At 39.6% G+C, this 52175-nt stretch overlaps 1 protein-coding gene across 3 annotated transcripts; it reads right to left on the minus strand.

Moving 5' to 3' along the window:
* Positions 1 to 3976: 3976 nt before the first annotated feature.
* On the minus strand, positions 3977 to 45693 carry N4BP2 (NEDD4 binding protein 2). Of its 3 annotated transcripts, XM_083836219.1 has the most exons (20): positions 45260 to 45692; positions 38431 to 38545; positions 37950 to 38126; positions 37190 to 37267; positions 32066 to 32383; positions 29529 to 30741; positions 28559 to 28683; positions 27272 to 27360; positions 26373 to 26449; positions 24171 to 24329; positions 20765 to 23097; positions 19294 to 19379; positions 18544 to 18568; positions 17255 to 17496; positions 15746 to 15864; positions 14292 to 14430; positions 14006 to 14191; positions 11517 to 11685; positions 9598 to 9721; positions 3977 to 8782 (listed from the first exon to the last, which is right to left on the minus strand). In XM_083836219.1, exons 5-20 carry the CDS (start codon positions 32268 to 32270, stop codon positions 8737 to 8739), a joined length of 5337 nt encoding a protein of 1778 aa, XP_083692345.1. In that variant the 5' UTR covers positions 32271 to 32383; positions 37190 to 37267; positions 37950 to 38126; positions 38431 to 38545; positions 45260 to 45692; the 3' UTR covers positions 3977 to 8736. The 3 variants fall into 3 exon arrangements, with proteins under 3 accessions (XP_083692345.1, XP_083692346.1, XP_083692344.1); XM_083836220.1 differs by lacking the exon at positions 37190 to 37267 and having other exon boundaries at positions 29529 to 30738; positions 45260 to 45693; XM_083836218.1 differs by lacking the exon at positions 37190 to 37267.
* Positions 45694 to 52175: the final 6482 nt, after the last annotated feature.

Consider the following 52175-nt stretch of genomic DNA (forward strand, 5'->3'; position numbering starts at 1 on the left):
GGGAAGAAGAGGTCTGTCATGGCAGGGAGCTCCCCTGTGGCTTGTCTACTTGGTACTGCAGACGCAGTAAAAGAGGGTAATCTGGAATGGAAAGGATGACGCACCAGTGAGGAAGACTACTTTTAGAGGTGGGAGTTGGAGGCAATGCCTTTTGAGTTAGCTGAAGTCAAGCAAACACATAATGCTCCCACAGCCTGACCTGACAATACAATCATTCCTCCCATTCACAGATCAAACACAATGATTAAATCTGGGGCACATGCACAGGATTTCCATTGCTCGCTCTGCTGTCCAGCGTTTGCTGCCAGCCATGGCGGTGTTTCATGGAGCGTAGGTAAGAGGTTCTGTTTCTCAAGATAATACAAAAATAATAACGATCCACGTGGTTGCTTACAAAGCTTTTAAAAACAACTGTTGTCATAGAAGCACTGCCACACTCAAATGTCCTACAGCCCAAAGAAAGTAGCAGCTATCACATCCTGATCAGACAGAGGAAATGCATCAGCATTTAATATTTTACTATTATTTTAGCACGCTGCAAGTCAGATCAAATGTCTCCTGAGCCGTATGAAAAGCATTCCTACTCACAAGGAGGACACAAATCTAGTTTTAGACCCAACACCACGACAGAGGATACAAAACAGCTTAGGACAATGGGAAGGAAAGCAAAATGTTGTCTTTTATCCTTTGCCTCCACTCCAAAGCTGCCTCAGTCTTTTCTGTTTTCGCAGCTCGGGTAGCAAGTTCAGATAGCATGACAGCACAAGGGTCTCAGGTCGTGGGGACCTCTGGTGGCACTGGGGATACGCAGCTGCCTTTGTCAAACCCGAAAGTGGCAGAGAGAGCCTACATTTTCATCTCTGAACGGATGCCAAAAGCCCCGTTTGTCCACCAACAAGCTACCAAAACTTCAAGTCCTTCCCTTCCTCAAAATCGGCAGCAGTTTTCATCTCAGTCAAGAGAAAGATGTGTAGCCCTCTTACAATATGAAAGCTACGTACATGAAGCTAACACACAAAACAAGATACAAAACAAATAAAAACAGAACCTGACCACGGGACAAAACACGTTACTCACAGGATGTTGAGCCCTACCTACCACATGCATTTAATTCAGCAAAACCTCTGAATGGCGCATCCTGGCAGCAGTCTGCTTCGAGCTGCTGGTTTGGATACATCAGCGCTGCTCTGTGGGGGCTGGAGGAACGGGGCTGCCCCGGCAGTAGTGCCCCAACCACGCAGGGTACCTTACTGCACGATCCTGCAGCACCCCAGGGTCTCCTGGACACCTCCACACTACCCACCCACCCACGACCGATCGATGCTCGTCAAGGTCCTTTTCAACCCCAGTCATTCTGTGACTCTGACACCTTTCCCTGTCAGCTCTTACAGATCCGCCCTAGCATTTACCATCCCCCCAACTCACCTGCATCCACGTCTACCCCACGTCACCAACCACCCTCCTACATAAAGTCCCTCATGCCATAGTAAGCATTTGTTCTTCGTCACAGCAGTCTCTTGGTGCTGGCTGACCTCTGGATCCAGTTTCCAGCTTTCCCTACAGCTCTTTCAGGCACTATGCCCCTTGGATGTGGACCATCCACACATCTCCATAGATCTTACAGCTTACAGGGTATTTCTGTGTCCTGTAGCTTCCCCCGATATATCTTCCATTAAGGTGTAGGAGGGAAACGCTGAGGATCTGACTCATCATCCCAAGTGCTCCAGGTACTCTCCAGCCCTCAGGAACACAGGACAAACCAACCCAGGGGTTGGGAAAGGCTTCTGGATCTGGCAGAAGGGTGGAGAGGGGAATGGGGCACCATGAGGTTAGCAAGGAAGGCCTTTCTCAGGCCAATGAGTCACGAGACAAGAGAGCTGTTAAATACCACACTCCTAAAAAGCTAAAGCTCCCAACTGGCACTCCAGACAAACACAGGCCCCGTTTGTGGGAATGACTTTCTGAGAAAATCCTCAAAAGACAGCACCTCCCAGCTCCAGGACATGTCAAAACCACGCAACATAAAGGAAGAGGGGAACTTTTATCGGGTGACAACTGGTAAGAAGCCATAGCTAGCCCAGCCAGGTTCCCTGACACACAAAGTCAAACAAAATCAGGAGTCTCCTTCCCCGTGAACTTTCAAGATGACTCTGCCACCAGCAACACCCACGGCGGCACAGGACTCCACCGAACAGCACAACTTCTTTCCCTGCCAGGCTCTGAACAGCAGCCAGACCGCCAAGCTACAAAGAGCAGCACAGGGCAGCTAAAGGAGAAAACCCAACGTTATCGTCTCCAGATCTAAGCGCAAAACGCAATTCTAGGTCTTGCCCATCTTCAGCAAAGAACAGCAATAACCTTTTGAAAACAAGCCCAACCCCACCCATATGCAAAGAAAGAAAAAAAAAAAAAGTCGCCAAAACAATACCCTGAACACAGTACTCTTCCTCTGAGGAAGAAACAAACAGCACGTGATGTGTAATAACATCCTCTAGTGTACCTCACACAGAGAAACAACAGCTCTGGGAAGGGCACAGTAAAAGCTGCTTCCACCACCGCTCTATGTCATTAGCAAGGGCACCACCTATTGTCACAATACCTGATGTGTTGCGCCAGCACATACCACCTTTAATTGTATGTTAATGATTTGGGCTGAAATTTACTGTTTGCCTGTAAAAATAATAATTAAAAAATTACTACCCTTTAGTTTTTGACTATAACATTCAAACCATTTCCATAGGTAAGAACATGTTAGAATAGTCCATCTCTCGTATTTAAAAAGGCAGAAGGACTTTCAGAAATCCCAAGAGAATCAACAAGGAGAAAACTCCCAGCTGTAAGCTGGCCCAGCACACAAGGAAGTAAAGGCATAACCAAATCAGCAGCTGTCGGATCAGGACGGACCGTTGTAGCCAGGACAGGAGCCATGCTGGATCTCCATGCTGAGCACTGTGTACAAACACTGCTGTACCCCCTCTGGAGAGGAGGCAAGTCCAGTAGCAGTACCTCCACTTTAAAACACTGCAGTTTGAGAAACTCATCCCCAAGATGGCCCTGGCTGCCAGAAACAGGAGTCTGTAAGTAATGAAAAAAACTAACTACACGTTACTCAGGCTGTGGTACGTAGCTGTGGCTCAGAATCAGCCATGTCAAATCTAAGCTAGCTTCCACCAAGCATTCATGTTTCCAAATCTTGTTTTCCCTGCTCTCTTGAACGTTTTTTTAGTTAGGGCTTTGCTGTGCAAATGCACAAACCTGGCTTGTTTCTGCAGCGTATCCAAGCTATAAGGCAAAGAAATCATAGGAACGATTCTGCAGGAGCCAGCTCGCGTCGAAGTCAGTTGTCCCCAACCAGAGCTAATAAAACATGCTGGACTCTAGCCAGCACTTCGCTCTCAGGTGTCTTTCCACACTTGCAGGAACGCGATACAGCAATACCCGCACTCGATCTGCACAGAGCAGCCTTGGGAAAAGCTAGGATTGCTAGCTATAAATCCACAATCATACAGCAATTGCTCTTCCTCAGAATCCATCCGATTATTGCCTCTGACCTAAGGGGTCTCACCAAAGGAGGTCTATCCAGCACACTTTCCTCCACTGATAACCCATCTTTACAGTGCTCCTGCCTGCTCCTCTGACGTATGCCACTGCCCGCACTCTCCTACACAATAAGCTGGGCCTAAGCAGCTTCTCTTCAGCTACTTCAAAAAAAAAAAAAAAAAAAAAAGGAAAAAACCCAACCTGAAACCATGACCCTCATTTTCAGTAATGTGAGCATTCAGCTCCCACTCACATCGCTTAAAATCAGGCCACAAATCTGTTCCTTTTTACGCCTGCAGATGGTTGCTTTCTCTCTCTACAGATGGTATCCCGAAGTCAGGACAAGTGGCTTTCATGCAGAACTCTGAGTCTACTATTTGACAAAATCTGATACGAGCTGAAACGCAGGCTTCCAAGGAAAGACAGAAGGCTATACTTGTGGCAAAAATTCTTTATTAAACTAGATTTTGTAAATTCCTTTTCACATTAGAAATTCTAAATGCAAATTACAAAATTGTATTTCAGTAAAAAATGAAAGTTATAGTTAACAGCAAAATTACAACTTTATACAAATAAAAAAAATATTTTTTTTAATTTTAATTTAAAAATAGACATTGATATCTTCCAACGTACTGGTCCTAACAGCTTTTACAACTGGTAGCTGCAATACTAGGTCTTTTCACATGCATATTCACATAGTCATTTGATACTCAGCAGGGTATTTAGCTGAAATACCATTGAAATAGCATGATCAGTTAGGTTTTCATTGGAGTTCTTTTTTATTAAAAATATTTTTATTCAAGAAAAAAGAAAGTAATCATCATACACAGGAATTGTGGTGATGAACACTTGTTTGTCCATACTATATCCTCTCCCCAGCTTTGTGAAGAGAGCAATGTTATTCTGGAAATGTGAATTGCATTTGAAGATATAAGCAACAGAGTCTATGTATAATTTATCGTAGTACATTAATGATGATCCTTCTTTGCTATTATCAACAATAAAATTGTTTTCTTAAATACTGACCGTATTTTGTGGCAAGATGAAATAACAATTTGGTTACTCCTCACTTCCTCAAGCGCAACCCTGTTCAGAGTACACGTTTGGCCGACCTTCTGCAAAGATCTCCCCAAACACCATACGTGCTCACAACCGGGTTAAACCAGGGCATCCGGACATCGTCTAAATGGGGACTCCCAAGTCACAGTGGTTTCCCACAGCCACAAAAAACGCCAGTTAAACTTTGCCTGAGGTGTCCTTCAACAGGCCTATAAAGACATTACCTTTAAACAACATACCACATACTATTAACACCAAAATCCAAGTTCATCCAAGTATTATCAAGGTTATCTTTTAAAAATCACTTTTGCCCCACTGCTTTCATAATCGACTGAAATATATTTTTAAACACCCACATTACTTTAGAGAATAACCATCTCCATTGTACTTGTGAGCTTGCTTTCTCTTCTTTACTGTACGGTTATTCATCAATGCTGGCACTAGCATTAAATTTGGTGTGAAAAAAAAATATGAGAATTTTCCTAAATTAAAAATTGGACTAAATATTAACATGTTTCATAGAAGAAAAAAAAAAGAAACAAAAAGTCATGTATTAAGAGGACAGCAGTCATCACAACCACATGCTGTTGAATAATAGATTAAAAAGTGGTACACAATATAGGTATTTGAAAAGTCGCACATTATTTCAGAGTGCTGGTGGCAATACTACGTGCTACTTCAATTAAAAATAAGATTTTTACATGATATACCTCAGGACTCTCACTGATGCAACTGCAAAAGACATCAGAAAGGCTGGAAGTTCTAAAACGTAGCCTACTTTCAAATACCATTTTCAAACAACTATATTTGAAATAATTCATCCCACTATAAAATATTCATCCCATTATAAAAACAATCAAAGAAATACAAGGATTCCGGAGTGTTTTTATGGACAGTTTGGCAAGTGTTTGAAAGCATGGAGTGCCTTAATAATAAAACCCTACTTTCTCTCTCTCCACTGATCATCTTTCTCCATTCTGCATTCAGCTCAGAAAGGCTTCTAAGCACACACTTCACCTCCTGTGGAAGAAAAAGCCTGAGCTCATCATGTTTTCTCTGCATTGGAGCTGCAGTGCCTCATCCCGAGCCACTGAAGCTGAGGGAGGTTTTATCTCCCACTTCAATAAAAGCAAGACTGGTTCTGCTTGCGTTACAATTTTAAACTATCGTCTGTCATCAAAATTCAGCCTGTAATCAAACAACTTTTAATCAGGAAAATGACCAACGTATAACCAGGTAAGGTATTCAGAGTACCTCACTGCATGCATGCCTGTACCCAAAAGGACAACGGACAGAGGGAGAGAAAGAAGGACTCCAAATTGCTCCTGAGCTATGCACTTCTCTGCTGCCTCTGACGGATGGGAAAAAACTCTCCAGTAGGGGTGGAACTGAGGTTTTGCCTTGAACGTATTTATGCATTTAACCAAATAGGAATAAAGAGAGAAAATAATTACAGGGAGGGACACTGAAGCTCAGCAGGTACAGCTTCCTTCTAAGAGTCCTAGCCCTCTTCATGAGACTGTTTATGCACTCCTGTAGTTTAATCTCTTTCACCCCCTTGATCTTGAATTTTTAGCTTGCAGGAGCAGGTTTGACAGAGGCTCAGAAAGCGGCACTTCAAGAATACGCCGACCACACTGGTTATGGCATTTTCTGGGGAAGTGAGAGTCAAGTGCAATCGCCGTCCCCCTGCTAAGCCAGAAGAAGGTGAAAAGCTGCATTTCTCACCTCCAGGGTAAGCACGTCAACAACCAGGCTATGACGAACAGATGGGCAAGACAACAACTTCTTCTGCTCATCTTTTGAACTGAAATCTACGCTGTTTTTGTCCACGTCAGGAATGGTGCGAATGTACTGAGGGAATCAGCCCCCCTCCCAAAACAACCAGAAGCACGGGCACTTCCCCGTGGACAAGCACATCACCGCAGAGCTTCGGCACCCAGCAGCTCGAGGCGTGACACTTCAGGGCATATGCTAGGACCATTGCTGGGCAACTCTGCCACTCAGGCCAACCAACAGCGTCTATGCTGTAAAGAGGTGCCTCAAAGAGCTGCACCTCCACTCATTATAAAAAGTAGCACTAAGGGCAATCTGCTCAGAAGCAGAAGGAAGTTTCTTTGTTCGAAAGAATGATCCGAGCTCCATTTAAGCAATTCAAAGGTCTGCAGCCCTGGACAGCTGATAACAAGGTGACCTGCTATCTTGTGACATCTCAGTCCATTTTAGGCATTGTCACAGAGGACACAGCCCAGGCCTGATCACACAGGATGTCGTGCAGTGGCCTGAACAGCCCTGCTAGTGCTGTTTGGGGGGCCCAGACCTTTTGTATTTCAAACACTGCTTGCCAGAGTAGCCCAGCAAGGAGAAAAAGGGAAACAATTTGGATGAATTAAGTATCCACAAAAACATAACACTTATTACTTACAGCAATCTATTATTCCAGTAAGAGTCTCTTTGATTAAATATTATTCAAGCTATTCTTGCATTTGAAATCACCATAAAAAGATAACTGTGTCTGTTGAAGCATGACAAACTCATTTTTAGATCTACTGTACATTGTGTTCACTGTGTATATATTACAGCAAATATGGATATTCAAGAAACATCACGTCTTTCAGTTTGTCAGCAACTTACACAGACACATTTTGAAATGAAACCTGTTTCTGTGCACAGCTTTTCTCACAGAAGTTCCTTGCTTACTACTACCCGTGCACACAAATGGCAGAACTTGCACACACATACGGATTCATATACAAATTCCATGTGCATGTAGCTCCTTGATAAAATTTTCTAGGGAAGTAATTTAAAAATGAAAGACTCTCCTATTAATCCTTAACCTATTAATACTATTCCTAACACACAACTCATATCTGTTCTGAAAAAAAAAAAAGTCTTACATAAAATCAAATGGTTTAAAGAATTCTTATGCCTTTTAAGAGGCAAAGATGTAAGTTGTAATGCATTCTAAAAAATATTTCAATGAAATTTTTTTTTCTTATCCAATTGCTTATTGGAAACGTTTGACAAAGTACAGGTGTTTCTATTTTTTGTTGTTGTTCTTTTTGTTTGTCTTTGTTTTTAAACACGAGTATTTTTAAATGCTGATGCAACACCACCAGAGCTTTGGTACTCCTAGACTTTCCAGTTAGGCAATTACTACTGCAGTATTAGCATTCATTTTGATGTTAAAAAATACATTTAAAATGTCTCACAGATAAACATATTTACTACAAGAAAATTACCAAATTTAATACACACAGAATGAAGACATCACCATTAGACACCTGTAAAATGAAACAGTACTCATTTTGCTCCATTATAAAAGCCGTAAAAGGAAGAAAATTTTCATCCAATAGTTGTTTTTTTTTAAATGAGTGTTTTTTCCAAAATTACAGTATTATCTATGTGTGAGTAGAGATGTAACTAGTGTTGTATTTTCCCCTTTAATGTATCACAGTAACTCTGTAAAAAATACCTAACATACAGCTGGTCTTAATGCACAGTCCTTTATATGTAACTTCTACCAGTGTCAGTAGTAGTTTAGAATGGAGTTAAGGACAACAGAACTGGTCAAGCCATCACAAAATGACCACTAAAAATACTAAATCAGACTCTTGAAATCTGGACGTATTTATCATTCAACGGTAACTGGATTTGAAATATCAGTAGTTGCTGAGTTCCCACCTCCCCATGCTCTTCCGAGGGGTTTTACACAAAATTCTGAATCATAAAAGTCCAAGGTACTACATTTCAAAAGCACAGAATCCACTGCAATTTAAATGGATGAAGGTGAAGAAAGAGTCATAGGCTGGGTACGTTAAGAGTTGTATTTTAAAATTGTACCTTAACTTTCTTTAAAACGTCATATAATGCTCATCAGAATTCTTAATCTGCATTTCTAAAACTCCAAAACCTGTAAAATGTCGTCTTTGTGCAGATTCAAAAAGAAGATCCATCTGACACGAAAATTTTCTTGGAAATATACTGACAAGACCACTTGCTGTAAATCGATACCATTTCTGATAAAACACCATCCTTTAAAACAGATTACAAAATATTATTGCAGTTGTTCAAAAAGTTGTTAGCTGTAATCCGACATCTCAGTTTCTGTATTCCTCATCTCTTCTTGACAACCCTTCAATTCAGCATGACTTTCAGGCAGCCTGGTTTTATTTCTGCGAACCTGTGAAATGAGAAAAGATGAAGCTTCAAGATGAACGCTACGTGCAATGCCATCTCCTTCAGCCCTCATCAAACATATTGAAAGTGATAAGGTTCTCAGTCAAGTATATGTGCATGTGGGAGTCAGGAAAACAGCATCATGTCCACTGGATGTGACAGCAAAGGAGGATTTTATAAAGGTCTGGAGAGGTAAACAGCTGGAAACACCAGGAACTGGAAGGAAGAGTTTTAAAAAACAAAAAGGTCGTCCAATATTCTTGGTTATATTCATTCTGCTCCTTTTTCCCTACTCCCTTTTTATGCCCTCTTCTTTCAAAATACATTTTCTCCCTTTTTTTCTGTAGAAAGTGAGAGGGAAATGGAAAAAAAGTCTTTGCTCTGAGTCCCACCTTCACAGTCACCTTCACACACTCCTGTAAAGAAAAGGCAGCAAACACAATGACACCAACCCAGACCTGCTAAACTGCTGTCCCATGTAAGAAGCTGAGAGCTGAAGCATATATTGGAGACCAATAAAAAGCACAGTTAACAACTCTTCACATTAAAGCTAGCAACCTTGAATGGAAAAAGATAATTAAGCCATGTTTAGGTAACTTTAATTCATCGTGTTTTCATCTATCTCAGAGGAAAGGATCTAAAATTTAACAGGTATCCCTTCTTAGATGGTTGTGTCATGCAATTGGCACTGGTCTTATGAAACAGCAGACCAGCGTTGATCTGTTTAGTAGTTTAGCAGTACTCTAAAACAGACTTCAATTTCAGTTAGTTAAATGTGGGATAAGAAAAAATGAATCACTAACAAAAATCTAAACTCACCTGAAGTTGTGGCTTGTGAGGTATCTGATAGCTGCTGGTTTGATGCGAGCAACTCCTCCCTGACTATGGCTTCCTCTTCCCGTGATAACACAGAGATAAGGTTTACCACCTGTCTGTTGGTACTCTGTAATAGCAGGGATTGTAACGGTTAAAATTCTCCCTCTGCTGAGACCTGGCGTTCAACATAACCTTTACATCCATTTTTCTGAAAACTTTCACCAGTGATCTAGAACTTTGTTTTCCCATGGTAGCTATGCACCTTTCTTATAAAAAGTCATATTTCAGATTCTCTGAAAGAAAAATACAGTCAAGCTTTTTAAATCTAGATTGCTTGCAATATGCATGATGTGATCATCAGAAAATCCTTCTAATTTCATAGCAGCTTTACTGCTTCTATCATCTATTCCTTACTTGGAACTTGCACCCCATGAGAATATAGTTAAATTGCAAAATTAAAAAAAAAAGAGGGACGTCATACACTAATTTTTAAGTGACAATAATGCATATAAACAAATGAGATTTTAATGGATAAAGAAAGGAAGAAGAAGGAAAATATAAAACCACAGTTTTTGACATTTAAATCACACTTATTTGGACAGTAATTTCTGCTATGTTGGAGCACGTGAATCAGTAGATCAGCACATCATGAGCTTTATTAGTTTATCTAGCCATGATACGAAACGAAATTGCTCTTAGCCTAGAGATCACATCAGCCTAAGTTGATTAAGAAATAGAGGAAAAAATATAAATGAAGCTGGATTCTTGCAAGCCAAGATTTGTCAGTTCAGGATTATCACTTCACACTGACATCTTTCCTAACCTACTCTCTCTTTCTCTCTCAACCTTTTTGTGTGAGTTTACTCTTAATTCTGCCAGTGCTAAGTGCCCATATTGACTGATCCCTTTCCCACGTATGGAAATGAAGATGAATTCTTTTCAAGAACTAGGACTGAGCAATGAGCCCCTCCCATCATTCCAAACCTCATGATGTAAGTGTAGTTTCACAAAACTCTAAAAAAGCATTAGATTACAGCTTAAAGTATACAAATGTAATTTCAGGAGTAGAACGAGATAATGCAATTTAATTAGCTTTGACCTATACCAAGGGGAAAAAGGAGGACTATCTAAGCCTTACGGAACACTTTTGTTTCTACTGTGTGGAGTAGCTGTTGTATATTAAAAAGAAAGTTTTGTGCAGTGGTACCTTGCATAAGAAATATTTCTTACAAAAGCATTCCCAGTGTGCTTAGATTTATAGGGTAAACTAATAATGCAGAAAATGTATCTTTTTACAGCAAGAACACTCATGAATCACTTGAGCACTCCACTGAGAGAAAAAACAAGCCCTCAAGCAAAACTGCACAAAATGTCATTTACGGAAGCAGCAGTATTCTGATCTCAAGAGATCTTACTGGCAAATGTATACAACAATTACTGAAAGACAGCTTAAACCACACAATTTCATGTAAAAGCTGAAGACAATCTAATCATTGTGGTTAGTATTCCAAAATACTGATTTTTCTTTAAAGATTAAAAAAAGCAAAATAGTTCTGACAAAGCAATGCAAAGACGACACAAATGTTTGCATTACCATCTCTGTACAAATGCCATGAAGGACAGATCAAGTCTTCAAAAAAAATAAAGAGAGGATAAAACAGAAGCAACAGTAAGATTTACAAACAAGAAGCAAAGTGCTGGGGGTGGAGGTTGGCAGCTTTGAGCAAAAAGAATCATTGCCTTGTCAAGGAAAACAATTTCCATGGGGGAACTCTGAAAATAAAACAACTCAGAAGCCAGCTGTTTTCACATAGTACTAGATTACACTCAGACCCTCTGATACTGCCATATATAGTGATTTCTTCGCAGAGAATGAGGAGAATATTACTTCTAGGGGACAAGAATTAGTAGCTCATTCCTACCTTCACATTTTTCCTGCAGCACTCTGGACAACTGATTCACAGCTTCATCCACATGGAGACCATGCAGATCCAACACATTCAGAGGCAGCAAGGAAGTATTTACTTTCTCAAAGATCTGCGCAGCGGCAGCATGGTTGGCTTCTTTCATCTTCTGCTCGTGAAGGCGACCCTTTATTCAAAAGCACATCAACTATTACACTCTGAGACATAATCTGAGCTTCACACTGGCTGTTGGGTTCAAAATGACACTACTGGCAGGGTGCTTTTAGCTCACAGTTTGAAGCAGTGAAATTTATAATCACAACACAATTTTTGGAAGAGGCTCAGTGAGACCTACGCACAAGGGGATTTCATGAAATTTGTTTGCTAAGAACTACTCAAAGTTGGCACCAAGAAGAAACTATCAACAAAATCTTCATGAGAAAGGGAAAAAACTAGAAAAAGGCAAGAGAACATAACATCATTACATAAGCTAAAAGGTTACACTTCATGACAATTTTCAGATTTATTATCCTAACAATGGCATTTTAGTGTCTGAAAATATGTCACTAAAACTTTAATTAAACAGTATCAAAGAAACTGCTTAATTGCCCAGGAAAAACCTGCTGAGTGTTATACTTGAGGTTAGTTCTTCTGAACACATTCCCTAAAAATCAGAAAAATCAGTCTAGCCAAGAAGAGCAAGCACTTAAGCACTTTTTTTTTTTTTTTGGATGGTCGCCTATTATCTCTCCCAATAATTTTGACAGCTTTTATGACTAACAATGTCAGTATAGTCCCTATTGGAATTGGGGGCAAGGAGCAGTACAGGGTTATTCACATTACACAGTGAACAAACACCAACTATTTCCCACAAACCTTGCAGTGATCAAATCTGAGAGACTGAAGCAACAAATTATGTCTTTGAAGATCTGTAAGCACAGTTTGAAAGGAAATGCAAGTCTTAACTCCGGGTACTGGACTGACAAGGGCTCAAGAGAACAGAAGTGACAGACTGTCTTACACTTTCTTAAAATGGATCATCTGAAGTACATTAGTGTCAGACCAGAGACACCAGCCCCATAACTCTCACTTGCAGAGGACTCCCAGGACAGGCCAAGGCCACCAAGTATAAAGTACTTTTTCATGAATAAAGGTACTTTAGTTTGCCTTTTTATTACCTAAAAGAAAATACATTATAAATTTCCAGACTGTACTTGTCATTATGTCTATGAACAAAAGCAAGGGAGGACTTGAAATTACATTTTTATTTAAAATCATGCAGAGCTTTGTTCAGAACCTCCCCAAACTTCAAGAACATATAGACTGAGAACATAAAGAGCTCATTATAAAGACACAAGTATTCAGTATTTCCTACATATACAGTAACAATCCAAACATTTATACCAACCACATGAAAGCTTTTATAAAATAACAAGCAAATTCAAGCAACTCATTGTTTCATTTTTATTCTCTCCTAATACAATTCATAGAGTAGAATTAAATGGTTCTATAATGGAAATTCTTGCCAAATTTTTCTTTTATATGCCATTAGATCAGAGGAAAGCTACAGACTTTGAAAAGAATTAGAGATTTATAATTTTTAAGAGTGGTCTGAATGATGCATGAATTAAAGTATCTTGTGTGAAGACAAATAAAAATGTGTATAGGAAAGGACAGAGAATCATTCTGTGCTTACAACAAAGAACAAGATCAATAGCAATGATGCAGGGGGGCTGAAGTTAGATAATCTTTAAGGTCCCTTCCAACCTGAGCCATTCTCTGATTCTATGAACAGGAATCAAACTAGTATATACCAAGAACTGTGCTTGAATCAAGACTTGTGCTCCAAGGCCAGAGTACACAAGACTGATCTGCAGATCTAAACTCCAAAAACAGATGGCAAAAAGCACGGCGTACCACACCACCTCATACCAACAAGAAGACAGACTGTAGCTATAAAGATATCCAAAACGAGGACACAAAGACAACAAACAGCACTCCTGTCCAACATTTACAGAGGATGAAATAAGCATTATTCTAAGACAAAAGATCGTATCTTAATACCTGATTCCTAAAAAGTACAAAAGACGTGTCCAGAAACAGTCCCTCACCAGTTAAGAGGAACCCAAAGGACATTTAAAGGATTCTATAGTTGATGTTCATTGCACTCCATGTAATGCATGAGTGAACTCAGACCACATCGACACAAGTCTTGGTGCTTACAAGCGTGCAGATGTGAGAGTGCAATCTATAAGAAAATGAGCGTATCTGACTAAGCACTTAAATATCATCTTTCATGAGATTTCACACTGAATTTCGTTACATTAGTTTCCTGTGTCAGCATCGTTACTAATGGAAGTGAGTTTAATTTTAAGACAATTCTCGAAATAACACTTAGGCAACAGTAACTGAGCAAGTTTATCAACTGCAGTAGGCACAATTTTATCACTTCCAATTTAGTATTTGTCTCTCTAAATTCAGAAAGAAAGCACAACATTTAAGTTTACCTGATGTGCATAAAACGCTGCCACAGACTTCATTCCCATGTGATAGGCCTCCCCAGCCTTTTTCAAGCATTCCTGTCTCTTTTGTTGGTGATGAAAAGCTTCTGCTCTTAAATCATCATATTGTGGATACTCATATTCTTGAAATATTTCACTCAAAACATCATCCTCTTCCTTAGCTTTTTTTGCCTGTAGGAATTTGCAATGTTGAATCTAAGTATGTATTGTAGGGTGTTTTCACTGACATGGCTTTGGATTTATTTGTAATTACTATTAAAAAACACAGTACCTTCTTCTCACGGTTCTTTGCAGCACTGTAGGAAGAAACATTTTCATTTTGCTGAACACTTTCTTGAGCTATAACTGTTTTTACAGGATCTGCTTCCAGAACACAGTTCAGAAACTGTTCGGTCTGTTCTAAAGAATAGCTGTAAAGCATAATAGGTAAAATTTGTGACTTTTCAAGGATATTAATAGCTGCTACATTTACTAAAATACATGCTACAGACCTTCACGGAGTTACAGAAATAAATGCTTATGAAAATAAAGCACTAGAATGGAATTTTCCATGTTACAAAAAGGCTTGTCAACTCACTGTACTGCATTACTGCCACCAATGCACAAGCAGTCGACTGAGATGTCATTAAGGGGCACTTGAATACTGAAAGGACTATGAAATACTAAAGTAAATTGCATCATATCTCAATAAAACATTGACATCAGTTTAGAAGGAAACACTATCTTATGGGCTGTATAAGTTACTTTATCTTAAATCTCCTCTGGATGGGGTTAGATAGTACAATCTAGTTTAAAACCAGCTCAGTTCTCTGGAACTGTTATGCAGGAAAATCTCTGTGTTAAATTTAACGCAGTAAGAATAGGAGATCATTTGCAACCAGACTTCCAGTATGCCCTTTCTTCTTCTTTATTCTTCTTGCTGCTCAGTAAGCAGACAAGAGAAAGATTGATCAGAAGTAAAGACAGATTTTGGGAAAGGCAACACTATGAAAAGAATTTAGAATATGAAAGCAGTGAAAGAGGTGTAGAGGTGGATAAACAGCTTGCTTTAAACATTCCACAAGGAAAGGTTTTGATAACAATCTGGACAAGCAGAAAAACTGACAAATAGGCATGCAAACCCATACGTAGAGACACACATTCAACTGACCAAGGATGAAAAAGGGAAGTTTCTCTTGAAAAGAAGTTTAATTCACAGGAACTTAGATTTAAGAAGGTAGTCACACACCCCAGAAATATAATGCAGAACAGAGAAACAGAATATAAGCAGGAAGAGATAAAGAGATGGCTCTTTCCTTCAGAGCTGCTATAGTAACCATGAGACTACTAGCAGTTAACATCAGGTGGTAGCTTTCTTCTTAGGCTGGATGATATCTTCTGTGCATCTACTGTTAAATCCTCTACTAATTTCTCCTACTTCGTTTACACCTTGACTCTAGAGCAAATACACAGTTCCACTGACAGTCCGACGTCAATAGCCAGAAATGTTCTTCTGGTAAGTGAAACTGCCTAATCCTCAAAGCAAGAATCGGGTGTACACATATAGTTTTCATACCCTTTTTTCTTTTAAAGACCAGCTACTTTTGCCTTTATTTAAACCTACAAAAAGCAAAGTGCTAGTTCGGAAAAAGCCATTAATTTGCTGTACCTTAACTGTTGATAGTTAAGACAATAACTGTGCATTACTGAGTACCAGTTTTATAAAGAACTTTAAAGATTTCTTACTTGTTGTCTTTGAAGACATCCATTAAGAAATTTTGATTAATAGTTGGAAACATCTCAAAAAGTTGCTTCTCCTTCAGTTTAGCGGCACAGTCTTTTCTAGCCATAGAAGGAACACGTTTCTACCCAGAAGACAAAGAAATAATATTGCAAGCTCATGATGAAAACAAAATATATTAACAATGGAGCCAATCCAATTATACTGCTATTTGTTAGGATTCAAAAAAAACATCCACTCAGTAGTTATGCACCCATAGCAATGACAACACCTCAGTATCAGCCTGCCACATTGATCTGATGATAAGAAAGCAAAGACAGGTGATTTGTATTACACACTGCTGCAGTTATTGGAAGGGACTTAAAAGGAGGATGTTTAGGAGGAATTTCAGTTTACAAATGCATTTTGCTGCTAGTCTATCCAGCCCAATGCTAAGCTTGTATGAAGTCCACCTCTCTACTCAGGTATCTGTGGAAAATGATACTGAGGGCTTGGGGTTGAAGCAATGTTTTATTATAAAGTAGGTGAAGCGATTTTATCTTAGTGTAGGTTATCATCTGAAACTATACTGTGAAAAAAATATTCACATTTGTGAAGTTATGTGGAAAAGAACAAATAATTATACCCTAGAATAAACTAGGCTGATCGTTCCAATACTCAGACTACAAAAAAAGAGAAAAAAAATGGTCAGAACAAAGCCAAGCTCCAAGAATCCAAATCTGTGGACAACACATTACCGTTATCAGTAAGCCACGTACATGCAGTTCAAGGAAAGAATCCACAAGCCATTCTTTCAAACTAGTAACATCTAGCTAATAACATCTAGCTTTCTTTAGCAGTAGAAACAAAGCTTTAGAAACAGCTACTTATCAGAGACGATTACAAACAAAAATGCCTGTTCTAAACAATTGCCTCACAGTAGAGGGCAGTATTATGCACACGCCAACCAGACTGTATGGGAATTGCGTGGTAAATAAAAAACCAAAAAAAAAATCTCTAAAATATTCCTATTTTCTGACAAGTCAGTATAGAAAATTCTTTGAGATTCTTAAATATTTATTTTAATGGCTCATCTGTTAGGAATGTTGTGGGTTCTTCTTGGGAAAAAATATTAAAACAAATCCAATCCATTTCCAAATAAACAAGGCAAGAAGCTAATTAAGTACTTTTTTTGATATTGCTTCCATTAAAAAGTGCAAGAAATCATCCCTTTTTAAGTCAGCGATAAAAAAAAAAATCAAACAAATGCAAATGCTAACCTGTATAGTGAAAAGCACCATGATCTGTTTGTGAAACAATCAAAATATTAATTTTAAAATTAGATTTGAAAAAAAATAAATAAAAATCTACCACAAGCAAATGCATGTATCACTGTAATCAGTAACACTAACTGGCATGCATTTCTCTCTCAAATTCAGGCTGTAATCAGCAGCGCAAAGATGAGTCACCAAGTTAAGATACTGTTTTATTAACAGTAAGGAATTTATACTGCATAAAAATGGAGACATCCATACCAGGTCCTGTTTCTCCTGCATGGCTATTTCTTCAGATATTATTTGTCTGAGGGAAACTTTCTGAGTCTGAGCATTCCAGTGATCCATGAAAGGAAAAATTTCTGATGTTGCTTTTTTAGTCTGTATGTCGTTAGATGAGCTTGAAAGCCAGTTCATTTTTTTCTTCTGCATTTTATTGTCCACATTTTGAGATAACAGCATTTCTGAATCATTCACATCTATTTGCTGAATCATTGTAGAACCTTCAAAAGCAATAAAAATGAGGTGACAAAACAATGATTAGATTACTTATACAAGCAAAGCCAAAATAATTACAAAAAGTTTTTCACCCTAAGTGTTTTGGTCTTTGTTAAAACTATGTTATTCCTGGTAAAACAGAAAGCAACCTTCCTCACTTCTATTTTCCAAAGGCTGTCTGATCATCTTCACCTATTTTCTAAAACAAAAGCAAAACCAGCAGATTTCCCAGATTCACCAAATTTTCAAGTGCCAAGAATTTCCAAGCTGTAAACAACCCTGCACATACGTTGACACGTGCTTTTACAAGACTATTATCAACATGTATTTACATGTTCACCTGCCTTCCCTCTATAACCTGACAGATGCTTAACAACCTGATTTCACATTTCTAGGAATTAATGATAGCAGCACTGTTTGGCCATTCATGTGGGGATTTTGCACCTACATCGCAATCCAAGTCTCCAGCCAGGTCCCATGCAAGAGGAGTGGGATTATGCTGTAGAGGAACGCTTCTTCACAGGTAGTTGAGTGACTAGAAACTAGATCGCCAGGGACTTTAGCACTTTTTGAACAAGGATATACATCTTCCCGCACTAACCAAATCCTCTAAAAACGGCAGCAACGTGTGCATGTTCTATGCCTGACCTCTTTCTTTCATCTTCCTCTGCTAGGAATTCTCTAGCTGCACCTTTTCTTCCCACAGAGATTACAAAAATCCTATCAAACAGCTGTCTTACTCCAGCCAGAGCTTCCCTTTAAGTTCTTTCAAGTACACAAAACAGTATGTTTTTCGGTTTTATCTCCCTAGGATCAGTGGTATTGCTTATAATTAACTTTTTTTTTCCCCCCTACAACTCCATAAAAGAACGGTAAACGGTACCAAGACCAATACAGAAAAAGCTTAGCTTAATAAATGAATCCATCCTTCACTAGCCAGAGTATTTGCAACCTTACTTAAGTTTTAAATAATTAAATACTTTAACAATAGGAATTAAGTATTTTTTTACAATGAAAAGAAATACATGGCATACCTTCTGTAGACAACTTACCTGATTCATCTCTCCTCCGACGCTTCTAAATAAAAACAGGAAAAACATGAACATTAATAAGCGATAAACACAGCATTTCACAATTAAACTTTTTAAGTATTAGCTTCTAGATAAGCCTACCTAGCTTCAAAATAATGTTTCACAGTATTTCTCAAATATAAGATTTTCAAAAGAAATATACTTAAGACAATTATTTTACAAGTTAATTTTAAAAGACAGAATTGTATTTCCAAACATGCCAATGGGAGGAACATGCCCTACTGCTAAGATTTTGTAACTTTAATGAAATGAACCAAACAAAAATTTTGCCCAAAAGCAGTCCAAGTTTCATACGGATACAGCAGAATGGAGGTTAGAGAACTCTTCTCAATTAACTACATGGAGATGTTTCACATACACAATAATTCATACAAGAATTCCTCTTAAATGTTGAAAGGCCAGTAATAATTTTTGTCCAGTGGAATTTTTATCAATCTTGTAGTGAAGTTTCACACTATGACCCTCTGTTTTCAAGAATCTTATTTTCATGATGACATACTGGTAACATGCAGTTTCTTCATCCCTTTAACTGTCTTTCAACAGCTCTGATGATTATGGCATACTGATATACTCCACAAATTTCACAAAATATGACTGTATTTTATCATTGTTCTCGCAAAGATATTTACATCTTACAAACGCCTTCAGACCAAGACATAGAGCCAAATGGACTGACATAGCACATCATCATACCATAAGAAATCTACTTACCAGAATAGATTCTTTCCATTTTTCATGAATCACTTTTGCCAAATTCAGATCAATATGAACCACACAATCCTCAACAGTCAGTGATCCTTGCAGAAGACAGAAAATACACTCATTAAAGCAGTCTATAAAAATTTATCCAAGCAACCAAAATACAATAGCCTAGTACTTACTAAGTTGAATTCTGGAGATTTTGCGCAAACTGTAATGCCTAAAAAAAAATCTTCAGTAACAGCCAAGTTTAAAAAAAAAAAGCCACATAGAATTCATTATCTAGTACTCAAAAATTCAGAAGAGTAAGAAAAATAAGTTAATATTAAATAGATCTTGCTGAAATATAACCTGAACAACTATATTCTTCCTCCTCCTGTTTTTCAAGCAGTACCTTCTCTTCCACAGCCACTGTTAACTTACAACTCCAGTATCATTTGTGAAAACATGACTTCCCCTATTTAATTGCAATCCACATGCAGCTGCTTTCAAGTAATACAGCATTACTAGCCACTGTGCAATAGTATTCACATCCCTCTTTTCAAACACACAAACTTAGAGAAGCTGAACTACAAGTATCACCTCTAACTCTAAAGGAAACAACAGGAATTATCATGGTATCATCATGATATGTATTTTCCCTAAAATGTCCTTCTAATATTGTTATATTTCCCACCCTTAAAAAAATAAAAGGTCAGGAAGTACACATATGTCAAATAAAAATCCAGGGCAGATATAAGACAAAATAAAACACCTTTCTGCTATCAAAAACAAGTAATTTTTCTTTTTTGGAGGGGGTGGGCATGGAATGCAGAAGAGCAGCCAAACCCACCAACAGATCAGGTATGCAGGGTTTCACGTCAAGTAATCTTTCAGAGAACAGAAAAACAGGAGAGAAAATAAATTACACTCCTCATGTTTTCCTTCCTTCTCTTTTCTATCAGTCTTTAACTCTTGTATTTTGATGTATGTTCAAACTGCTTACAGCTTTCTTCACCATAGTTTGTTTTTCATTTTGTTTGCATCTTTAAGTATAGCCTTCCTTCATTTTCTCTCTAAACCATTCATCTTCTTGCCCAGTTTAACTGATGCCTAAAATCTTTTTTCTCCTCTTTCTTTTTTCTTAACCAGTCATCATTTGCATCTTCCTCACCATCTCGATAACCCTCCAGTTTGAATATAGGTTCAAAGGCCTGTGGCTCAGAAAGCAAACAAGCCAATATATTTTCTTACGCTTTTAAAGCATATGCAAAAGACACAGTTAGAAAGTAGCACTACTGCATTTGTATTTTATGCCATGCTTGCTTCAGTTCCATTTTGAGATCAACAGAAGCAAGCAACAGCATCATGAGGAACTGTGCAAATACATTCCCAAAAAAACAAGCACAAAGCAAAGGAAGAGTTTTTTAACCAAAATTTTTTGTTTTGTTTGTTGTTGTTGTTTGTTTTTTTCATAAAAATATGGAAATGATTACGCCCATACCTGCATCAATGCCAACAGGTCCAAATATTTCTTTCAACTGGAGTGCCAGTTCAGGAGGCAATGTTAGTTCTAGGCTATCTATACTGAAGGGTGAAGGTGATACTGATGAAGGGCATTGTAACTTGGTTTTATCTTCATCCCTGCGTGCAGTTTCACTTTCTTCTTTACCACAAGTCTCCCTGGTACTCCCCTGCATTTCTTTATCAGTTTCCAGTTCTTTATCACTCCTAGGACCCATCAGAGCTGCACGATCCATTTCCAGTAACAAAGCAGTCCCTTCAGCATTCTCTGCGTTGCTTTCTGAAGGGTTACTACTTTCACATTCGTTATTTAATTTGGATTTCAAATTGGTAGTTGCATTAAGACCATGAGATGATGTCATGGGTACATATAAACCTGCATCAAGTTCTGAGGCTGAGAGTTTATTTTGCGTTTCTTCAACGGGGCTTACAGGCTCCATCGTCTGCATTCTTGACATGGACTGCTTAATGACACCTGCTGCAGAGCTGTCTGCATCATCTCTAGGAGCTTTATCGCTGGAATTTTTCAGTTCCACTGAATCGTTCAATGAGATAGCAGCATATGAGTCAGACACATCAGAATCTCTCACAATTGCCTTGATATCCCTACTTTCTGCAACGCTGATTGATGAGTTCTTAACTTCTGAAGGCTCAGAAATATCAACAGTCCCAATGATTTGCTCTGTGTGTTTGTCATTTTTGAGATTCTCATCGTAGTTTGTATTTTCCTTGAAATCAAGGTCTGCAACAACTGGCTCAGCTTCTCTTACTTGAAAGCACTCACTATCAACATCTTTGTGCAATTTTTCATCAGAGTCTAACAGCAGACCTGTGGCCCAGTCTATGTCTTTGTTACATCTTTCATACAGGTCTTTCAGAGCTTCAAATGAAAAAGACTCAAAGAGCTTACACAGCATATTTAGCTTTTCAGACTCATCAATATTGATAAGTTCGCTTTCTTCCACAAATGTGCTTTTATCGTACATGACTCGGTAGGGTATTTTTTCCTGAGAATCTGAAGTATTATCCACATCTTTGGGTTTAAAGCCATCTAGTCTGCCATGCAATACTTTGACAGTTTCAGGAAAAAGCATTTTCTTTTCTAACCTCCACAGGAGAGCAAAATCATGCGATTCAGTTTGTGAATGGCTACTTATTTGTCTAAATGAGCACGCATCATGTTTCTCTTCTGCTGAATTAAGCATAGACAACTGTTCCTCTTCTTTTGGATGGGGCAAACCGTTGTTTGTAAAAGTGAGGGCTAATTTGTGATGTTTCCTTGTTCTCTTATTTTGCTGGGTTTTCTTCTCCCCAACTGTTTTACTAGCTACTGTTTCAGGTTGGTGAAAATGCAACCCTTTTGTATCTTCTTGTTCTGCAGTGTTCACGGGTGTCCCACGAAGCACATCTAAAGTCTCAAGAGCATTTTTATTAACATCACCTTCAGTACTTCTACCTTCATCAGACTGACTTAGACTTGTCTTTCTCATTCTCCTTGGCCTCTGTTGTCTCTGTTCTAATGAGCCGGAGACAGGCCAATGTCCTAACATTTGCAGTTCTGGTACAACTATATCTGAACTGACAGAGAAACAGCTAGAGGCTGAATTTTCTTCCTCCTGTCCTTTTTCAATTTTTTCAACAGTACAGGTATCAGGTAGGCCTGCTTGCTCTTTACTTAATTCAGGATTGGGAGTTTTACCTTCCCTATCATTCTTTAGAGAAGACTTTTCTAGTCTTCTAGCTCTTTTGACTCTCTGTCCCATTGTTTGTTGTATAGGCCAGTCACCCAGAAAGTTTAGTAGCTCTGGTTTCCCTGATGTATCCAGAGCAGAACTGCTTGGTTCCACTATGTTACTGCTCTGTGTTGATTCTGGTTCCGTACATTTTTCACTGCATTGTTCAGTTTCAGCCTGAACTTTGAGAATGTCGTTATCGCTGTGTTCCTCAGCTCCTCCTATATGTAAGTGTAAGGTCTCTTCAGCTGTGGTCACCTCAACCTCATCCACTTCTGTTTCAGTAATTCTTTCCATTTCTTCTCCCTTTTCTTCTTTTTTCTCCAAGGGCAGTTCTTTTTCTACACAACCTGACAAATCAACATCCAAGTCATCTTGAACAGTGCTGTTCTCAGTACTGTGTTCCACTGAGTTATTTTCCATTTCTTTTTCCTCCTTCTGAAAATGTTCAGGAGTACCGTTACTTTCTAAAGTTAGAGAAGAACCAGAAACATGTTTATCATCTTCAGCTGATTCAAGAGGCACCAGATCAGAATCAACTGTTTTTTCTTCCTTTATATCAGAATGCGCCTCTCTCTCTCTGAAAGACAAAATGGAATGAAAGATAAACCCACTTCAGACTTTCTTTAAGCACCTGTTCTTGTCCACATTTTAAATTTTGCCTTGGCTATTTAATATTGTAAAAATTACAGCTCGTAAGCCACCTTTTAGGACACACTATAATCATCCAGCTGAAAAACCTTAGTGAGAGGAAAACAAATTTAAGATGACAACACAAACCTCAACGCTGTTATAAAAAGCAATGAGCTAAGCAAAGGAGAACTTTCTTTGGTAAGTACCCTATTTTAGTTCAGCAAGGTGCTAAGAATACTTTCCCAGGTGTCTATCTTTCCCCATTCCCATCATTCACTTATGTACTGGAACAGTCTGTTGCCACAAATTTCCTCCTTCATAGCCACAAACGTGGCAACTTTTTCTGTTTAATGACTGCTTCTCTCTCCTGATTGCTAGATGCTAAACAAAAAAGTCCAGAAATTAACTAGGAAGGGACCTGCCATTTCACATCACACTGCTTTTCACAATCAACTACATTCCATTCATTATCAGTCCCTACTTAATTTCAAATATAGTAAGCATGGAAAAAACAACCTACATAACAATGCACAGGAAATCAGATTTTATTGATGTATATAGAGCTTTATTCAGATTAACCACTACAAAATTATCTATGTTGGGTGTGTGCACCCAACAGAAATCTAGTCTATTCTACATTACGCATATTCGAGAGCAAGTAGGTAACTCATTACTATTACACGAATGTCGTCTTATACCAGCAGACTCAGAAATAGTAATTTGGTTGTATTTGAGACTACATTTTTCTGAAAAGCTTTTTTATAGACATTAAGTGTTTCACATACAACAGCACATTTTTAAGGTAAGCTATATCCCTTGACTGCTCATTTCTAGAAGTCTTGTAATTCCTAAAAACTAAGAAAACTTTGTAGTGTATTTCTTTGTTATTATTTAACTAATTTTTGAAATGTGTTCAGTGTTCAACAGCACTACCCAGGTTCCACTACCATAAAGTTTGATTCTTTAGCCTTATTTTTTTTTTTTTTCCCCGAAACTACAAGGCTAGTAAAATAATCTAACCTATTACTTTCCTCCTGACAAGGAGGATCTTCACTCCAGGCAGCAACTTCTGATTTGTCTGGGACTGAAGAATCCAAGATTGATCTAATACTAAGGCAACGTTCATACCGCTCCAACATTCTCTTGATCTTTTCTTTAGATACACCATGAATATTCCGCCTATGAATTAAAAAAATATATTTTTATTCAGATTTGCATGTTACAATAGACTAAGAGAAGAGCATAATTGATGGTTACAGCAAGACTAACCAGAGAACTCATAGGGACATAGCAAAAGCTGAAGTAGAAATTCATTCCATATCAGTGCACCAACGTATTCAAAACAGTGAGTCTCAGACAAATTACTGCTCCATTTGACTTCACCCCACCTGGTTGCCCTGCTCTGCAAGATGTTTTGTTTAGCACTAAAATCTAAAACTGCACCAATAATGTGTTGCCTTCAAATAAGCATCAGAAACACACCACATCAGATCCAGACAGTGATGGAGGAAGTCAAAGTGGGTAAGGAAGATTTCAGAATTCAGTCTTTCTTCTCTGGCTTTAATAAGGTAACAACTCCTTGAGTCTTGAGGAAAGCTTACTTGCATATTATTCTAGACACTTTTTGGGTGTCCAGAATTTCCAGTGGCTCTGTTAAACAACCAACGCAGCAATCATACCTAGAACAAGTGAAACCTGCCAAGGATGGCAAAACAGGAATTGAAGGTACAGGAGAAAATACCAACTGATCTTTAGTAAAAGCAAGTAGGACTTTCCTTCCTCCTACCTAACCACCGTTTATTCCAAAATGACTCCCATTTGCTCCTGCTTTCTGAAAATGAAGTCTGCATGGGCCAGGAACTGGTATTTACGTTGAAAGCTGTCCAACAACCTATGGATGTTTGGTTACTGAACCATCTGAGCTCCTCTCAGTTCTTTGAGAGACTTCAGAGCCTTATCTAGGCTTGGTGTCAAGAAGCTCCTGCTCCTTAAAAAGTCAAGATAGTGCCACAGTCAACGAGACACTGGTGGTCATTGGTTTCTGCTGGGCTTTCTCACATTTAAGTTCTATTTTAGGAAAGAAAATAATCTACCTTACCTCCCTTGAAAAGTGGCCAACCTTAAGCTAAGCATGCAAATTCAGATGACAACACATATTATGAAATCACAAAATAATTTAAAGTGAAAGGGACCTCTGGAGAACATGCAGCACAACCTCCTACTCAGAAGGTACAGCTAGGCCACGCTGTCAAGTTTTCAATGTACCCAATGACTGAATGTCCACAAACCCTGGGCAACCTCTCCTTCAGTGCCCGACCACCCTTTTTTTTTTTTTTTTAATTTATTTTATGTAATCAAAGTTTCACACGACCCAACTTGTTTATGTTTTATCCTATCCCTGCACCATTCTCAGAAGAGATCTTTTTAGTCTTCTCTGTAAGCTCCCAACAGGTAGCTGAAGGCAGCAGTACAATCCCTCCTAAACATTTCTTCCTAAGGCTGAAGACACTTTTCTTGCTCAATTCAGTACCATCTGCAAAGCTCCTGTAGGCACAGTCTGTCCCACCATCCAAGTCATAAAAAGGACATTAAATAGCAGTGGCCCTAGTATTTAGCCTAGAAGGACATCAGCCACTTCTTGGACTTTGAACAACTGATCACACCTTTTGAACTTGGCATCTGGCCAATATATTTTTAAGATACCTTATTATCCACTGATATAGAGCTAAATAGGCAAGACAAACTCTAAGCAACAGGACCGTGTAGAGGTCCTAAAGAACAGGTATGCAACACAAGGGCTGATACACAGGGGTTTGTCACTCTGAGGCCACAAGGTGCTGACAGTCTTAAACTACGTGGCAGCAAAAACATTCCAAGTAAGACAACAGACCACCCAGGTGTAAAACTAGTCCCAATCTAACATCATTTTTGCAGCTGCAGGAACCCAAAGGAGCAATTGCTGCTCTTTGATGCAAAAGAACTGCAATCATGGAAATGTTACATAGTATTGCTGCTAGTATCTTTTGTATTAATTAAAACAAAGTGACAGAATTATATATATATATATATATAAATATATAACATACATAAAATCCAGAGGTTACTATTGTATGAAAAATTATTAAAGTCTACTTATTATTGCAAAAAAAAAAATTTAAAGTCATAGTTTACAGACTATGAGAAGCATTCAATCAAACGTGAAATTTTCCTTTACATTCTTACTTTTCAAGTTCTTTTGGTTTAAACTTCCACCAAGTGTCCGGTTCGCGGAACATGACTTTGTATTTGAACTGCTGAGCCTGAATAAAACAGATATAAAACAGAACAAAAACACATCATCCATCTACAAAAAATGTACAACATGCATAGACTGCTTCTTTAAAGCTGTTTTTTATATTTTTCAGAACCAATTAAATATCTGGAATAACAAATTTTCTTTCACTGTTTCAATTCTAATTGTGTAAATGGAGACTTTAAAATTAAGTTTGTGCCATTATCCCAGTAAAAAAAAAAGTCTCTATTTGATATAATCCCTTTAATGTTCTACCTCCTCTGACTCAGGGCAGATTCAAGAGCACAGAGCATCTCCTCTTTCCAGGTGTGGTATGCATGTGTCTACACAGCCTCTTATACAGAAAATCTCAATGCTTACATTCAGACATTCAGAGCTGGCCAGATGCAAGCTAGTTCCAAACAGGCAATTCGGCTCTACTAACACAGCTAGAGGGGACAGCCTTCCTGACATCCTAGAAACTTGAGCAGGCAGCAAGTAAATGGCCCTTATAATCTGCACTAATGATGCAAGTAGACCATACATTTTTAAAAAGTAGCTTGTATTTCTCCTCATAATATATAGGAGGAAAAGAATCCAGTTTTCCACGCAAAAATATATTTTTGCTTCTAAGTACAAAACACTCGGATTTGTCACCTGCAAACCAGGCCAGTTCAACACACAGGCATACAAACAATACAACACTGGGTAATATCATTCTATACAACACTTTTGACTCCAGACTTCCCTGCGGTACGAGGGCTAGACTGAGAAAGATAATCTCATTTTAAAACATGTTGACATAAGGGTCAGTAATCCCTTTTCATATTGATGAAATTATAATACTAACCAATGTAACATAAGGCTTCATCTCCCATGCTTGTATGTTTGTGTTGTCTATTATGATAGGAGAGATTCTCATTTCAAATGCTTCTTTGGCTGAAAGACACATGTACAAATGAATGTGATACAGTTAATTCTGTGATTAATAGAGTGGACATGTAACACTTATACTTCTCTAAATCCGTAATAATTTTTTTTAATAGATAATCCACAGTGATTAACCACTGAGTAAAGAACTCTTGCCACAACTTGATCTCTCTGTTCCAAGGCCCTCTTATTTTAGAAATTCCCCCCCATATGTAAAGCTACTGAGATATGACATTATTCTTTTGAATTAATAAATGCATGATAATCAAGGAATGAAAATGCAGATGTAAAATATGGCAAGATGACTAATCAATCAATAAATCAAACTAAAAAAAAACTACATGATCACCTTAAAGTGGACTTCTTTGTTGCATACAAAATTCTTGGCTTTATAACAGTCTTAAGAATAGTCCACTCTGTAAACTGTATAAAATATGAAAAATCAAAAGAATTATTGTAATTTTTAATACATAGTAATAAAATGTTTAGAATCACTAGCTTTGAGATACAGCACCATGTTTCTGTAGCTACGTTACAATGAGTCTGAACAATCAAAGTTATTGCTGAATCACGTGTTTCTTATTAACCCATTTTTCTACAGATTAGAAATTTGATAGTAGAAAAGTGATCATGATTCAAATTTAGCAAATAAATGCTTTAAGAGCTGTTTCTATGGAGAGCTTAGTGGGAGCCTCTATCAAAAAATACACTGATTATGGAAAAAATATCATTGTTTCTGTCATGTCCTTACAAATATTTTAAATTTGCCAACATTTTAATGCTCAAGAGAAAAAAATAACCACGAGCAGGAAAATATCTGTGTAGGTGTTTTATTTGTATCAACATTCTCATTATTTATTGTATATGGATAAATAACCACTCAGCTTAATCTCAGAAAAAATATTCCCAGGAGATAGCACCAGTCACCACTCCAGAAATTGGATACAACCCAAAATACATACCACGATGAAATCTGAGGACAAAACAATCTTTTGACAAAACTGGTGCTCTCAATTGCAAAACACACAATGAACAGGTGATTTCTGAGTTTGTGCTCATACTCTTTTCCTACACACATCAAAAAGTAATTACAAGATGGGAAAAATGCTGATCCTGTGACACAAGCATTACAAGACAGGCAGCTTCTTCAACAGTACGCAAGCACTGAACTGTAAACAAGCAAGCTAGTCCCTTATTTATTTCTCACCTCGTTTCCTGTTCCAGTCATGTGCTTCCCCTAAGCAATCGGGATCATAATGGTATTGTCCATGTTTATAAAAGTAATCATCAGTACTAAGAATGACTCCACCTGGATTATCCTCCAGCAAAGTCCTGTGAAAGATCAAGAAGTAAGTAGTATTTCCCCTTCTCCTCCCCAGCCCTGCTATTTACTAACATACACGTCTTCAGTCTCTTGTCCAAAAGCAGCGTGGCTGATTATTTGGAACATAAGCAGCAAATTCAGGTAAGGGATGAATCATCCTCCAAGCAAAGGAGAACTATAATAATTTCCCTCCTTTTGCAAATGCTGGGTATATCTAGGGAAACCAGCTGATAGTTTCCCTACAAGTCTCATTTCAAGAAATCAGAGAGGTATTTTTCCATCTATATCTAGCGACATACGTTCACACTGCCAGATAAACGTGCAGTTTTAATTGCACCAAATATGTCAGATGCCAGCCAAAGGAGTCTATGTGTAATCTACGCTTTTGGAGAGTTAAAAAAGAAATCAAGGGGTCACCCTGAGACACTCAACACATACTACTTGCGCAAATTTTCTCAAAAGAATTCCGACAGTGGAAGGGAAATTTCTACCTATTGTATTTCCAACTATGTTACTGGAAGGAAACACATGAAGTTATTAGGGATTAGACAAACACAGTAGAGCTAAATATTACTGTGAAGATTTACTCCGCTGGCGTAACTCTATTCCGGACCTCAGGCCAGTGAGTGACATTAAAACTTACCCCTCCTATTTTTATTTTCACCTGAGATCAAGCAGCTGGAAGTAACTCAGCTCTCTCCAATTATTATTACTCACAATGCTGTACATACAGCAGGACAATTAAGGTTTAATCATAACTATTTACAAACGTCAGAAAATTGTCTTTGCCTGCACTAAATCCTGTAGACAATTAAGCAACTTCTTTTATAAGCTCACAATATAGATGTTCTACCTTGCCAAATATGATTTTCCTGATCCTGGAACACCTCTGAGAAGAACAAGTACTTGACCTATAAGGTGCATCTTTTTTCTCATCATGTGACAAACAGGTGGTTGCTGTGCTTGCGAGAGGTTCAATTTTGAGTTTCTATCTTGATTTCCCCATACCTTCAGAGAAGGATTGCTATCCCAGGCATTTGAAACCGCTGGAGAAGAAAAAAAAAGTCCTTCTTCCAAATTCCTATAGTCTGAAATAGGTCTCCACTGCCCTGGACTGGCAGCCACAGGAGTTACAAAGCTGTGGTTTCCACTGGAAGGGTAAAACGCAGGAGCCATGAGGTTCCAGTGTTGATGACTTTGACATGACGGCATAGAAAAGTTTGAGTCATAACCCTGCTGAGATTGCTGAAAATCTACAAGTTTTGGTGTTTTGAAACTGGATCTTTCAAGAGATGCCTTTGGAAGAGAAGTGCTCTGATGGCTGTTACAGGCAGTCATTACCTCTTTGTCCTGTTCCAAGCACTTTGAATTAGGATTTTCATTGACAGCTACTCCAAGTTCCAGAGGTCTTTGGGAGGACTCACCAGAAGCAGCAGTTTCACTTTTATGACCTGAAACAGTATCTTGTGCCTGATCAGGATTTCCACATGACATTTCTCCACTTGATTGTTTACAGGCTTCTGAAGCTACCTCACGGTGAACATGCATTTCTGACAAATCAGAATCTTCCAATACTTGTGCAAAAGTGTCTGATGCAGCTGGGGAGCTTGTCTGGATGCTCAGTTGGCTTGCTCGTGGCTGAGAACAGCAGAAGTTTTCTAAAACCTCATCATTTGTCCCTATTTGCTGTGGAAAATGTAGGACATTGCAACCTGGACCAGATTCTTCCCACTGAGGAAATTCATTAAAGCCATCATGTTCACATACAATTTGGTCATTTGCAGAATTAGGCAATTCATCACTCCAGCTGTATCTCTGAAAGGCATTTTCTATTAAGGAATCCAGTTCTTCAGTCAGCTGCACATCAGGTGATAAGACCTTTTCTTTTTCTTCTCCAGAATTACTGTGTTCTGCAGTACTTTCCCCCATTCTTTGATTTGCAACAGATCTTTGCTGATTAACAAGAGCTAGGGATGATACTACTGAATCAAAACCTGAGATTTTTGAAGATACTGCTCCTTCGGCGTGAGTAGACAGCTCTAGCAGATAATCCATAGCATTTTCTACTGTTGAATAAGGTAAAGAAAATAAAGTGTGATCAACTGGAGCAACACAAGCTGATGTGAATGTAGTTTTTTACTTCAAGAAGTATTTATGATAACTAAAGAGACAATCAACGGAAAGTTCACCAATTCATCTATTACCATACCTTTTGCAACCCTCTTGACCTGTATCTCTTTAGAGGTAAAAGACAGAACTGAAAATAGACATATTGCAAAATAATAACATAATAAGCATTAAAATGACTAAGGAAACAGCGTCTAAAAATGACTGTGTTTAACTGGAAAAAAAAGCAAGTAAGTCAGAGCTGGATGTTTAAATGGATACTTATTTCTAACCTACATGGTACAAGTGAAATAGCGTGAAATGAACTGAAAGACACTATTGAGAACTAAAGAGATACAAGTATAAAAATTGTTTTCATTATGGCTAGTCCCAAGTGAAAATGTCACAACTAATAGCCTGAAAAATCCAGCATCCACATTGAATCTTTGGAAAGCCACTAAATGGAGCATAGGTTACCTGTGATTAACGTTAACAAAAATGAAAACCTGGCACAAGTAGCATAAAATTAAAACTAAGCTTCTATTTTTCTGAAGTACAATGTAGCAACATGTCTGTTCAAGTCCAACTCTCTCTGCACAGAGGTACATGTTACATAAAATCTTCCTTGTCCTTCCATCTTCCCTACTATATGAGAGCAACTTACTATTATTCATACAAAAAAAAAGATTCTATTTTTTCAATTTTTAAACTGAACCTAAGTGGGTAAATCTTATTACACGAAAGCATGAATAACTACATCAATTCTTCTTTTCAAAGGAAAAATGATCATAGCAATAAATATGAGTGACCTATAGAGTTATAAATTCTATACAATTCAGGTAACAAAAACAGCAATAAAAGCAGCCCTTTTAATGGCTAAATTTCACACATATAAAGAATGCCAACCTCTACCTTCTTTGCAAATATTCTTAGAAAAATCTCAGCTAATCACATCTGACCGTATGAACACAGCTTGACTAATATGCTCCAAGCAATAGTTATTCCCTGCCCAAACAACTCAGATGTTGCTGCTTCAACTGTACCTCCATTTTTTAAAGCATACTGCACTACTGCAAATTACCAGTCTCAGAGAAACACTGTCAAACGTGGAGAATCGTGCACACAAAGAGCTATAAAATTTCAAAATATTATGACTCACCTACTCGTTAAAAACTAGACTCACAAATATACTTGCAACACCCACACCAACTTTTTTGGTGTTGCCCTAGTTAAGAATTGTCTGCACACAGAACAAAACTGTAACGCCAACTGTATTTTATTTACCTTTAAAATCACATTCAGACAGAACCATATAAACCACACTAGGATCCAAGTCAGAAAACATTTCTGACATGCTGTTGAAGAGCTCTTCCTTATTGACACTGTATGCTGCTTGTGACACTGAGAGGCTTGGGTCCCCTTGAAACACAGCAACAGCAGTTCCATTCTTCCGAGAGGGACTTCCACCAGTTTTCCTTCTCCGTGGCATTTTGTTTTCCAAAATCAGCTTGCTTTTTGTTTTGTTCACATGAGGCCAACAGTAACAAGCTTAGAAGTCACAAGAAACCTCTCGTAACCAGGATGTACACAAGAAGAGCAGACCTGGAAAGAAGAGAATCAACAACTTTTAATCTGGTTGCATTTCCATGTCCCCTGTTAAGACAGCTAGAAGATCAAGAAATACACAAGCGTCCAGAAATGCTTTTTCCAGAAGGATGCCTTTCTTCTTAGGCAGCCTTACTTCCCAACTAGCTAGCTATCCAATCCTTGTCTGGAAGAAAGAACAAATAAAGTTGAGTTTAAATGAAAAATCCAGAAAAGTAAGGGAAGCAATGCAAGGCAGACAGTTCAAAAGGACTTCTCTGCTAACATCTGCTGATGACCAGTTAACATCACGGAGAGTTTACATTCTGTTAAAAATTCAGAGCCTTTGCTTCTCTTACAAAACTATTGGAAAACATAGCATACACTTCCAAATCTTCCAAAAGTCCTTCAGAACATGACTATCTTTTTCCACTTTGGATATTTTAAGAGTAAACAGTTGAGGTTCTTCAGTATTCAGACACCAGAAAACATTGCCTAGACAGGCTGCAGAGTTGCCATCTCTGGAGATCTTCAAAACCTGCCTGGACTGAGCAACTGGCTCTAGGTGACGCTGCCAGAGCAGGTGGGTTGAACCAGATGACGTCCAGAGCTGCCTTCCAACCTCAGCAATTTTGCGTTGCTTTTTTGTTGGTGTTGTTGCTTTTAACTTTTAAAAACATTTTGTAGCTTTATGAGCCATCAAGTGAGAAGAGGCTCTGGTCCTCCCCCACTTCTTCCATGAAACCTTCAAATACTTCTAGTTAAAACATGATGGCATTGATAATAACAGCAATTACTGCACTAATCCTGTGTAGAAGAGGAAAGCAACTCTTAATTGAAATCCAAGCACAGAGTATAGTGTGATCTCAGCTCTTCCTTTATGTCAAATAACATTAAAGCTTTGTTGCTCATAAACTCATTTATAATGTTTAAAGGGGTTATTCAGTAGAGTGGAAAACCTTGGTAAGGCTGAGAATCTGAAGTAAATTACAGCAAAGAATCACTATCTAGCAATAGCTTCTCTACCAGAGAAGTATTTAAAAGGAGGTAAACTGCTATATAAATTCTTATGGCTTGAGAGTGTAAGAAAAACAACTTCAGGATCCCAGGAGTCTCTACTGTATGTTTACGGAGTTCAGCTGAAAAATTAGATGGATGTCTGAAACAATGAAGAGGAAGTGTGAAAGGCATGACAATATACACAAAAAGGCAGAGGCAGCATTCCAAAAATAATGGAGAGATGACACTGGAAGATGCTAGCTAGCCAGACCGAGCTGGGACAATTGCAGATTTTTTTTTTCATTATACTCTTTTGATTTCTCTCTCTCTGATTAGCCATCTTTACACTGTTCTTTACTGTCACACACACAAAAAATCAGACAAAATGATTTAAAAAGTCATGGTTTTCAAACTTGTTTTTCTATTTGATTCATCCTCCAGCCAGTAAAACAGGCTGAGACCTAACTTCACACAAGGTGTCAGTGCTAAAAAAAACGCTCCCCGCTAAAACTGGTTCGCTGACAAAGAAAAGTCCCTGCAAGGGAGAAAGCTATTCATGCACCTCGACATTACTGCACACCAAGAGACTTTAAGCAGAGCACTCCAAGAGTTGTTAATGTTTCATTTCAAGTCCCTTATAATGATCAGGCCTGCTGAAAAGCATGCTCTTTAGCTAGGACTTCTAACAACTGATTCCCTTACTTCACTATAGGATATTGCCTTCCCAACACACGTCCTGCGTTAGGCTGTGTATCACACAATATATCAGGATGCCTTACTCTTAGGGTCTAACAAAGCCCCACGCTTCAGTCTGCATCGATCTAAATGAGAAAAAAAAAATGTTTGTGAAAACTAATCACATACTTCCCATCACTTTATTCACCTTTATCTGTCATTCCAACAATACTTCCTCCTTTGTCAATATGCTACAAAGAACTCTGTTTCATAGGAAGAGATTTTGTTTGCATGAGCTACGATCATAATCCTTGCATTTACAGTAAGCTGCCGGTGCCATGGTCCAGAGATCTCAAAAACCTTTTCAAGGTATTACTACAAATCCTAAATATTATTACGGTGAAATGAGAAAAAAAAAAAAAAGAAAGCTAAAGTAAGGTATCATGGACAGTATCATGGACAGTATCAGATATTTTGACAGAATGTCCTTCGTTTACCACCGTATTTTCAATGTAATTCCTGGACAGATTCCCAGACAATATCTCCTGTTGATATTACCAAGCATAATAAAAGTCTACAAAAATAGATGACCGCACACACACAAAGCCCACTGCACTCATTACAAAAGAGATGACGCAACTACACACAACTGAAAGGGAAAATTATTCACTTGTTTTTAAGAGCATAACCTGAACTTGAAATGGGATTTTATCTACAGACTTCTCTTTTCAGATATTCAAGATTCTCTTTTTAAAAACTAAAAAAGGGGAAATAATTTTGAATAACCCAATAGCCGGACTTGGGGGTCAGCTACATTTGTTGGTTCTGGCTAACATATAAATCAATTTGTAGTTTGCTGTGAATGGGGGCTTTTTTCCCCAAGATGTAAATGCAGTTGTAATACCAGAATGATTTAGAAGAGCGGAGCTGTGCTGAACACACTGAAGGAGGTTTCTAGACAATCAGCCAGAGGCTGCTATACACTCGGCAGTTCTGGATACCTCCTTCTGCACGCAGCCAATTAAAGCAAACAGCTGTTTCATTACAGCGCTGATGAAAAACAATACTCCTGTGGCAGTCTCGACTTCACCTTTACAAAAAAAAAAAAAAAGAAAACCAACAAGCACCTCCTCAACTCACAGTTCTTCAGAAATACACATCTCCTGACATTAAGGATCTCTTCTCGACGTAATCCAGCTACCCCAAACGTGTAAAAATCTGCTTCTATGAGAATTACCTTCTTAATTAAGCAACCCTACAAACAAAAGAGAGATCAAGACACCGGCATTCTCTATAAAACAAGATGTTCAAACCCTAGAGAGATGTTGTAGACCTGTGAGGTCAGGGCGCTTTAATGTCATCATCTTTCTAGATGTCCAGAATTTATTTTTAATCACAGATTACGAGCCTCTGATGTTGCCTGTTTCAGTACCGCTACCCCTAAGGAGCTGGGTAGATGAACGAGACATTTCCAGGCACAGATACACACAGCCAAAGATCAGCAGCCACCAACAGGCAAACCAGTCACTACAAACACAGGCGAGCACCGATGTCATCACCCTAACACAACGCACCTTTTCCTTTTGTTTTACAGGTGGAACAACGAAGTGCAGAGAAGTGGCCGACCTTGCACAACATGGGGATGGACCAAAACGTCAAGTCTCAATACCAATGTCCAAGTAGCAACGTTCCTTTCCAGGGAAAGGAAAACCAACGGTTTCTTAAACTAGCTTTAAGGACGTGTTTGTAATTCTCTAGGAGAACAAAAGTAACATGACCACTGTTTCCAGTAAATACCATTATACAGAAGAGGAAAAACAAGTTGTTGGTTTTTTTCCCCTCTCAATTTTTTTCCACTCTCATTCTAAAATTGATAAACTAAGTATTACAGTCTTGGGCAAATAGCTAAGAAAATTCTTCCACAAAGCACGGAGTGGATTGAAATCACTGTAACTACTGCAAAGGAATTCCCTTGCAGACATGTTCCACAAGGCTCCATTTTATTTTCATTAATGCAATTGTCCTTAGAAAAAAAATAACCCAAACTAGCAGGAATATTATAGTCATCCGGGTCAGACTCCTCACATTGGGAAGGAAGGGGGATGACAACTAGACATGTTTTCAACACACTATTTTTAACTCTAGTAGGCATTAGAAAAGATTAAATAAACAAAGAGCTAAGTTAAACTAATACCAGAGCAGCCTTCCTGATACAAAATAAAAAGAGGAAAGAGAAGTTACTTCATGAAAGACGATGACTATGAAATGTTTTATGGAAAAAAACTTAATCATGGCCTTGAGGCCTCCCAGCCTTGTGGTTATACTAGACACTAAGATTTGTTTCCTGCACTAAAGGTAAATTCCAGCCAAACAGCAGCAAAGGTATCTGTGAATTACATTTAAATCATTTAAGTCCTTTCCTACAATGCAGGTGAGTGAACAACCTATAGAACGGCTGAGAAAATAGAAACAGTGCTTATACTGAAAATTTTAGAGGTAGATTCATCATAAGCAGACACTTTAGGGTGAAATCCAAGTTCCAGCATAGGTAAAGCAAACGGTAACTTTAAGTTTTCCTTAGAAAGAATCAAAATATTCTCTCTTATGATACAATGCAAAGAACTCACAACCCTTAAAACCATCCAAAGAAAAATCTAAGTGGAAAAAAAGTCTCCAAGACCCTTCAAAAACAAACATTTTTTAAAAAAGGTAAGATTTCATTTATGCTAGGAACTAAGTGCTAATACAGACTTGTCATACAGAAGCTATTAGCTCACTAAGGATACAAATGCATTTTTTGAAGTAAGCTAAAAGATACCAGTAATTTTTACACTGAAGCTATGTTAAATTTGTTCAGCTAAAGCTCATTTGTATTCCATAGCAAAAGCTACCAGTTCTGAGAAAGCAGAGAGGAATTTCTATGTATTGTTGAAGAACAGTATTTTTACAAAATCAAACAAAAGCTATTACAAAACAGCATCAAGCAGCATCTGACCAAAATTTAGGAGAAGGAAAAATCTCATAGACTTCTCAAGTCTAAGGCTTGAGACTTGCATTATTGTCTAATTTTCAGTATAATGTGAAAATGAATATACAGTTGTTGAACAAAGGTCTGAAGAAAGCCTGAGATATCTCATACTTCTTTCATACCTGGATGTCTTCTTAGAAACCATGCACTGTGGCTTGCATTTTCAAGATGTGCCCAAATTCTTCAGAACATCAGACTGACTGCAAGTCATATTATACATATAATCTCAAATATAGGAAGTGAAGGAAAAAGGCAGTATTCAACAACAGACAGAACACAGGCACTGAAGCAAGAAATATACTGAACTATTTTAAGTGAGTTAGGCAGTGGATACCAAGGTATTCACAAAGCTCCTTAAATCAGAGATACTGCACTGAGAAACAATCAGCAGTAAATGTAATTTTTTCAAAGTCATTATGAGAATTTGTTTTGGAAGCAGATACACCAGAAAAATATTCTAACTGCTGCTCTAGATTTACCAAAATCATTCAGCAGCATGGCTTCTGGTTTGACCAAGATCAAGTTCAAATGACAAATAAGCTATCAGTATTACTTCACTGCCTTTTTTAAGGGCAAAGGAAGCCTCCAGCCTTGACACAAGGCAACTTTCAGCCAATATGACCAAAGCCGCTCATTTATGTGTCTTTAAATTTCTCTGATCAGTTTAAGGAAGTTAACTCCATACACATAAACAAAGGTTGGTTTTGTTTTCTTATTCCCCACAAAAATTTAAATTTCAAATTGCACAGAATATTTATCATGCGATGTTCATTTGAATCTTCTGGCTCTGAAAAAACACACACAGGTACTGACATTCTTAAGAATGAAAAAAAAAGACCTTTATTTAAATTCAAATAAAATAATACTGCCATAAAAACTTACATTTTCAGGTTCACCGAGTTGCCCCGCAGTGGGTCCCTTCTCATCTTTCCAAAAGCACCACTGGTGTCATATTTAATAAAGATTTGAAGTTTTTAAAAAAATATAATAAACTCTTCTGTCAGGAAACCATACTGTCAAATGTACAAATTAGACATCAGTAGAAGTGGGTGCTCCCTCCTGACAAAGGAATCATCAGAACACAAATTAAAATTAGTATTTTGCTCACAGAGCATGCACCTTTAAGTAGTTTTAACACTGAGCAACACTTTTTTTTAATAGATTAAGTATGCCTAGCATTTTACTGGTAAAGCACACAACATGACAAGTTGAACTCAAATATCAAGTGTAAGTTTTGCCAAGGACAGGAACACCTACTTGATTTCAGCTACAAATTTCTTACCTAACAAAGCTGACTTACATCAGGTAAGGAAATAACATAACGACAGCAGAATGAATTTGGAATAAAAGTAAGTTTCCTTACTTGTCATTCCATTTGGTTCTTCACAACAGTTCCTAACCATCTTGAAAGTGTTTATATATCCATGCTGGTCAAGAAAAGCTTTGTTCCATCACGTGGGGAATAAGGCAACATAAACCTAGTACAACAAAAACAGAATACATTGCTTTTAGATACACCATTAATTTGCAACGCTCCACCAATGTTAGGTGCTCGCTGAAACACCTAAAAACTCCAAAACCACTGGGTCCACACTGAAGATGTTAGGTTTATTCAAAGCCTGACTTAATTCTGGTGTACACATTAGCCTAGAACACCTAACAGCAGCCAGGTTTTCCAACCAAACAAAAATAAATTAAAAAGAAAAGAAGAAAAATAAAAGAGAATACACAGCTAAACCACATAGGGAAATTTAAACAAATATTCTGTCATGCTCCTAATACAACAGGTGGATGGCTCAATTACTTTGTAGGAGTCTTTTCAAGAGACTGGGAAACTCAACTCACCTCCCATTTTGCATTTAACCACACTCCGCTGCTCCAAAGTGCTAAGGATTGTCATCTAAACATACACAACACTTCACCTAAGCAACACCTTGACCTTTTTGATCCAAGTTTACAAAACAAAGGACAGGTTGGAGGCAGAGAACACTATTCACCCCACTCTCCAACACATGGCTTCACCAAATTTGTGCTGAACTACAAAAGCCACTCCAGGAAAGCCCGAAAAGCTGTTCAGCAATTTTACAGAACACTGCAGCTCTGAAGAGAGATTCAGTCTAGAAGGGGAACAGAAAGGCCAAAATGTACCTGATGGCAGTGCGACACTACGTTGTTTCCATTACTCACATTTCCGCTTTCTCTATCAGGCCCTGCTAATAAATGCATTAAAATGCAAAGGTTACTTCCAGATTTGTTCTCTTGCATTTTTTGTATTTTTAAGTCTCATAAATGGAGCAAAACAAGTATTTAAGTACAAGCACAAGAGAAAAAAAGCAGCTAATCAAATCAAACCCAACCACTGTACTCTCTAATTCTGTCTATACAACACAAAACTTTTCATTTCAAAGTTCAGTCCCCTGTCAAAAAACAAGGTAGAAAAGGGAAGAAGAAAAGGAAATGCCTGCCAGCAGATTTTTCTCAATAAGCCTAGGAGTAGCAAAGGAGACGGTTTGTGAGCCTTCTGCATTCTTTCATTTCTGACAGCAGCCAGTAACAGAACAGGACTCTCAAATGCTTTGTTATTTAACGTCAAGATCTATACCCAGCTAGAGACCAAAGTGCTTTTAAAAAAACCTTAAACTATCTTTTCTGCTCTCTTCCTTCTCCCACGCAGCGTAATTTTCACAGAGTGTTCAGAGGGCTTTATCTACTTCAAGTTTCAACTAAGGTCCTCGTTTTCTCAGAAAATTCAGCCAAAGTGCAAGACACTGCCTCGCACGTCCTGATGCGAGCCGCTCTGCTGGGGCATCTTCTCCGCTCCCGTGATTTTTGAGCCTTGCATGTGGCCTGCACCACAGACAGGTTCTTCTTCTCAGAAGCTGCATCTTGCTCTGAGTATGAAACAAAAGCTTTGCCCATTGAATACAAAGTTTGAGAGTGCAGGAACAGCCCGGGCTCACGCGAAGCAGGTGATGGAGAAGTAACCACAAGTCTAGGAGGAGCGGGGCCCTGCTCGCTAGGACGGGCTCCCAGGCTCTTCTCCACGTGGCTCGCCAGGAGGAGGGGAAGCTAACGCACGGCAGCAGTCAGCCCGTGCTTGACGGGTGACAGAATCTGTCCAACACCACACCGCGCTGTGTCCTTTGAAGCTGGGAAGCTGCTCTTGCCAGAGGCCCACCAACAGGTGAGCATGGAGGCCGGTCAGCTGGGCGCGGCGGGACAAGGAGACACGGGACAGGCCCAGCCCCCAGCAAGCACAGCCTCACGCAGCACATCTCTCGTTCAGAACAACTGTCTTCGTACACCTCTTTCACTGGTGTTTCCCCTGTCACCAGTGAAACCAGATTTCTAGCAGCTGAGCACTCTCACTGCCAGCTTTTCTAGAAGCCAGATAAGGACAGCTCACAGAAGACCTCGGGTATTCTCACCGCTCATCTGTATTCCCCCACGCTTGTTAAATGTCTCCACAGGACCCCAAACACCTTCCTCCTGCAAAAGGTCAAAGCCTGGGATATGGCAAAACCAAGGAGCCTTGGGATGACGAAGGGTGCAGATACACAGCCTGATGGGCTAGAAAAGCAACAGGGAGCTGTCCTCCTTGATTAGGTACAGAGGGTTGCTTGGTTGGTTGTTTCTCAGAAAGCAGTGACAGTACCTGCAAAATGTCTTTCCAGCCCTAGGAGAGCCGAGAGATACCAAATCCTCCTGTGGCTTCCCTCCTGTGTCCTTTGGTAGCCTCCCACACAGCGCACAGCCCTGCTGAAGGTCAGGGGGCCTCTGCCAAACTCGGTTTGGGGAGGAAGGCCTCCATGGGGCAGAGCTCTCCAAAAACCTGGCAGCCCCCAGTGCAGACCCCAGGCAGCTCGGCAGCTTTGCCATGAGCAATGTCCAGGCTCCAGAGCAAAGCAAAGGGCTGGAACTAGTGAGACCAGACCACTGGTTATGTCAGGGCTCCTGCAGTTAGTACTGCCGCTTAAAATTGCATTCCTGTTTTGTGTTACAAAATAGGGAGATAGAGAGGAATATTTGGAAAGAGAAAACTCCTGCCAGATGGAGCTGCAACTTGTTCACATCGTGTTTCCGGAGAGCCTGTCCCACAGTCAGGTTGAAGGGCAGTGAATAAAGGTAACACCTCTCTGTAGAACTGCAGTTCTTCTGCGCTACAGAATTTCCTTGCACATCCTCCCCGGCTGTACTTTCATACCTTCCTGAGAATGGCCCTCATGGAGGCAGCACTGGCTGGAATTCATAATTCAAGACTTGGTGTCTCTGAACTGCTGGAATGGTTTGTAGCCTTTTGTAAGTTGCAACTCCAGTAAGATCTAACTAAGAAGCTAACACGTAGTTTAATGCACAAAGTATTTGCAACTGTTAAAAAAAAAAAGGAAAATAAAATAAATCTGAGCAAGACTCTTCCTAATGAGGTTAACATCATCCATGTTTCCATTTTTTATATGGATCTCTTTTTTTTTTTTTCTGTGACTGAGACCTGGACAAATAATAAGCTTTTATTTTAGTACTCAGAGAACCAGTGAAAGGACAGCAGCAAGGGTAAGGACCGGTTCCATCAGGATGAGATGGCATTGGAAACAAGAAGTACTACTGAAGATCACAGGTGCTGCTTATTATTATTGGCATACACATGCAGGTGGCCTCATGGAGGAATGGAAAGCAGAACATTTAAAGAATACTTATTTAGAGTTTTCTGTGCTGGCAGCAATCAGAACTGGCAACAGATGCAAATGCCACTTCCCCAAATTTTGACTTGCTTTAGCTATTGATGCAAATGAAGACAGGTTTACTTAATATTTCTAGTTGCTGCTGGAACTCTAAACGCAGCTGAGAGCAAAAGGAAGTGGCTGTCAGAGATTCAGATTCCAGAGCATGGATCTCCAGATGTATGCAGGCATCTAACAGGGTTTCCGCAACGTCACCATGTCCTGGTGCTTCCACGTACAAAGGCTTGTCAGCTCCACAACTTTCCCTTGCATCTACTACACAGAACAAGTCGACAGTAGCACCATCCAACCTATTTCCTGCAACATATTCTCTTGCTACCCGAAGGTCCACTTAAGTCCTTCAAGTCTATGAGGCAGACAGTGCTGCACTCTGCGGATCCCCCGGTGCCACAGCTGAGTAATGGATACATACAGTTCCCAGTTCTGCAACTCCAAATGAAGGTTTGTTGCACACTGTGATAAAACAGAAGCACAAGAAGTCTTTGGACATGGGAAACAAAGATACGTTCAGGTTTGAAGAAAGCATTTGCAAGAACAGGGCACTGATGAGACCGTCACTGCTGGAGTCTCAGAGCACGAGGTGTGCCGGAACATCAGCCAGATTTTTCACCCACGTGTTATCTAGTAACCAGTAGCCTCACAAAGTAAAGTCCACAATAGGAAGCTGAATAGGGAGGTTGGAGAAAAGCACAGAACAGTTTATGAAATTTGATGGTGGCCCACATACAACAGCAATGTGAGTACCACTTCAAAGTAACTCCCAAACAAAACATACTACAGTGACCTGTAGCACACTTCACACCGATTCAAGGTGCACAACAACTTAGAAAAGAAAGCAAGAAGCCAAACAACATTAGGAAAGCAAGATAGGAATGAGAACAGCTTATTCACAAAGACATCCTAAATACTTTCTAGGGAAGAAGAAATCCAGCCCATCAGGTCCTAAGCTGGAAACTACATTACACAGCTCCATCAGTACAATTACATCTTCTTCATATGTTCGAATGTACTTCTATTTCTGAAGCCACCAGGCCAGTTGAACACAGCACATATGCAGCCATTATGCAGCTATTAGAAAGATGAAGACTATTTTCAGCTTAATGTAAACCCACAGACACATGACCTCATCCTCGTCCAGGTACATCAACAAAAAGCTTACGGCCTCCAAATGACTGTCACTACTTCCTTGGCAGAGACCTAAACCTATCGATTTACCTTCAGAAAGTAGTTCACATGAGTTCACCTTACATGACTGAAAAACATCAGCCAGCTCGATTTAAATACTTTTAACTAGTGGGTTGAGCTAACACAGACCACTTTTGAGACAGAACACGGATCAGTTACATAAATCAACCCACCAGTAGATCAAAATCCCCCGTGGAGCCATGAGAAGAAGCAGCTAGCAAACTTAGCTTCTTCCACAAGCACAGCTGGATTTAGGAGAAAATATCAGCGTATGGCCTTACTTAATTGCGAGAAACAGTGTCACTGAAGACTAATTAACACCCTATCGACATTTTTATAGTAGCAGGGCCTCTGTAGTAAAGACGATGGCAGCAACTTCCTAAAACCCAACAACTAATTGAGCATAGAAAACTCAAGAAAATGTAAAACCCAAGAATTAGTTAGTTCAGCAACTTTAACTAGCACTCAATTCACGCATAGGTGAACTTCATTTAAAATAATAAGACTGATTGTTTCAGCCATTTAGCTACAGATCAGCACACAGGGAGGAGTCCAAGATGACAGACCATGAAGGCCTCAGAACTACAACCTCCCTGAGTTCCTATCACAATGTATTTACACACAAAGACAAGACGACAAGTTGAGTGTGTTTTGTAAAACTGACAAGATCACAACTAAGGACTCACCTATACCATAAAGTGAAACAGCTACGAACAAGCCATGGATGTTCCCCCACACCATGCCTAGGCTAACATCTTTGTCATGTACTGTTGCACTTTCACATCTCTAACACCAAGAATCTCACTTCCCTCCTACATCAGCGCCTTCCCCAGCTGAAAACCTGTAACATTAAAACAACAGAGGGAGAGTCCTCTAAAAATTAAAAATAGTATAGAGAAGGCCACAAAAAAACACCTAATGTCATAGTTTAATAAATAAATAAGAACACACGACAGGAAAAAGCCTATAAGGAAGAAATTAAAGGATTTTCCAGATGTGCTTTGATGCTGGCTCATCACGTGGGTCCTGCCGACAGCAACAAGAACTACTGCAACTTGAAAGCGCTGCAAACCCATGACCCACACCAGCCCTGCCCTACTAATGGTGACTGTACCCCCATGAATCAGGGCTAAACCTGTTATTACAAATGTATCCCACGCTTGATTTTTTTTTCTGCCCTTTTGCAATTTGCTTCAGGTTTACATCCTGACCTCAGGCTCCCCAGTCACATCCTATGACAAAGTATCTTCAGCTTTTATTTGAGCGAAAGGTGAAACAGACGAAGGGATGGAAATCTCAAAAAAAAACCTTTTGGAGGATTTGAGCTTAAGCTCCATATGAATTATTCTCATCTTTTAACCACATGGCCCTACTGAAAGCTTCATTAGACTTGAGATGGGTGCTCAACTTTGGTAAGAGTTTGTGTCAAAACACTGTAAGCATCTCTTAGAGTCAAAGTGTTCTTAGTCGTTTAGAACAGGACTTTTAAAAGTAACATACAGAAAAAGAGTACTTTTTTTCTCTCGTTTTAACCCGGGCTCCTCTGAATTCCCAGTGACCTTATGGCACTTGGTGCGAACTGTAGACCACATCCAAAATACCTGGGAACACCACACTACACAGGACGTGCCTTAAATAACCACACGGTAAACGTGGTCCGGCAGTTTCCGACCGTTCAGCACAAGCAGTCCTTCCGAGCACTAAAAACCTTTTGCTTTCCTTTTGCACTGGGCGGATTTAACTCGCAGGGCTCTGCATTTCAGTGATGTTTTTATGGCCTACGCTGCACCGCATGGGGGGGAAACCCTTCCTCCAGCGGCCGGGGCGGACACGGAGGCCGCGGCCCTTCCCTTTCCAAGTCTGTGGGGTGAAGGGGCCGGTGTCTCCCCGAGGAAGACCGACGGCGCTCGGCGACCGGAGCCCCCGGAGCAGCGGCCCCGGCCCGCAGGCGGAGCTGCCCGCCGCCATTACCGCTCCCCGGGGCTCTCCTCACCGGGCACCCGGCCCCTTCCCTTTCCTCCCCGGCAGCGCCCAGCCCCGGCCAGCGGGCGGCTCCCACCTCCGCCGCCTCCCTCCCTGCCTGCCTGCCTCCCTCCCGGCCGCGGCCGCGCGGTGCCGGGCCCCCTCCGGCAGCCTCCCCGCTCCCGAAATGGCGGCCGGCCGGCGGCGGCGGGCAGCGCAGCCCCGCGCCCTATCGGCAGCAGGGGGAGGGCGAGGCTCCTCCCCGGCCCCGCCGCTCCGCGCCGGACCCCGGCGGCCCCTGGTTACCTCCCGCCGCTCGGCTCCCTCGCTCCTGCCGGCCGCTGGGGCTGCGGGGCTGCTCGGCGGCGGCGGCGGAGGCAGGGGGAGACGGGGAGGCTCCGGCGGAGCGTGCGCCGCGGGGCCACAGTGCCGCTCTCCGACCGGCCGGGGAAGGGCAGCCGGGAGGAGGCTCCGCGCCGCCCTCTCTCTCCCCCCCGGCCTCCCCTGCCGGGCCCCGCAGCGCCGCCTCGGAGGCCGGGCTGGCCGCGGGAGGCTGCAGCCGGGCTCCGGGCACAGCCCTGCCTCCTGCCGGCATCCGCCGTGGCTCCCCGAAACGCGGGGGGAATCGGGGCTTGTCCCCCGCAGTCTGCCGCTTGCCGGCTTGTTGAGGCGGGCGGCCACAAAGCTGCTCACAGGGCTTCCCGTGTCAGCCGTGTCACGGTTGTCCCGTGCCCTGCTGGTATGCCAAAACTTACCATAAACCCTCCCTACAGAGGGCATGGCACCGGCGGCGGGAGGTAGGCCGGCTTACCAAACCGTCGGAGATTGAAGAGGTCGAGGAGGGTTAAATCTATGAGCCATGTAGTGACAGGCTCCAAATTTCTAATTAAAAAGAAAGCGAATGTTTATCTTCTGATGCCCTATTTTACTACGCAGTTTCTAAGGCCACAGCAAAAGAGCCTTGAGCGCAGCCTGGCAGGATGGAGGGGTTCTGCGGGCTGATCCCGGAGGATAAATGGTGTCAAGAAGCCAAGTTTCTTGAGGAAATGGGGGAATCTGGTGGGATCTGGCATCTGTGATTGCAGTGGAGGAGGGTATGAGCTGCGGGAGGAGTAGAAGAGAAACTGATGAGAGGTTTTCATTACCTGCAGCAAGCAAGGAATGTTTGGTGGAGATAGATGGTGGCAGATTATGGAAAGATGAAAATAGAGAGACGTGCTTCTGACAGACTGGGATGATGATGAGCACCTCTTAAACTGGAACCGCCGTGAAGAGAGCAAAGCACCCGAGCTGGAATTTTGAATGCATCAACAAAAGGGACAAAGCTCTTTAGAGAAATTCAAGAGGTTCTACTGGGAAACTTTTATGTGATTTTATATAAGTTTGATGATCCAAGAAATCTGAGGTTCAACAAAAAGCCATTAAAATACAATGGGAGAATCGCTGATGAAGTTTACCCGCTACTGACTGCTAAGAAGGGCGCTCCATTACAGGGCCACAGGCTTCCTGCCTCCTCGCCTGTCCGAGCAAGATAACAGGAGGGGCTCCCTGCCCTTTCACTCGGTTCCAAGCTGGAGACAGGTGTTCCTCACGCCCCCCTTTGTCCCTTCCCCACACCTCTTTGTTTCGAGACGCCCCCCACCACCACCTGCATTCAGCTTCTCCCCACGCGGCACAATGCCGCCGGGGGAAGCGAGCTGGGGGGGGTCACGCTGTGATTTTCCCAGTGCCCAGAAGCAAGGATTCCTCTCTTGTGAAAGGCGAGAACCGTTTCTTCCCGGAGGCAGTAAAGCCGTCTCCCAGCCCACAGATCACTTACATTGTGATTCAGCCAATTCAGGGAAGAAGGTGGCATCTCCAAGCCCCATTTGTCCTTTTTCCTTCAAAGAGGGGAACAAGAAGTGGTCTTTAGCAGGCTACTTACGCTGAATCGCTACTTACGAGCCCCTAATCTCGCACGCCTCTCAAGAAAGCCCAAGGGGAGTGACGGCCAGTTTTGTCCCTCGGTCACTCGTGCTGCCCCGGTGGCTTCCTCTGGGGCCAGAGGTTGTTTCCCCCTGCCACCAGCACTGACTTGTCAGCATTACAGCTCTAACTTTACTGTCCGTAAAGAAAAAGCAGGCACAAAATTAAGAGAGAGTTTTAAGATGAAATAATTATGTATGGGTAGCTCACTGTGGTCTTCTTGTGAAATCCGCACAATGGTGCTCAGAGTATCTTCTCTATTGCTTGTGGGGATCACAGCTCTCAAGTGCCATCTGTTTGATAGCATAGCGACTGAAAAGCAAATTAATATTTTGTAGTAGTCTCGTATATATTTTGCAATACAAGTAATGTTTAAAATTGAGAAAAGTATTCAGAACATTTAATGTTTGGGGGATTAGATTGATTTAAGCATTGCTAATTTGCCTGTCAACTTTGCTGTTCCAGTGCTTATCTCCTAGTTATATGGTGTGCAATATTTAAATAAATAAGGACAAACATTTTCATTTCTAATACAATACATATATGCACATTCATCCGCAGGATGTGCTGTTAAGTTTCAAAAAAGCAGTCACTTGCCATGACTCACAGAAGGAAAATTAAAAGTTATTCAATACCCCGATATTGTAAATATCCCAAAATATGAAGGAAAACCAGTGATCAGTGTTTGTGTGTGTGTCTTGTGTCAAGTGATGATTTCATGCGTGTACAAGGAACAGTTTCCTAACTTCATTTGTTCAGCGCCTGGACGAATATCAGAAACAAAATCTTTTCTCTATAAGGGTGTGATGCTGGTAAAGTGTTAATCATACGTTTGGAAAAATAGGTCATGTAAATTCCAGTCTAATGACTGTGCTTTATATTTTTAAGGTTGCCAAAAAGAGGAAGAGAAGGGGTTTTGGTATGCTCGAGTCTGATAGCCTCCATTAAACTGCCTTGCTTGTGGGGTGTTGCTGCTGGCACTTGATGCATGAAACTATGTTGTTCTTTGCCAGTTGTACATATTACAGTATTTGACACCATGAAAATGCCAGACTAATTTGGGTACTGGCAGATTTCTCGCTACCACAGTAAACAGTTTAAACAGGAGGTGGTTTGGTATCTAGATAATTATAATCACTGTAATAGAGCTTCTTTCAACTATCTTTATGTCTTTCTTTGAGTTTTCACACAACTGTTTTTCAAACTTAACACAGTAATCACTTATTATCCGCTATTGTTTTTTCCATTCCTTTGTCTCCCCTTATGTCTACAGTTGGCTTGTTTTTACTTGGAATGGCTCGAACATACAGCATGTAATCTGTGCTGTTTGGCACAAGTGTTTAGTCTGGTCTTCACTGGATGCTTTAACAACAGATTTTCCATTTCAGTTTCTACAATGCTGCCTTCTCCAAGTAAAAATACTGCACTATGTTCTTGCTTATGTTATAACTCACATTAAAATATTATTACTACCAGATTTGGGCCATAAAAACAAGAAAATGTCAGTCCCTTTTAAAGTTTCTGGTTATATACAGCCTATGACTACTCAGCAAATTGTCACTTCCTTCCATCTATGGTCAAATTGCCATCGAGGGTATATACTTAAAAGTGATTAGATTAGATTAGATTAGATTTTGGTTTGCATGGACAATTTGCAGCTAGACTGTAGGCTTGAATAACATTCTTATGTGGTAAAAAAGACATGTTTAATTCTGTCAGCATTAAAGATTTTAATTTTTACTTACAGTAACATTAAATATACAATAGTAAGTACTGTAGGGAAACACCTGAGAACTCAGGGTGCATTAAAAATTCACGTGTGCCCACAGTATATATAAAACATCTTTCCAGAAACTCATGGCATAGTTTTCATCATCATTCATATATTATATTGGGCTATGAATACGTATGAACAGAGCCCCAAATTATAGTGTTATTCCCACCCTTCAGAAAGGAGAGATGGAAAAAAATCTCATATCTAGTTCCCAGAGTAAGCATTTATGTAAAAATTGTTTCAGTCCCTCCATGCTACAAACCGCCCTCTTCCTAAGAATCCTTCCATATTCTGTTGCCACCTTTACGTTTCATTTACACTCGAGAAGAAAAGGTGTTAGCTTATCCTTTTTTTCTTTTCCTTCCCCCAGTAGATTTAACTTAATGCTGATTTAAAGATGTTTAACTTGGCCTTGGCTTCTTGGACTGTCTGTGTCTCCAGTCAGTATTACTTTGTCCATGATCTTGGAGTTTGCGTTCCTACAAGAAATAACTCTTCCCTCAGCCAAAATTTGATTTCTCAAGTAGAAATTTAATTCTCTAAGTAAAATTTTAAAAGAGAGAGAGAGAGAAGGGGGAGGGAAAGAAGCTTTATATAAATAAATGTTTGCAGAATAAGTCACACAGCTGTCTCTTCTCCTCCAGTCCTCTCCAGATTTATATCAAATGCATAGTGAATTACAGTGTTTTATCTCCATAAAGGGACTCCACGTCTTACTTCTGTACTTGAAGTACCCTGATCTTCTATTCCATACAGCTAATGACTCCTTAGTTAACCGTAGAAATTAACTGTTCAGTTAGAATCACTGCAGTAATGTTAATTTATTCACACATACACTTGTTTCATTCCAAATAACACATTTTTCTGCACCTATATTAAAACAATGCATTCATTCCTTTTATACAGGGTCCTATTTCAGCATTATTTTAAGTGAGGAAAAATTAGTATTTAGAAGCAGCAAAAAATTAGATTGTGGGGCAATGTTCGCCTCACTGAAGACAACAGCAAAAATTCTTCTGGCTTCAATAAGATCAAGATTTTAGGTGAGCAGATCAGACTAATGCCAGCATTACCACTAATGAATCATGAATTGACAAGTTAGTTAACAAGTCAACACTTGTTCATGATGGGTTCATGTACTCATCAGTAAACTATCAAAGGATTGTATGAGTTTACTGCTGAAAGTTAGTAGTTGTATGAGTTTTCAATTTTTTGTTTAAAAGGCATTCTAAAGCAACATATTGCTAGTATTCAAGTAAAGCGCTTGAACTTTAAAGAGAGATTCTAGATATATTGCAGAACATAAATAAAATTTGCTTATTATACCTGATAAACATCGCAAGAACATATGAAGTACAAAGATGCTTGGGTTTTTGGAAAGGAGATAGGGAGAGATGATGAAAACAAATGCTGTAATCCAAGAAGTAAAGAATTATACTTAATTGTGTCTTTTCTGCAGGCAAAGAGTGAGATCATGCTTGTATGGCCGAAAGAAGCCTCCCTGCCCCAAAGTACTTTCTGAATTTGAAATAAACTCACGTTTCAGTTTTGATTTGTGATGAATCAGATTCATGTATTGGATGTTCTCTGCTGCGCTGTTTTCATCAATCTGATATGTCAAATTTCATAGATATCAAAAATCCATCCTGATCTGTTGAAACTGGGGAAAGGAAAAACAAGTTATGCTTAATACGCTCCCCTGAAGTATGATAAAAAGTAATAAGCTGGCTGTTATTGAAACTGTCATGTTTTTATCTGTTGGATATTACTGGCTTTATTTTGGAAAACTGCATCGATCCTATCACATAGCAAATTTAATATTAGTGGTCTTAGAGACCAATGTATTTAAGACATGGTCTAAGAACAAGGCAAGGAGTAAAACTGTACATTTGTAATATTTAAAAGATCAGACTTCATTTGTATCACTGCAATAATTAGACCAAGCATACCAGGATAAAAGAAAAAAAGAATAATGTTTGACACTTCTGTAACTTTTACCATCCACAACATGTCATTAAACAAACAAAAAACATAGGAGATCCATTTTATACCTCAGTTGGCAGAGCCCACTTCTCAAACACAATGCAACAGCTGTTTCACCACACCATGCAATGCCACAGAACAGGTTAACAGGCATAAATATGCAATCCAGTTGAAACTGCAGAAACTCTGCAAGCCAGCCGAGTGCTGTTATCTGCACTGGAATTTGACCAGGATGTTTACTTACTGTTTTTTTACAAAACAATTTGTATGCAGACCAAGAAAGAAGACATTTCCAAGGAACAGTATTGTTCACGGCCTCCATTCACTGGTAAAGCCGGAGCTGCAAGAACAACACTGCCCTGGGACAGGAAATCTCCAGGTCTTCAGCCTGCAGAGAAGCTGCCCTAGGCAGCTACTGGACCATGGTAGCCATAGGTGCAGAAGGAATTACTCTGGTTTGGAACTGGGCTACGATTTTCTACATGAAAACAGAACTAACTTCATTCAAGAATTTTCAGTATGAAACTTGAGCATTTTATTTTCTTGGGCAGCTGAGCTTTTCCTGGGTTATTTTATTCAGTCAGGTCCCTAGTATAAGTCATACGTCCTAAATCCACATCATCCTATGTTGGGACCATGTCTTCACTAAGGAAAACAGGGACAGAGGCAGAAAGGGAAGGAAGCTTTTATCTTTTAGCTGGAAAAAAATGTACTGTGATGTGTACCAGAGGGTTAAAGTAATTTTATCTTTCTACCTGTTTGCCTTCACTCCAACAGCATATAAAAACTACAAACTACCTTGCCCGTATTAAGATTTCAGCACAGTAAGTTATTATATATCACCTGAAATAACTGTTCTGTTTAGAGTAAAACAGGTGCATTTCCTCAAATATATTACCTCCAAAGTTCACTTAATGCAATTGAGTCTTTTTGAGATGAAGAATTAAGCATTCAAAAATAAATAATTTACTGAAAAAGTCAATTTAAATTTGGCTTTATAAAGAAAAGTTAAAAAGAGCTATCAGCTACTGATTTCTTTTGATTATGTGATATCTTTTCAACTAAAAATTTGTCTGCTTTTATAGCTTATGTATTTTCATATTTCATGGTGGTGTTTTTTTTTGTTTGTTTGTTTTGATGTTAGTCCGTCTATTTAACCTTACTGAAATCCTGAAAAAAAAAATCATAAAAAACTTTTAGTGATTCTAGATTTAAAAAAAAAAATAAAAAATCACAGTATTTTCATTCTACTGAAAGTTTGGGAGTGCCTACTGTTCTACTGCTCTGATTCAGAGATTTTAAAATATTAATACATTGGACCTTGCTGCAGAACGGAATTTCTAAGTAAATCTAATGTTAAGTACAACCCTGAATTTCAGGCAAGTTTAAGTTACCTATTTATTAACGTCGCTTGAATGATGAAATGCTTTTACCTGTCAAGAAAGACTTGACTCCAGTATCTGTACAAATCATTTACCAGAAGTTAATTTCCTGACAATC

This window comes from Anser anser (genome assembly GCF_964211835.1).
Source record: "Anser anser genome assembly, chromosome: 4".
Taxonomy (NCBI): Eukaryota; Metazoa; Chordata; class Aves; order Anseriformes; family Anatidae; genus Anser; species Anser anser.

What these genes read in the sequence shown, in the direction of transcription:
- N4BP2 (XM_083836218.1), bottom strand. Translation starts at nt 32,270, where the DNA reads ATGCCACGGAGAAGGAAAACTGGTGGAAGTCCCTCTCGGAAGAATGGA. An exon ending in AAACCAAAAGAACTTGAAAA is followed by an intron (nt 24,330 to 26,372) that starts GTAAGAATGTAA and finishes TTTAATTCATAG; the next exon opens with GCGGAATATTCATGGTGTAT. An exon ending in CAGCGTTTTATGCACATCAG is followed by an intron (nt 11,686 to 14,005) that starts GTAAACTTAAAT and finishes TTTTGAATAAAG; the next exon opens with GGTCGCCTTCACGAGCAGAA.